Source organism: Lipophrys pholis (assembly GCF_963383615.2).
Source record: "Lipophrys pholis genome assembly, chromosome: 17".
In the NCBI taxonomy this organism is placed as follows: Eukaryota; Metazoa; Chordata; class Actinopteri; order Blenniiformes; family Blenniidae; genus Lipophrys; species Lipophrys pholis.
Window position 1 is genome coordinate 24,555,486 of NC_137643.1, and position 63,790 is coordinate 24,619,275.

Sequence of the window (63,790 nt, forward strand, 5' to 3'; positions counted from 1 at the left end):
ATAGTTTGCATTAATAGGAAAAAAAGAAAAAAAAAACCTACAAGAGATAAATGGATTCAAAATGCTTATATTGCCATTTTAACAGTTAAATTGCTGTAAGTAGTTTTGGGTTTGTTACTGGAAGCAACATTAATCAGTCTCTTCTAAATGAGCCTCTGACACTACTGAGAGTATTTATTTTACACAAACCTGTAATTGTTGTTTACAAATACCGTGTACAGTATTTCAAGTGTTTATTACTTAGTTGCAGTGCTTTCTTTGGAGGCAGCGACTGCCTCTTGTTAAATATTGAAAGAATGCTAGATTTATTGCCCTGGGGCTTTCGGGGTATCCACACAACTTACCTCACATTTTGTTTATTTTGGTTACCGGTGGTGTACTAATGGGGAATTGCTGAGCGGTGCGTAATGAATGTGTTTTTTTGCAGTTTTGTGTCTGTTTTTGTGTGTGTTTTATTGTTTTTGGTGTGTTTCACTGATTTGTGTGTTTTAGTGTAGTAATATGGAACACTAAGAAGTGTGTGATGAATGTGTTTTGTTGCAGTTGTGTGTGTGTGTGTGTGTGTGTGTGTGTGTGTGTGTGTGTGTGTGTGTGTGTGTGTGTGTATGCGTGTACGTGTGTGTGTTATACTGTAGTAGTAATGTGGAACACTGAGCGGTGTGTAATGAATGTGTTTTTTTGTGTTTTTGGTGTTTTTGGTGTGTTTTAGTGTAGTAATATGGAACACTAAGAAGTGTGTGATGAATGTGTATGCGTGTGTGTGTGTGTGTGTGTGTGTGTGTGTGTGTGTGTGTGTGTGTGTGTGTGTGTGTGTGTGTGTGTGTGTGTGTGTTATACTGTAGTAGTAACGGGGAACACTGAGGGCGTCCTAGTGACAATGTGAGCGCGGGTTTTTGTCGCCATCTCGTGTTGACGGAGGTGAAACGTTTCCGTATGAGCGGAGCTTTCCTATTGGTCGAGGAGCCGGTCTCTTTGAAAAGCAGCCTGCTGATTGGTCGGTTCGTGCGCGAGACGATTCGCCGTCCTGTTGCAGATGGCGGAGCCGGACAGCGGGCGATGCTGTTAGCTAATATCAATTTTACGTGTCAATGAAACCAATTTAATTCCTCTTGTTTCCGAACATTTTGACCTCCGCGTCGTGGTTATTATGCGCGTCGTCCGCGTCAGGTTGTAGGTCTGCTCCCGGCGTGCGTGTTTTCTACTGTATTTATTGTAGCGGCTGTCGCCCGGTTAGCATCTTTGTTGGAGTTTAGGCCTGGCCGCCGCCGCTCGTCCATTTTAACAATAGCAGCCGCACTCCGCCGTCCTCTGACCCGCTCCCGGTCCCTCTCGCCTCCGCACGGAGGAAGAACATGAGAGCCCGGCTGCCGCAGGCTGCTTCCAGCGACTGAGACGTTTTGTTATGTTGACGGACTTGTAGGAGCCGCCGGAAAGCGAGGACATTTTGCGGAGCTGCATCGGACACAGACAGTGAAGAAACATCAGGACCACAAAGGAAGATGTCTAACGGCGCAGCGGGGAGCGGCGGGCTGGGCTGGCTGGTGAGTCCCCTCTCCACTTCACTGCCCCGGTTATAGTGGCGCTCTTCAGCGGCGCTAATGTTGGTGTTTTATCGCCGTCCAGCACGGCGCGCTTGGTCGCTCTTGGGGTTTAAAAGCGTTTAAATCCACTGTCGTATTCATCCTGCTGCCCTTCATTCTCCATTATAAACCCTGACCGGATCGTACACAGGCCCCCGGTCCCGGTTCACTCCAGACTCATCTCTTATCGGGGCCACAGTCGTTATCTCACCCCAAAGGTCCTCACAGCTTCTGGGTAAAGCTGGGCAGAGCTGTAGAGGCGGGGTTGTTGTACATTGTTGTGGTACTTAAAGTTCCAGCAAAACTTTACGAACCAGTCCCAGCAGACCTTTAGAATAATGTTTTCTATTGATCGATGAGACCCGAGGAGTCCATCGCATTAAACACAATGCTCCTTCCATGCCAACCTAGTAGTATTTTATCAGATGGAGCCTCGCTGACTCAGATTGTGTTCAAAACAAGTCATATTTCCTCTCATGAGAGACCCTTTTCATGCTGACATCACTCAACTTCCTCTCTCTCACGAAGCAGGTTATCACTACATCTGGTTGGAAACGCTTAATGCGAAAACACAGGGCATCAGTCAGCACTTAACAATACTAAATGTAATTACTAAAGTTACTGCTTGCTATTGTTGTTCTGCAGCTGCACTAGGAATATCATGGTGTGCAGACGAACCAAACAAGCAACTTCAGCTTGTAGACTGAGGCCCCGTTTACATTACAATGAAAACCAGTGTTCAGATATGGGGGGGTCCCTTTAACCTGCAGGGACAGCTGGAGGCTATTAGGTGCTGTTACTGCACCACCGTGGTTCTGCTCATGCTTGAGTAACAAACATGGCAGCCTCAATAGTGGCATGACGCCCAGCCCGTATTCTAGTTTTATTGTCTATCTCGGTAGTTTAATAGTTGAAATTCACCCCAATAGCATTCGCTTCCTCATCTGTCCATACGAACGTCGGATACTCTTGATTTTGTTAACGTTTAAGGCATTTTGTTCCCTGCACACATGTATGTGTGGTTTAATTACAAAAACAACAGCGCCCACTCGTGGCCCGGCATCTTGACTACATTGTTATCCGCTGTCTTATCTGCTGTCTTGTAAACGCAACACTTTTCTTTAACGAACAAACAGCCACAACAAAAACTGGGAAACTATATGGAACTTTATTGGACAAGAGAACAGCAGCTTTGATTTCTATGAGGATAGCCATGAGTCAGCTGCTACCATACACCGCCAGATTACAAGCGAGTCGGAGGAAAATGACCTGCAACTGGACATGATTTCAGCACACACTGCTGATAATGCTGATGTAAACTACTGTATTCAGTTTTCCTGAAGCTAAAGGCAGACAACAGTGGCATCCTCAAGGCAAACTGTACGGCCCACACAACCGTCCAAAGCATTCTGAAGACAGGCTGAACGTTGACACGGATTCTAGTGAACAAAATGTTCAGTCACTTTTCAGTGTTTGCACAGCTCACAGAGGAATTGACAGCAGCGTTGGCCTTGGTGGAGAAAGATTATCATGTTGTACGGGACATGTACCTACAAGATGGTTTAGTCTGTGGTCTGCTGTCCAGCAACGTGACAGCTGGGCAGCAATCAAGCTACTTCTTGTCACTGGCAGAGAAACTGTGGGAGCTGTTTAAAACAGATCAGGACGTTAAGGAGCAGCCCCCGGCTTTCCTCATTACCATGCTGATGTTCCCTGATGTTATAGAGGCAGGGCGAGACCGTCTCTGAGATACATGACATTATGACATTATCCTTTGGAATGGAGACCAGTGCCGTCCTTCCAACAGTTTCCTGTCCAAAAGGCAGCAACAAACATTAGTTTCCATCTTCCACAAGACTGCATTCAACTACCTGGAAAAATGGTGAGATTTCCCGTTCAACAACTCCCAAGCTTATCACTAAAGAGCAGCTTCACATTCATCCAGCTCAGTGTTGATGTGGAGCTTTGACAGTTAGAGGGGAGGCTGGACGTGGATGAACTGTATGAGGATTGCTGTGTGACTCTGCCAGCAGGAAATTGTGGAAAGAGCTCCTGTTGTGGAGAAGTGGTCAGTCTTGCTTGCAAACACAGTTCTGACTGCTGTTGCATCCTTTCTCTTTAGCATCCCCATAATCATTGCTTCTGTGGGGTGTGTTTTTCCTCATGAGCTCTGTAGAGCTTATCAAGAGTGAAATTCAGGTCAAGACCAACTTTGAATACAGTTATAAGGAATTCTACCACTCAAATAGAGGGCCTGATTGAACGCTGCACGCTCAAGCAAAAAGTCCTCAGTCAAGAGAGACAACTAAGATAAATCTTGTTTAAAATTTAGATTTGAATATTCTGAGCACTGAGCCATTATAGTGGAAGATTTTGAGATGGTGCTTGGTTTTTGCGTTTCACCTCCAGGTGCTTTCCCTGGTGCTGAAATGTATTACCTGTGTGGACCAGACCTGCTTGCAGTTGTTTCTGTGATGGAGAAAACTGAAGGATCTGTGAAGGACAAAAATGTTAAAAAGTCAGCCCGGTGCTCTCGTTGTTACTGAAACAGCACTGGTTGTGTTACTATGGCACACATAGTATATATATACATATGTTTTGTGCCTCCTGACCAGTTTTGATTTGTACTTCTGGTTTTATTTATTGTTGTTTGAAGTTGTAAAAAGAAAAATGATTTATACAGGCAGTCGCTCAAATTAAAAACAGATGAGACAGAATTGCGATACAAGCAATACAAAACTAAATTAACAAACATAATAAGAACTAGCCAGAAACAATATTACACTGATGTATTGAATGAAAATAAAAATAATATTAAAGGGATTTGGAACATAATAAATAAGCTATTAAAAGGTGAAACTAAAAATGATCTTTATCCACATTACTTCTTCGAAGACAATTATGACATTTCAAACATGCATAATATTGCAAATACATTTAAAGATTTTTTTGTAAACGTAGGCCCTGAACTGGCAAAAACTAATCCCAGAACACAATAACATGGAGGATTATAATTTGATTGAAAGAAACACAAAAACAATTTTTCTCTGAAATGTGAGTGAGGCTGAAGTTAAACATGTTGTCAATAGTTGTAAAAGCAAAACATCATCTGATTGTTATGGTATAGATATGTTTATTGGAAAAAAAGTAATTGAAAGTATTGAAAAACCACTCACTCACATATGTACATTCCAGACAGGAATACTTCCTAAAAACATGAAAACAGCCAAAGTAATACCTATGTTCAAAACTGGACACAAACACATCTTCACCAACTCCAGACCGCTCTCCCTGCTCCCTCAGTTCTCAAAAATATTAGAAAAACTATTTAATAAACGATTAGAACGTTTCTTATCAATGTGTGACATATTTAATAAAGGACAATAAGGTTTTCGATCAAACTGATCCACAACCATGGCAATTCTAGAGGCGGTGGAGGAAATTACAAGCCCCATAGACAAACAGTTGGAATATTTATAGACATAAAAAAAGCTTTTGACACTATCAATCATTCAATCTTACTGAAAATACTGGAAAGGTATGGTATTAGGGGCGTGTCTTTCAATTGGATCCACAGCTATTTATCAGAGAGTTTGTGAAGATGGGAGAGTTTGAATCAGAGAGTTGCTTGTGGAGTTCTGCAGGGATCTATATTGGGTCCAAAATGAGTTATTCTACATATAAATGATATATTTAAAGTATCCAATATACTGAAAATGATAATATTTGCAGATGATACTAATATATTTTATTCTCATGATAATCAAAACATATCAATTGATCTAGTTATTGAGGAATTAAAAAAAATAAAAATGTAGATGGATATAAATAAGTTGTTTCTTTACTTAGATAAAACTAGAGTCATTTTATTTGGAATTTATAGAGCGACAGAACTCAAAATAAAGATAGAAGAACAATAATTGAAAAAGTGTCAGAAATATAATTTTTAGGAATGATTATTGACATTAAGCTGGATTTGAAATCACACATCAAACATATACAAAATAAGATTTCAAAAAACATATCTTTAATTAATCGGTCAAAATATGTTTGGATCATAAAGCTCTGTATTTATTGTACTGTTGCCTTGTTCTGCCTTACTTAAAATATGGTATTGAAGTCTGGGGTAACAATTACAAAAGTTCAGTACAATCACTATGGAAACTCCAAAAACGAGCAATGAGAAGTATTCATAGTGTCGGATACCTTGATCACACAAACATACTGTTTCTTCAGTCCAGACAACTGAAGCTTTATGACCTTATGTTGAGTTTTATACAACACAGTTAATGTTCGAAGCAAGTCAAAATAAATTACCAGGAAGCATTCAAATACTTTCTCAAATAAGCCATGATGAACACAACTTGAGGGGTCGTAATATCTATAAAACTCCAGCTGTGAGAACGACCAAGAAAAGTGTGTGTGTGTGTCGGTGTGGGGGGTCCGGCTCTGGAATGGGTTGGGGAGTGACCTCAAGCAAAGCCCACCAATTTATCAATTCAAATCGAAATACAAAGAAAAGGTGTTGATGCGATACAAGAGAGAGAAAGTGCTCTACATGGTGTCGTGTCTTACCGTAGTAATAACGTGTGATGTTTGTTGATCGTGTTTGACGTAATGAAGGCTGCAGTTAAAAACAGCAGTTGATGATGAGGTAATGTAAGTGTGTATGTTTATCTATGAATGTTGTATATGTATATATTTGTATAGTTACATATACAGTTTTTGCATTACCATAATGATGGTATTGTGCTAAAATGGTGCAGGATAGCATCCAATTATTATTTAGTTATGTATTGTAATTGGGGGTGGAAGTAAACAAGTATTTTTACTTCTTTTCACTCCCTTTCAAGCAAAGAAACGTATTTTTCTGTAATCATTATTTTCTTGGTATTACTATGTATTGTTTATATATGCCACAATGGAGACTGTGACGGAAACTATGGAGCACTTTCTGCTCGAAATGAATAAAAAAATCAAATCAAATGAAGTAATATTAATGTAATACCCAGTGGTGTCCTTTTCAGTAAGCACAGATCATTTTTTTCAAATGCAGTTGGTTTGTGTAGTTCATGTTATTCTGAGCTGAGTGAGATGAGCTCTTATTGTAGATAATGTAACTTAGTAGAATATGTGGTTTGGTATGTTGTTCATTCAGGTGTTTGGAGTTGTGCCGGTGCTGTTTTGTTTTTAGGAGCACATTTAGATTGTGGCTATTTATTTTCATTAATTGTTGAAATACAGAGATCACTGCCCCTTGGTACATCCTTCACTGATCTTAACCATCTCTGTGCAAAGATGTGCTCGATACAGCCTCTTGCTCTCCTCAAGCCGGCTTGTTCCTCTTGAAACTTCAGGTCCACAGCCTTAGACAGGCGCTTCATGATTACTTTCTCTAGGATCTTGGTAGTGATGGATAACTGTAATGTTGCTGCAGTCTGACGGCGGTTCTCTCCTTGGTATCCTGATGATGATGCCATGACTCCAGTCATCAGGAATCTTCTTTCTTTTCCATATGGTGCCAAATAGAATCTGTAAGATGCTTGAGGTGGTCGCGGCGGTGGCCTCAACCAGCTCAACACTGAGGCGTTTTCTTGTTGCATACTTTGTGGTTCTTCTAAGGGGGGGGGGGGGGGGGATCAATTTTATGATGTATCACAAATTTGGGGGGGGGGGGGCAATTTTAAAAATCGATTCTTCTTCCCAGAATTGATTTTTTTCGAATTTTTTATTCATGTTTTTATTGTATTTTTCACATTTTTGTGAACGACCGCTGGGTGGCGCTAATGCACCAAAAAGTGATTGCACACACAAGGAAGACGAGCTGCAGCTGTGATTTCCTTTTAAACAGACAAAGATGGTGGACAGAGCCACACCGGAGATTAAACTCGCATCTGTGTGCTTTAAATCTAAAGTATGGGCGTACTTTGGATTTTGCTTAATCCCGGGGCAAACAGAGTTGGATATGACCAAGGCTGTGTGCAGACTCTGCTCTGGACATGTAGCTTATTGTGGGAACAACTAACATCGCCGCTCATCTCGTCCGTCACCATCCCGACGTGAAGCTCGGCAAGAAGCAAGGCGGCCGGCAGCGGAAGAGGAGAAGCAAGGAACACTTGTAAGAATGGTCACTAAAGCTGCAGCCACTGAGCTTCATGAACACCAGGTAAATAAAATACAAATTATAAAAGTGTGTGTGTGTGTGTGTGTGTGTGTGTGTGTGTGTGTGTGTGTGTGTGTGTGTGTGTGTGTGTGTGTGTGTGTGTGTGTGTGTGTGTGTGTGTGTGTGTGTGTGTGTGTGTGTGTGTGTGTGTTTATTTTTTGATTACACATGTTTCATTTGCTAAATAAAACAAACTTTGACGATTTAAGAAATCTACAAAGAATAAAATGTGTCACACATGAGGAAAAACTATTATTAATACCAACCTTAAGTTGTTTAATATAAGATGCATCACGTGCAAAATTAAACATACTTGATTTCAGGATTTTATTTACATTTAAATAATATATTTAAAACATTTTGGGACAAAAATAAATATGTTTTTGCTTGACAAAGAATTGTGATTTAAATAATGACTAGGATAATTATGATTATTGTTTTTTTCTATAATCGAGGAGCCCGTGTGTGTGTGTGTGTGTGTGTGTGTGTGTGTGTGTGTGTGTGTGTGTGTGTGTGTGTGTGTGTGTTAGAGAGAGAAGGATAAATTGTGTGTGTTTGAGAAAGATAGTGTGTGTTGCAATATAACCTTACTAAATCAAATAAGTTACAGCTGTCAAAGGTGAAACCTTTAATTTGTGTGTTAATATATTTTATTTTATTTACTGTGCTATATTTATTAAAGGAACCACAGGAAAGGCTGGACCAGGAGGATTCCGGTGCCCCAGCTGAGGAAACTAAGAACCAGAACCACCAGAGGAAGTGGGTCCCCCACCTGCTAAAAGAGGAGCACTGGCTGAGTGACTTGGCTTCTGGAGATGTGATCCAAGCTCTGGTACAACCACAGACGTCTGCTGTTCACATTGCAGAACAGGAGGTGAAAAAGTACAACTCTGCAGTTCCTTTGCCACTTGTTGAAAAAACCAAAGCCTTGGACTGGTGGAAAGAACATCACGATGCAAAGCTGGCCAAGCAGTACCTGAGCATACCAGGGACAAGTGTTTCTGCTGAACGTGTCCTCTACAGCTGGAGACGTCGTCACTTCTCAGCGGAGCAGCCTAAACTCCTGGGCATGTTGACCAGCTGCTGTTCCTTCACAAAACCTCCACACTCCCAAGCACTAGCTGATTAACATTAACCATGTCAGTTAACCAAATGTTCTGTACAAATGTGTTGTTTTCTACATGTTTACCTCATTTCTAATGGAGGTTTTATTTTGTCATTAATTTCTGTTCGTATAATAAATCAGTGAATGACTGAATGTGATTCGCATTGTTTTTTGTAACTAACATATTTCTAGGGGTGTAGGATTCAACTAATGTTTAGATAAGGGAAGAAAAATTGTGATAATCGTGACTACAGAGTTGCAATACTTGTAAAATCGCAATTTAAATCGAATCGGCACCCAAGAATCGGGATAAAAATCGAATCGTGACAACATGGTATCGTCCCAGCCCTAGGTTCTTCTGTGACTTAATGGCAGTAATGACCTCTTGCCTCGGAGAACCGGTTCCAATGCAAAGTTCCTCTTCTGGTTCTGGTATCTAGGCCTTCTCTTCTGATGCTGTTCAGAAGTTCTTTTGAGGTGCAAGCTGCCCACCAGTTTCACCGAATCCTGAAAGTCTGGCTCAACATAGTCCACACTTTGAAATAGGGCATTCATTGAAATTCCACACCTTAGCATTATTTAAGGTTATTTCAATACTTTAACTTTAATCAAAATCCAATATGTGTATTAATGTATAATGAATTATTTTGAAAAGCAACATACTGAACTGGAATAGCGCCAAATCCAACACAGTCATGTCAAGGCATTTCTACAGAGAAAACCCAACAATGTAAATTAATATGTTGCTTTAACAAGGGGATGAATCCACCAGCAGCATCTATTGCAAACTTTAAAGTGAAAATTTAATAAATTACAGACTGAGTGTGCCAAAGGGGTCATAATATACAGCTTTTCAACACTTTTAATCTTGTTGGTCCAAAAACGTTGTATTCAGCGTTTATTGCCCCAAATCCAGCTTTTCCTTAATGTTTAGCCAATATTGAGCTGCATTCAGAATCTGCTGTGTCTGTGTGAGCTGGACTGGCTCCGCCCACACATGCCCATCTTGGGAAGAGGAGGAAGTACTTCCTCTCGTGGTGCCATGTGCCAGAGCAGAGCTGCCTAATTGTGGGAGGAGTCAAAGGGAGGGCCTACCTTGATTGGGATTGGCTAAACCCCGGATGACACTATATAGGGTTTGATTTCTGATTGGCTGGTTGGAGCAACACACTTTTTAAAACCTGAAACAAGCCAGGGAGAGAGAGGACAGACTGTCTTCACTTCTGGGGCGTCAGTCTAGGTATGGGGACAATTTGTATGGTTGAAAAACCTTTAGAAAGTCAGTTTTACATAATATGCCAACTTTGAAATGAATGGGGACATCACTTGGTCATGAGTATTGTTCAGACCTGAGTCACTGATAGGGTGTCCAAACAGGATCGTCTCCAGCACAGAGGCTAATTGTGGGGCGTGAGATTTTCCTAAGCACTGTTAAAACCTCACAAGCTTTCCTTGCTTGGGAAATCTGTACTGTCTGTGATCCAGTACAACAGGTTTGGCCTAAATCTGACTGTTACAGAGGTATCACAGTTTTGTTTTAGATAATTAGAGGAGCTTAATATGTTCAACTCTAAAGCTGCGGTTCCTCCACGCTGTTTATGCAGGGACAGGGCGGGACAGGTTTTCATGCTGGCCCACTGAAAAAAGTTGTGGATGATACGGAAAAAAACTTAACCACTGGTTACGTGTGGCGTCCTTCTTGATGCTGCCCCCCCAGCACACGGCAGCATAGAAGAGGGAGCTCGCCACTACAGAACTACAGAACACCACTGTGTGCAGAACATTAGAAAGTCTGAGATTCAACTGGATTGGTTAAAATACCACTGCTCAACACACATTGTCCACAATTTATTGTGTATGTAATTTAATGGGCATAAGCTCGCTCTCATGTCTGAAGTTTATATATTTTTCTGTTTCATAACAATCTATCTCAGGGTTGAACAACATGCTGACATCTAGATTTTACAAATTAAAATATAGCCACATTCTATATGTATTGCTTCATAATATCGGGGACAGCACTGCTTGTGACCGACGAGCCCCTTAATGAGACGGTCTGGGTGCTTAAATATTTTGTCACCCTCAGAAAACTTCTGAAACATGAAGGATGAATACTTTGACTGGGACTCATATCATGTTTTGGCAAACTCAATTAAACTAGGAAATGTTTCTTTAATTTTGAGCAGCATTACCACACTGTCTAAAGGTTGACTTTAATACAATCAAGCTTCTGTACACTTGTCAGTCAACCGCCGAGCCTCTTTCTAACATGTCCTCTAACAACCAAACAGGAGGCGGCAAACGGCAGAGGGGACACAGGAAAAACGGAGGTGTCTAAGAAAGAGAAGGCCAGCAAGCTGTCAGTGGAACGAGTTTACCAGAAGAAGACCCAGCTGGAGCACATCCTCCTCCGTCCTGACACCTACATCGGCTCTGTGGAGCCCATCACCCAGGTGAGACCAGAGATCACAGCAAACACTCCTGAGAGGTTCTGCTGCCTTTGGGTTTTGGGCAGGAACACCAACCATTATTGTGTATTTGCAGATGATTTTTAAATAATAAAAGAAATACAGTGTTTACCACTTAGATCTGCTCCTTACCTTCTGGGGTGAATAGTAAATCCTACTGCTTCGCAAATAGGAAAGTCAAAGTTTCTTTGTGTAAATTTAATAGTTTTGCGCTGTGTGCAAACTCGATGCATACGAACTGAATTCAGACAAATGAATTACTAAAAATGACAGAATGACTTAAATCACCCGAGTGAATATTCAGAGCCTCAGTAAATGTAGTTTTCAGACAATCTGAAAACTCTGAACATGTGATGATAATCCCAATGCTTTGAAGCAGTGGTTTGTCAAAGTGCGGTTGAAGGCAGGGCTCGACATTGAGGCTTGTCCGTACGTCCGGGGCTAGCAAAAGCTTTACTCTGGCAAGTGAATCATCTGCCCACCTTGCCAGAAGGGACTCGTGGTTTTTTGGGGCCAATCCGATCCGGGTTCCGATATCAACATAATTCACGGATCAGAAATTTCCAATCTAACCTGCAGAGATTTCTGATCCATGATCCTCGTCCGCTTCATGGTGCTGAAATGATCCACAGTGTTTCCCTGCTGCTGCTCTGCTCGCTGGCTGCAAACTGTGGACTGGATTTCCTGAAGGGAGGCGGGTCTCAATGAGACCAGGAGGAATGAGTCAGGAAATCCATTCCACAGTTTGCAGCCAGCGAGCAGGCTAGGGAAGTAGCACTGTGCTATCCAACTTTTCATGACAACATGTTGCTGTTTGGAGGGATTTTAGTCTCAAAACACCACAAAGCAACAAAGCAACGTGGATGTTAGCAAAGCATTGCAGCAACTTACAATGTTAGCAAAGCCGTAGTCCAGCGAGGCGGCGCTCTGCAGCCAGACGTCAGCGTTTTCAAACTCCAGCTCTCGGAGGAGAACAGCACTGACATCAAAACAATGAGCAGCAGCTCCTCCAGGCTGTCAGCAGCCGATTCACACCTCCGTGAAGCTGCGTCCTACTCCACGCTAAACTCCCTGAAAATAGTCCCAATGGTTGGAGCTGCGTTAGAGCTGGAAACATTGTGTTGCTGCTGCCTTGCTCAAGAATTTCCCCAGGGATTAATAAAGTGATTCTGAGCTTTTAAAGATAGAACTAGTTTATTATGAGATGGTGACGTCATGCAGACCCCCACATTGTCCACATGGAACAAACATACTTTGTACTGCTTCCTTTTCTGTCCTGATACTAACTTCAAGTTGTCTTTAGAGCGAATACATGTATACATTACTACATTTCATACTTTACTGTAGAGAGGACTTTATTACAGCCTCATATAAAGTCAACAATAAGTATAACAATAATATTAAAACAAACAGAACTCTGGTATCAGAATCCTATCGGCAGATATCCACATTCAGGTATCGGGATCAGATCAGAAGTGAAAAAACGTGATCGGTGCTTCCCTACTGCAGTGTAGATGAGCAAGTTCCTGAAGCTGTCCCTCCATCAGAATCCTGAAATAAGAACATTTGAATGTTCATGAATTGTGTTTCAATACTTGTTTTAGAAATATTTTAGTGACAAACTGGATCCACATTTGGTCAGTTTGTGTTCTACAGTATTGCACTCTGTCATGCATCAGTTTGTGTCTTTTTATTGGTGTACTCTAGTCACTGAATAATATCATTTAATGTATGATACTACAAAAAGATTTTTGTCTAAAACTAGTCATTAATTCTCTAGTATGCACAAGAATTTAATTCTTCCCTTTAAATCATTAATGCAGTACTTGTATATAATACAGACAGTTGTTTTCAACTATTCTAAGGTAATTGAAATGACTCTGTTAATGTGTAAATAAATTAAATATGTAAATGAACTCTGATAGGCTATATGTTTCAGTACTATGTCAGAATCAGCATGGATACTCTCATGGAAAGACGTTAAATTGTAAAAATTATTTGTGAAATCCTATTATGTTTGTCTAGTCGTTTTTAAATGGAGTCAAATAACCGCAAGTTTATTTAAAAAACAATTACAGAAACATATTACAATGTATTTATTGGTCGAACTCATACTTTACCCAAGCTTATAAATTTCCATTAAACTTTGGGAAAGTAAAAAGTTGTTGGTCAACCCTTTTGGAAGTAGGAGGTTTCCTCAGTAATCTCCGAAAAAAATCATGATAGAAAATAAAACTATGAAGGATTTGGTAAAAACGAAACATGGTTAAAGTTCTGTACGTGGAGCTCATCCTCCATTAAAGTGACTTTAAGCATAACTTAAGTTTGAGTCCTGAGGTGAAACATCTGCTATCCAACAGCAGCTTCATCCACTTTGTAAGTGGAGTAATCAGTAAGCAATCATTAAACATGGCGAGATGAAGTGGTGTATCAACCTCGGTAGTCTTTTATCATGGGCCTAATACTCAGGCACAAGCTTTTGGCCAATTCATCTTCTCTTCTGTCCTTCCTGTTTGTTCCTTTTTCAGCAAATGTGGGTGTTTGATGAGGAGATCGGAATGAATCAGAGGGAGATCACCTACGTCCCCGGCCTGTACAAAATCTTTGATGAAATTCTGGGTGAGTGAGTGTGCACGCTTCATTGGAAGCTCCATTTGACATCCGAGACCGTGCGTCCATAACCAGCTCTCTCTCTCTCTCTCTCTCTCTCTCTCTCTCTCTCTCTCTCTCTCTCTCTCTCTCGCTCTCTCTCTCTCTCTCCCTCTCTCACTCACTCACTCACTCACTCACTCACTCACTCACTCACTCACTCACTCACTCACTCACTCACTCACTCACTCACTCACTCACTCACACACACACACACACACACACACACACACACACACACACACACACACACACACACACACACACACTGCTGTCACACTGGACGTGGAGATTAATTTCCTCTGGATGCCGATCAGCGCGTGCTCTGATTGCAGACATTTGTGAGGAGTGAAAAGTCGACCGAGGGATCGTTTCAATGCCAATGGCAGCTTACAGTCGGATTTATTTTCCTCCCGTGAAGCCCGGCAGAGCTCTGCCAGGTGCCCCGTATAAGTGAAGGTTAATAAAGCAGTTATTGGTTTTAATGTCTGGGTTAACTGTGGCAGTGACGCCGTGCTGCAGGGCTGTATGGCTGTGGTCCTCCCGTGTAATCAGCTTTGAAATGACGCTGCTGAACCACACAGGAGTGTTGATGATCACCCGTCTCCCTGCACATTTCAGCCTCTCAGTCTGTCTGCACATAAAGATGTTTGATTAACGACACCGTTCCACCGCCTGCATGTGACTGTAATTAGACGAGATGCAGCCTGCAGGAAAATACCTTTTTTTTTTAAAGCTGAACCTCTCAGCACCAGCAGATTCCCTCATAGTGGAACTACATCAGACAAGCGACCGGGGGGGGGGGGGGTGGAATCTAGATGAGTTGCAGCCTCAGGTGGATCTTTGCTGATGCTGTGTTTTGTATTTTCTTGACAGTGAATGCAGCAGACAACAAGCAAAGGGACAAGAACATGACTGCCATTAAGATCACCATCGACCCGTAAGTACGCCATCATGCAGCCACCACAGAGAGGGACTGATCTCCGTCCTGTGGCAGGAACACACAGCTCAGCTGTCCATCCTCTGTCCTCATGCTCAGAGAACCAGTTAGCTGATCTTGCACCTATGTAACAGCGCCATTTTGGAAAAACTTGCAAGCACCGAGATGTCACACAGCTGTTCTGAAACCTCTACGGAGCGTAAAGACGCTGCCATGGGCACAGATCTGTCGGCTCACTATGATGGGAGACTTTGAAATATGGCACCGTGTACTCGGCGTTCTCCATGTATATTGCCTCATAGGAATTCCATCCATCCTTCCATTTTCTTCCTCTTATCCATTTCCGGGTGGTGGTGGGGGTGTCAGTCTGAGCACCGTCACCCAGATCACATTGCACCCATTAAGAACCTTTCCTGCAGGTGGAGAGCCCAAAGGAAGGTGGTGCCCTGCATGCGACACGAACCCTCTACCTTGAGACTGAGAGTCTCATGCTCTACCAACTGAGCTCGCCGGGGGACCCTCATAGGAATTCTATTTTTAAATTCTTTGTATTTTATTCTAATGAAATTCCTTAATGCAAATAATCTGTTGCTTTCAAAGTCATGATATGAAGCCGACGTCATAATGCTGACGTGCAAATCAAGACACATTTCCCTTTGATTACCAAAAAGGATCAGATTGATCATTTTTACAAGCCCTTGACACTGTGCACATATAGTAGTTGGAGATTGTAAAGGTACAATTCCAGAACATGAGCTCTGGTCACATGTGTGTTTTTCCTGCAGCCTCCACATGTAAGTGCAGGAACGTGTTGTCCTTCAGCCCAGCGGCTGCTCTCACCAAGGTCCTCCAACTCCTGGATGATAGGCCTCTGCTGCTAATGTGCTTTCCTGTATACCCTAATGCTCCATCGTGTCTGTATCACACCCCAATCCGAGGGACGCCTCTCACAGCCGTCACAGAGTAAAGAAATGTTTTACTGAAATGAATCTTGAACGCCGAACAAACAAGACTCCGCTATACCTCACCTTTTTTATCCCTGGCTGAGTCTTCCTGTTTGATCAGGGTGGCGAACATGAAGCCAACTAAAAAATGATTAAATTTTTTTTTTTAAATATCTAATTAATATTGTTTGAGTGACTGAGGCTCTGTTTACAGTAGAATGATCAATTCAAAGCATTTTTTCAGATGTTTGTCTGCATTGTTTTTTCAGATTCACAGCTCTTCATGATAATCATTGCACACATAGTGACGCCATAAAAGCTGGAAGCGCTGTCGTTTGCTTGCCAGGATAAGCGCTGGTGCTATGTTTTCCTAATACAATCATGCACACAGAAATCTAAACATTGGAGTGCTTTCAAGCTGCAGTTTCTCATCTTTAGGCTCACTCAGTATCTGACGTACGCAAAAAATGTTTGTCCAGGGTTTCACATGAGATTTTACCTGTTGAGTTTGACTTGCTATCGGCTGTGCAACCAAAAATAGCAGTTAAGTGTGTGTGACAAAAGACAAACGATGCAACAGATCATGATGAGAAAAGTGTGTTTTACCAGGCAGGTGTTGGTTTTTCACAGTACACTTCATCCATTCCTGCAGTGTGGTACAAACTGAGCACGAGTGCTAAAACACAGCAAAAGCTGGTTTCTCATCTTTTTTGTACAGCAAAGCATTGTCAACTTTTTTATTTAATGCAGCACAACCACTATTAACACCATAACAGAGTTGCTTTTTCCAGCTTTTAGAAACATAATTCAGAAGAAGACTCATCCCAGTCCTTTTGTCCTGCCTCTCCAGAGAATCCAACACCATCACAATCTGGAACAACGGTAAAGGAATCCCTGTGGTGGAGCACAAGGACGAGAAGATGTACGTCCCCGCACTCATCTTCGGCCACCTGCTGACCTCCAGCAACTACGACGACGACGAGAAGAAGGTCACAGGTAAGGGACGCCTCGCTGTCCCCGTCATCTCTCACTTATTGGTGTCAGCGCCACAGCCAGCGACTTTCCTGTCTGCTCTCAGGTGGCAGGAACGGATACGGCGCCAAACTCTGCAACATCTTCAGCACCAAGTTCACCGTGGAGACGGCCTGCAAGGAGTACAGACACAGTTTCAAACAGGTCAGGCTGCTTCAATGGTCCACTGTGACCCTGTGCTTCTCGTATTTTGGCAAATCTTTTAGTACACTCTGGACCAACATGCAGGCAGCACAGAAAACACCAGGGAATCCCCATGAAGGAGCTGTATTTTGAAAAGGTCAATAAGTAAATACATTTCCTAAAGGAAATTAAATCCTCCTCCAAGAATAACAAGTAAAAAAATCATAGGTTGTGTATGTCACACTGAGAGTGTGTGGGATTATCTCCACTCAGCGCAGCGGGGATGGTTTGGATTTTACCGTGCTGCACTTAGTCCTGGTGTGTAAGAGCTTCGGGGAACTTATGAGTTAGATAATGAAGTTGGACGGGGCAACTTCAAACAAAGGCTGACAGCATCAACGATCGATGGATATTTTAATCCATCGATCGGTCTGGATGTTTTTGTCCCGTTGCCCAGCCCTACAATGACAAAGATAACAGCTTGTGTTTAAAGAGACATCCTGAGGTGTGTGTGACCGGTTTGTTGGTTTCCTTCTCAGACGTGGCAGAACAACATGACCAAGACTTCGGACGCAAAGATCAAGTTCTTTGACGGGGACGACTTCACCTGCGTGACGTTCCAACCCGACTTGTCCAAGTTCAAGATGGACAAACTGGATAAAGACATTGTAGCATTTCTAACCCGCAGAGCGTACGATGTAGCCGGCTCCTGCAAGGGTGTCAAAGTCACGCTCAACGGCAAGAAACTTCCTGTAAGTCTTTGCTCCACCTGCTGGGTTTTTTTCTCTTTCCAAACGTTTTGCAAGCCAGTGTTGTGACTTATTGAGGCTAACCTGCGTGTTTCCTCTCTGCTCCCGAAGATCACTGGCTTCCGCAGCTACGTGGACCTGTATGTGAAGGACAAGCTGGACGAGACGGGCGTGGCGCTGAAGGTGGTGAACGAGACGGTGAATGAGCGGTGGGAGGTTTGCCTCACCATGAGCGAGAAGGGATTCCAGCAGATCAGCTTCGTCAACAGCATCGCCACCACTAAGGTGAGAGGATGTGTGTTTTTAAACGCAGGATGTAAATGTCTTGAAGTGTGTGTGTAATGCTGTGTGTGTGTGTGTGTGTGTGTGCGTGCGTGTGTGTGTGTGTGCGTGTGCGTGTGCGTGTGCGTGTGTGTCAGGGAGGCAGACACATCGACTATGTGGTGGACCAGATAGTGGCCAAGCTCATCGAGGTGGTGAAGAAGAAGAACAAGGCTGGAGTGTCTGTCAAACCTTTTCAGGTAGCTGGATGAAGGATGATTAAAGGTTAAGACAAAGTGTTGACTCCCTGAAACCCGCTGACCTTCTTCTTGTTGGTACCTCAGGTGAAGAACCACATCTGGGTCTTTGTGAACGCACTGATCGAGAATCCCACCTTCGACTCCCAGACAAAGGACAACATGACGCTCCAGACCAAGAGCTTCGGGTCCAAGTGCCTTCTGTCTGATAAGTTCGTCAGAGCTGTAAGGACCTTTGCCATGTCCAGTCCTCATTGGTTTAGCCAGCTGGTGGAAGCCAGTGAAGGACTTTCCTCTTTGTGCTCTGCAGGCGACTAACTGTGGCATCGTGGAGAGCATCCTCAACTGGGTGAAGTTCAAGGCCCAGACGCAGCTCAATAAAAAGTGCTCGTCTGTGAAGCACAGCAAGATCAAAGGCATCCCCAAGCTGGATGACGCCAATGATGCTGGTGCGTAAATGAGCCGCTGGCTTTAGAAACCTCGTCTGCAATCGACTGGCTTTTGACAATTGTCTCTCTTTGGATAGATGACAAATCTCTGTCATATCTGCCTCACAGGTGGCAGACACTCCTCTGAATGCACGCTCATTCTCACTGAGGGCGACTCAGCCAAGTCTCTGGCCGTCTCTGGACTGGGAGTCCTCGGACGAGACCGCTACGGAGTCTTTCCACTCAGAGGGAAGATCCTCAATGTGCGAGAGGCGACGCACAAGCAGGTAGGACGGAATTAATGTCTGGGACTTTTCTTGTTCGGAAGCTTGAAATGTACAAGTCATTGTCATATATTGACAAAACATCTTGAATATTCCTCTTGGTTTCAGAGATATTGGGGCTTCTGTGGGGGTTGGTGGTGTGTCATTCACACATTTACTGAATGAAATATGAACATTCCACTAGTCTTCATGGTTTTTCACATGGTGAAACATAATTTTCAGGTCATGTTACCATTTATATTTTTCTACATTTCTTTTAATATTTCTGATCTACTTCATTGACAAGTAAATGCCTCCACGTGTTGAAAGCTGAAACATGACACATGATTTTGCAGACAAGTTGTTCCACGTATTTATACAATCTATTGAAAATTAGCAAACAGTTTGAAATCGGGTCACTTGACATCAGGTCACCCACATGTGGCACCAATTTTCTGTAGGATTTAGAGTTTGTTCATAAATCATCAGCTCACTTCCTCCTCTGTGGACATTCTGCACATATTTGTGGTCCAGCAGGGAGAATAAATGTCCAGAAATATTAATTGAACTGAAGAGAAGATACTTCATAGCAAGCCTGGCACACCTTTCATGGAAAAGCCACTGGCTCCACCTGGTGGAGTGTCAGAGTGAGGCAGTGGTTCCAGCTCTTCACTGGGAGGCGTTCAGCTGTGACCTTGTTTCCTCTGGGTGTTCTGCCTGATGCAAACCGAGCACTTCATAGTTGAAGGCCTCGATCAGTGACCCACAGGGGAGGGCACCACTGCTTTAGTTCATAATCTCTTACAAACACGCCACGGTGCGAGCTGGATTGTTTTAAAGCTGGCTAATTGTAAGCAGTCAGACTTAGGGAGTCAGATGTGGTGGTTCCAGACAGTGTATTTTGATATATGTCCCTTCTTATTAAAAGGTGACCCTCGTGGTCTGCAAAATACTGTTTACTGAATAAAGTCGCTCTCATTAAAGTCAGGTCGACAACATACAACACGAGGGTTTAACACCAGTTTGCAACACAGACGACCCTGATTTCACACCAAAGTAACACTGATAAATCCTGCATGAACTTGTTTATTTCAGCTGTTCTGATCTAATGTTGTAGTTTCTGAATGACTTCTTTTAGTTGACTCCGATCTTGAGTTTCTACCATCTGCAAGCTTTCCTCACCTCGCTGTCATTTCCTGCTGAGGAGCTGCTGGACTTTAACGCTGTAGCAGCTTTGCTCACAGTTCCTTTTCAGCCAACAGTGTTTCGCGAAATCGGTATTCTTAAATCTGCTTGGTCGCATTACGATTTCACACGATTAATTTTTTTCAAAGATCATGGAAAATGCTGAGATCAACAACATCATCAAAATTGTTGGGCTGCAGTACAAGAAGAGCTACGACGACGCAGAGTCGCTGAGGACTCTTCGCTACGGAAAGATCATGATCATGACCGATCAGGTGAGCTCGACGCGCTGAGGCTCGTGGAGACGCCGGGGCTTCCCGGGGCGATGAGGCTTTTCAGGACGGAGCTCTAACATTTCTCGTCTCACCCCAGGATCAAGACGGCTCCCACATCAAAGGCCTGCTCATCAACTTCTTCCATCACAACTGGCCGTCCCTGCTGAAACACACATTCCTGGAGGAGTTCATCACTCCCATCGTCAAGGTAACACACACACACACACACACACACACACACACACACACACACACACACACACACACACACACACACACACACACACACACACACACACACACACACACACACACACACACACACACTCTACTACAAATCTATAAATGTTTTCATACGGGAAACATATTAAACATATTCTACCTAATATATTTACCATGATTTACACTCAAGGAATTTCTGTTTATGCATCTCATCAGAGTGGATTAAAAATGAATGGAAATGCAGTTGGTCTGGGCTGAATTCATTTTTTTTTGTTTTTGTGTGCAGGCGACTAAGAACAAGCAGGAAGTGGCCTTTTACAGCATTCCAGAGTTTGATGAGTGGAAGAAACATACAGAGAATTACAAAACCTGGCATATAAAGTACTACAAAGGTTTGCTTTTTAAATATTTGCCAGCACTAATGACTGTAGAAGAAAAAAATGCTCCAGAATTGGCTTGGCTCAGTATGTAGAGATGTTTTCCTGCAGGTTTGGGTACAAGTACAAGCAAAGAGGCGAAGGAGTACTTTTCAGACATGGAGAGGCACCGCATCATGTTCAAATACAGCGGCGCTGAAGACGATGCTGCCATCACTCTGGTGAGGAAATTAAGGAAAAGCTGTAACAGAAGCACCAGTTTGAGTGTGTGGAGGCTGATGGTCTTGGTTTTCGTGTTCTGCAGGCGTTCAGCAAGAAGAAGACGGATGACAGGAAGGAGTGGCTGACTAACTTCATGGAGGACAGACGTCAGAGGAGGATGCACGGCCTGCCGGAGGTTTGGCTCACAGCTTCATGTAGTCTCCTGGTCATCTGAGCTTCAGTGCTCCTTGATTTCCACAGAAACTGACAGAAGCTAAACTTTGATTTCAGCAATACCTTTACGGAACTCAAGCCCGCCACCTCTCCTACAACGACTTCATCAACAAAGAGCTGATCCTCTTCTCCAACTCCGACAACGAGAGATCCATCCCGTCTCTGGTTGATGGTTTGTATTCCTTCTCCAGTTCTCAGCTGCGAGCTGTGCTACTTTTACTGACTGCAGATATTTACAGTAGTTTTCAATGGAATGAGCAAATGTAATAATAATATCATGTACAGGTACATCTCAAAAAATTTGTATATCATGAAAATGTTCAGCATTTTCTGTCACTCATTTCAGAAAGTCAAACCCAGATATGATCTAGGCTCATGAACATAGAGTGAAATATTTCAAGCCTTTATTTCCTGAAATGTTGATGATTAGGACTTACAGATAATGAAAACCCAAAATTCAGTGTCTCATAAAATGAGAATATTACATAAGATCAAGAAAAACAGGATATTCTAAACCAAACTGTAAGCCTGTTCATCTCTCTGCACTCAATACTTGGTTGGTCCTTTACCATGAAGTACTGCGTCTTAGGGGCGTGGCCTGGAGGCCATCAACCTGTGGTACTGCTCAGGTGGAATGAAGCCCAGGTAGCTTTGATAGCAGCCTTCAGGTCATCTGGTGTCTCTCACCATCCTCTGGACAATAGCCAGAGATTGTCTCTGGGGTTCAGCTCAGGCCAGTCTGCTGGCCAGTCCAGCGCAGTAACACCAGGGTCATTGAAGCAGCTCCCTTTTCAGTTTGTTTGGTTTTAGCACTTCGTTTACAACACAATACTGTTTTCAGTCTCTGTAAATGAGCAATATTTTCAATACACCTCAAACTAAGTCTTTCTAAAAGAGTAGTGCACACCTGCAGGTCATCAATAGTTTTTCTCTGCGAGTGTGCAAATAGACAACGAGCACCGTCATGTCTTTATCACGTTATCATGTCGGCCTGTAAGCGTGGAAGTGACTATAAAGACGCCGTGATTCTAACTCAGTGTTGTGATCTCAGGTTTGAAGCCCGGGCAGAGGAAGGTGCTGTTCACCTGTCTAAAGAGGAACGATAAGAGGGAAGTGAAGGTGGCTCAGCTGGCTGGTTCAGTGGCGGAAATGTCTGCCTACCATCATGGAGAGGTACGCCTCGCTCATCAACCGCATCAACACATGTAGTGGCGAGGGAACTTTAATAAAGAACAAATTGTGTAATACACTTTTCTCCAAACATCTCAATGAACTAACTTTACATTATCCCGCAGCTCAGAAACATTCTCAGTCACTGTATGCTGACCCTTATACAGCGCAAAAATAAGACTTTTAACAAAACTATGAATAACATAACATTGGCTACTTTAACTGTAAGAATATGGAAGCGAATGAGGCTCAAAGATCAATTTGAAATGTATTAACAGAAAAGCCTTTCCATTTTCAGACTAAACTGCATTTTTTGACTCATAAATAAAAATGAATCAATCATCCAAACTGCATTTACATTTTCTTTGACAAGGCTGCTCATTCTGTGACTTAATGAAAAAGAAAATGATGATTAAGATTTAATTTTCCAAAGACGCTCCAGCAAATAGTGACCAAAGTTCATTTTGAAATGTCAAATTTGAAAATCAAAATTCATTTTTCAAAAAAGCTTTTTCATTTCAAGGTTATAGCTGGAAGATGACGTAATCGCCCCCCTCCTCCCCCCACCACGGTCCGCAATGTCCCCTACTAACCACAACAATCAGAGACTAGAAGCTCCGGTCGAGCTGCAGAAGCTAGAAGCAGGAGGAGCGGGGCCATAGACCTATAGAACCAGAGTTATATCGTGGTTTATGAGCAGGAGTTTACTTCTAAATTTCTATGTGCTCCATGTCTTCTTCTGCGTTTTTGGTGTGCTTGGTGTGTCACAGCGCCCCTAAAGGCCTGGCATGTGTACTACATGCCCTGACGTTTACAAGGGATGCAACTGGTTTCTCTCGTTATAGAGAAGCTGATTGCTTGACAAATTGACTGTGGTCATTTTCCAGTCAGCTCTTTGTAATATCCATATTTAGAATTTCTTCATAAGAGATTGTTTTTTGCAGGAAATTGAAGTTATTTTATACTTTTAAATGTATTCAGTCGTTCTCATTTCAAGTAATCTGTGCTCATCAGCTCTTCAATAAATCTTAACAACTAAAAGTACTTAATTTGTATTTTCCTTATTTATTTTCAGACAGTGTAGTTTTACAGTCCTTCAAAGTGGTAGTAAATAGGTCCAGGGGAGTCATACTCTCAATATAACTGCAACATCTAGTGGCCAAACATTTTTTGGAGCAGGGGGCGCAGTGGAGTAGTTATCGTTCATTTATTGTTATCGAGGTGAGCTGCTCAATATATCGTGATACTGATTTGAGGCCATATCGCCAAGCCCTACTTGATATCATCACATGTAGAGCTTTATTAGCTTATTAGCAATTTGGGAACGTGAGCTTGTGACAGAATGTTGAGATACTTACAAAGTTGGAGCAGTGATGAGATGAAAACCTCTTTGATTGTAGGAAATATAAAAGAAATGGTTTCAGAGGTCATGGGATGTTGTGTAAAAGATGTTTCACATTGTGTCTCCTCTCTGTTTGCTGTGTGTCGTCGTAGCAAGCTCTCATGATGACCATCGTGAACTTGGCCCAGAACTTTGTTGGCAGCAACAACTTGAACATTCTGCAGCCTCTGGGTCAGTTCGGTACTCGCATCAACGGAGGCAAAGACGCTGCCAGCCCCCGTTACATCTTCACCATGCTCAGGTGAGTCACTCACCCACAGTCATTGATGTTTTCATCATGCTGATTAAATCTCAGTGCTTTATTCCTTCCCGCAGCCCTCTGGCTAAACTCTTGTTCCCCGCGGTGGACTCAAACCTGCTCAAGTTCCTGTTCGACGACAACCAGAAGGTGGAGCCCGAGTGGTACATTCCCATCATCCCCATGGTTCTGGTGAACGGCGCTGAAGGCATCGGGACGGGCTGGGCCTGTAAGATCCCCAACTACGACGTCCGGGAGATCGTCAACAACCTCATCAGGTTGCTCGACCGCGAGGAGCCCCTGATTATGGTACACGGTCTGATGCCCAACATTCACAAGTTCTCAGATCTACACAGTGAGGACGAGTTTCAACTCTTCACACATCATCACTTCAAGTTCAGTGGAGATAAAACACATTATATAGTCCGTGTTTCCACTGTGGCTGCATGTGTGAAGACGTCACCATGAGGAAACTAGTTCAATTCAATTCAATTCAACTTTATTTATAGAGCACCAGATACAACACAGTTATTTCTAGGAGCTTTTAACAGAGAAAAGAAAAACCCAACGAATCCACATGAGCAAGCAGGTTGTTTGCGACTGTGGAAAGAAAAACTCCACTAACAGGAAGAACCTTTGTAGAAACCAGAGTCAGAGGTGGAGTCTTTCTGAGGACTGGTTGGGGGGGGAGGATAGAGGAGAGGAAAGGATAGGATAGACAGAGAGATAGATGAAACAGTCCTAACTGTAGCTTTAGGAAATAGAACGGTCTTGAGTCTCATCTTAAAAGTAGAGCCTGTTTCAGCCTCCCTAACTGAAACTGGGATCTGGTTCCACATCGTAATTAATAAATCCCCCGGGGACATTTCTTCTCTGAATTGACCCATCGGTGGGCAGGTAGGTGGGGGCCGAGGGTCCTGCTCAGGGAGCCCCGGTGCATGTTGAAGCTTTTAGTTTCAGAAGTGGCAACACTTTTCATTAACCGATCGACTTTCCCATTTTGTCGCTTTGCGAAAATATTTGTAAAGAAAGAGCCGCCTGGCTTCAATACTGTTATTTGGCAGCACAATGTAAAAGCTCTTTCACAAGTCATCTGGCTAAACTTCCTATGTCAGAAGTGCACAGATCAAAGTCTTTCATTTGTTTTACAAAGACTTAAGGCTGCTAACCAGAGCATGTTTCTAGCATCTATTCACTCCTCTATTTTGTGTATGGATTGAAGGCAGACCTGCCTTTCTTGCCCGCTGTAACTTATTATTATTCGTATCAGTCACAAATTCCACCAAAATGAGCTGTTTGTGACACAATTTTACTGATTTCAATTCTCAAAAAACACAGGGAACCTTTTAGCAGCTACAACCAAAAGGTTCCGTTACACTGATTTGTTGTTGTTGATCTTTTCTTTGCAAACAGCTTCCCAAATACAAGAACTTCAAAGGGGTGATCCACGAGCTGGGTCAGAACCAGTTCCTGATGAGCGGAGAGATTTCAGTCATCGACAAGAACACCATCGAGATCACAGAGCTTCCTGTCCGGACATGGACGCAGGTATGAACCACCACGTCAAGGTACATTTCATTTAGAACACATTTAATGGGAAATTCACATCAATAAACATGATTTGATCTTTTTTTTTTATAATGTGAAAACTGGAGCAGACCGACCTCGTGCACATTTCAAACTGTGATGCATCGTGGTCGTGTTCACTCAGTTTAAAGGCACAGTTCAGATATTACAGGCCAGAGTAATCAGATTACAGTAATGAGAAAACATTTTTGGTAACAATATTATTCTCTTCTATTAAACACCATGAATATCACTTTTAATCATAAACACACACATTTCTACTCAATACTGGGCTTTTATGTTCCATACGAAAACGTCTTGGTGGAACTAAGAAGAAAAGCAGATATAGTATATAGTATAGATATATATATCTATAGTATATATATATAGTATAGATATAGCACCTTATAGTTTGTTAATTAAATCTGAAACTATCTATTTCTGTGTGTTTGCAGGCCTACAAAGAGTCTGTGCTGGAGCCCATGCTGCAGGGCACCGACAAGACGCCTGCTCTCATCAGCGATTATAAGGAGTACCACACAGACACCACCGTCAAGTTCCTGGTCCGCATGTCTGAGGAGAAACTGGCCCAGGCCGAAGCAGCCGGCCTCCATAAAGTCTTCAAGCTGCAGTCCAGCCTCACCTGCAACTCCATGGTGCTGTTTGACCACATGGGCTGTATGAAGAGGTACGATTCAGTCCAGGACATCCTCCGCGATTTCTTCGAGCTGCGGCTGCATTACTACAAGTTGAGGAAGGACTGGTTACTGGGCAGCCTCGGGGCCGAGGCCGCCAAGCTCTCCAACCAGGCCCGCTTCGTCCTGGAGAAGATCGAAGGGAAACTCACCATCGGTACAAACACACACATACTGCAACTTTGATTCATCAGCACTGATTGAACATGTTTTCAACCTGATTTTGTTCCTCGTTAAAACAGAGAACAAATCGAAACGCGAGCTGATCCGCATGCTGGTCCAGAAGGGCTTCGAGTCCGACCCAGTGCTGGCCTGGACGAAGGCTCAGGAGAAGGTACGTCAGTATCGACGCCACACAACGCGGTTGTAGGTCTTCCTGTAGTCATCGACTGTCTGACTTCTCAGCCTTCCTGGAACTGGGCCTTGGATTATAACAAGGAATACCTTGTTTTTTGAAAGGTGCTATATTATAAATTTAGAATTAAAAACGGAATCGTAAATATGTTTGGAAACCTTGTTGCTTCATTTAAAGTCAAGACAACATTCAGTTCTGCACATGCTGACAGATGTGGAGCACAGGGGAATTATGAACAAACCAACAGAACACTGCATTACTTCATCTGTACTGGATAGCTGTGAGAGAAGAAGTCCTGAACACGTCACCAACACACAGCAGAAACAGCGACATGGCTGGAATCCCTGCAGCGTGATGACGCCTTGTTTGTTCCTGCTCACTCAGGCTCAGGATGAAGAGGATCGCGACGGGAATGACAGCGACACCTCGGTGGACTCCGGATCCTCCTCAGGGCCAAACTTTAACTACATCCTCAACATGCCTCTGTGGTGCCTGACAAAAGAGAAGGTGGAGGAGCTGCTCAAGCAGAGGGACCATAAGGTACGCCTCTTCATTCATCAGCGCGTGTTTAGTGTGTGACGGAGAGCTTCAGGTCTTCACTGTGTGTTTGTGCAGAGAACCGAGCTCAACGATCTGCAGAAGAAATCATCCGATGAACTGTGGAGGGAGGACTTGGCCATCTTTGTTGAAGAGCTCGATGTAAGTTTGTAATCATATTCAGCCGGGGCTGGAACGCTTCAAGAAAAGTTCCTAATTTGTCCACTGGGGGGTCGCACTGTTTCAGTAAAAGTACAGGTAAAAAAACTACTGGAGGAGCTTTGAGGTCGATTTAGGTTCAGAAATTATTTTACTCTCAGTTTACTGCTTATAAAATATATATTTAAAAATATATATTTCATCCTGGTCGACTCAGGATGAAACTGGACTGTATGTGGTCTCTGAAGTTAATTAAATCTGATTTAATATTTATTTTGTATATATGTATATATATATATTGTATACATCTTGTATTGGTTCAGTTATGTGCTTTTCAATAATCACAACATATTTGGTGTTTTGGTATCAACTGGTCCTACAATTTGCCCTCGTGACCGGTCCCTCCAAACAGAGGACACCTGTCTTCAGGGGACACTTGGATTGTAGGGCGTCCCTACATCACAGGTCTTACTGTATATAATAAATTAAAATCAAACTGTGTTTGTCTGATTTCCACTAAGGAATAATTCTTGAGCTGCAAAAGATGTTAAACCTTCAAATTTAGGAAACCAGTTGTTAAACTTTCAGATAGAGTTTTGTGATGTTCATCAGAACTGTAGCTTACGATGCAGGTTTACTCTTTTTAGCCATTTTGTCTTTTAAACATTTTTAGTATTCAACATTTCAGCTACTTAAGTGGTTTTAGTTTGTTTGACCATTTTATACCAATAACTTTTAACCCTTTAAAACTATTTTAGCTCTTTAGACATTGAAGCTTTTTGATTTTTAAAATGTCTTTACCTGTTTTTAGCCGAGCCCAGACTAATGTATTTAGTAATGTATTTACTGTTCTGTTAGACTGGTGTCACCCTCAACAGAGCCACTGTGAAGGCTCTGTCGAGGAGGAAACCTGCAGATAAAATCTGCTGCCACATTTTCAAATTGTCCGGCCGGGGTGTTTGACGACAGTGGTGACTGCCCACCGTGTTAAAGCAGCGCGCAGCTTGATAAAAGACAAAAGTGAATCAGTTGTGAAAACGGTGCCTTGTGTATTTGTGCTGGTCGCTGCCTTCGTCTGAGTGCTGAGTGAAGTCAGAAGCTGAGCAACTGGATGGTGTGTGTGTGTCCGTCAGAACGTGGAGACGCTGGAGAAAGAGGAGGCCAGCTCAGGAAAGGCCATCAAGCTGGTGAAGGGCAAAGTGGGCAAACCGAAAGTGAAGAAGCTGAACCTGGAGGAGACAATGCCGTCCCCGTTCGGCCGCAGGGTGGAGCCTCCCAACCAGGCCATCAAGTCAGACGCAGCCAAAAAACTCACCAAAAAGAAGAAGATACCCGTGAGTGGGAAGATAGAACTAGTGCTTCTGTTTTTATACACTGAATCTAAATCCCAGTGCTACAAGGACGTCTGTTTGTCCTCGTCCTGCTTTATCAGTCAGACCTTGGAGAAATTGAATACATGTTTACACTGATTTCAAGTTTACATGATCAAGTGTTAGAGGTCAAACGTCACAGTTTGATTATACTCTTATACAGTGTTTCTAACAATAATTAAAATGAGTAAACGGTCTTGATCTTTTTAGCATTTTCACAGATTGACTGTGTGTGTGTGTGTGTGTGTGTGTGTGTGTGTGTGTGTGTGTGTGTGTGTGTGTGTGTGTGTGTGTGTGTGTGTGTGTGTGTGTGTGTGTGTGTGTGTGTGTGTGTGTGTGTGTGTGTTTTCTCTCCTGGCAGAGCGACCCGGACCTGGCGATGAAGATGGAGTTTGATGAGGATGGTGGAGGCGACGGGGCAACAGGAGAAAACTCTGTGGTCAAACCCAAAGCTCCACGGGTCAAGAAGGAGAAGAAAGAGCCTGGTCAGTGGGACACATACACACACATACACACACATACACACACATACTGAAGCTGGCACCCACATATTCATGAAGCTCACGTAATTGTGAACATGAAGATCTCGTGTCCTCAGTCCTGTGATGTTTGATCTTCAGGCGCGCCCAGAGTGAGGAAACCTCCAGCACCCAAAGGCTCCGCCGCCAAGAAGGTGAAGAAGAGGAACCCCTGGTCAGAGGACGACTCCAAGTCCGACAGCGACGTGGAGAACAGTGAACCCATCATTCCCCGAGAGACCAAGTCCCAGAGGGCGTCAGGTGGGAGTGTTCATCATCATCATCATCATCATCATCATCATCATCACTGTGTGGGCTCGGTGGCTCTTATTTGAAAGATAAACCAATCCAGCAGCACTGAACGTGTCTCCTTCCACAAAAGAAAACTGTTTCATTCAGTTCCATGGAAGTTGGTCAGTTACTACCAACCACATCTACAGTGGACACATTGAACTTTTACACGTTTTCTCACATTACAATCCAAAATGTAAATATATTTAATTGGGATTTTATGTGATGGACCAACATTTTTTCAAGGTATTAAAAAAACTGCAAAATATGTAAAGGGGCAGAATATTCCTGCATGATATGCAGGAATATTCAGTCCAACACCCTGAATTAAGATCCAGTGAAACCATCAGTAAATAGAGTCCGCCTGTGTGATATCTATTCTCAGTGGAAACATTTTGGGGATAAAATGTTCTTCAATAATTCTTTAGAATATATCAGCAAGAAGAGGTTTAGAACAATAAACTGTGATGATTAGTCAGTGAGGTTCCTGTGAGCTGAGCTTCAGTCTCTCTTTCCTTAAAGTAGGCAGCAGCAGCAGGTCCTTCCCACTCTGCGAGCTCTGAGGATCGAACTGATAACACAACGTGATGCAACCGGTCGCAGCGCTGAATCATCACTGCTCGTGTCTTCCAGCTTCCAAGCCAAAATACACCTTCGACTTCTCGGAGGAGGAGGAGGACGAGGCCGAGGCTGAGGCTGAGGCCGAGGCCGAGGAGGAGGAGAACGGGGACGACGACGCAGCTTCTTCTCCGGTGAGGTCGTTCAAAGACGACTTCTCGTACTCCAACACCAAGGACCACGACAGCGACAAGTCGGACGAAGACGACGACAACAACTCCTACTCCCCTGCCAAACCCAAAACCACGTAAGGCTTCAGAGCAGCGCCGAGTTGGCATCAGTCTGAGTCAAATGTTTCTAAATGCAGAACCATGTAGCCGCCATCCTCCCGCTCTGTTGCATGCCGCTCACCCCCCTCAAACCATCTCTGTATCCGTCCGCCACCTCAATAAAGAGCAACAACTGAGTGTTGAAGGTGAATTCTCTGCTTCTCCGAAGGTCTGCACCAGCGGCTCAAAAGAAAGAAACAACCAGCATCTTCTTATCTAAGTCAGCCTTCTCTGAAAAGAGCAATGACAGCGGTGAGTATGAGCTCGGTGTCTGCGTGCAGTCTGTCAAAGAAACTAACCAGTACGACCACTTCTCCTCCTGGATCCTAACAGCTCTGCCTCAATAAATCTCATTTTCACCTTCCTGTGTCCTACAATGACGAGGTGATGGCTTTTCTAACCTCCACTGACCTCTGCTTCCTCCAACTTTTCTGCTTCCTCTTTTGAGCCTACATGAAACATCGTGCGTGCGTTCGTATAGCAACCAACAATGTAATAAAGGCTAATATTATTGTAGTTTTCCAAAAGGGTTTAAAAAAAAACAAAAAACTAAATTTTAGTTTTTGCCAAGAATTTAATGATTGAAGCAGGAAGATAAGATAAGACGATCTTTTGAAAATACAATATCTGCTGCAGGTAATGTAATGAGACACAAACAAGACTGCATTTCTTGTAAATACAAGAGAGTCTGTGCCGTCTTGGTGTACTATATAAAAGCTTAAAAAGAGGTATATATGGTGGTAAAATCACGTTCATTGAAAATACACAGCACGCTCTTTGGTTACCATTTTATTACTGTTCATATGAAAGAGACAGAATTGGTTCGCGTGTGTGAACATTTCTATCTTCAGTATCTGAATACCCGACTCATGCTGTAGGATGGATTCAGTTGTCAAAAAATACACGTTTATTTCTGACAATTTAAAGTGCGAAATACAGCTCATTCATCTTAAGTCACTTTTACAGAGAAAAAGCAACAAGTCTACCTGAGCAGGCAGTGGAAAAGAAAAACTCCTTTAACAGGAGAAGAACCTGCAGAACCAGACTCAGAGGTGGAGAGCATCAGAATGAATATATTTCATAAATTCACTCGCTGCAGACACGATGGCAGCTTCACTAGAGAACGGTCCAGGATTCCAGGATTCCAGGATAATCAGATTACTGCAAACATGTCGGAGGTTTGTGACGATGGCGGAGAGACTGTAGCCCTGAAAGTGAGAAGTGGTCTGTGTGGGAGTGCACCCCAGGCTGGACCAACGGTAGTTTACTGAAAATGTTACTGCCCTACTACAACTACTTCACCCTCCTCAACTCCGTCCCCCGGAGGAGTATTTCACACCAGAACAGTGAACAGTGCACCGGTCACGTGACCTGCACTGCAGCCTGATGAGGGCAGTGGTTAAATGATCAGAAAAATTTAAAAGTTCATAAATATCGATATTCAGATACAGAATATAGTAGTTTTTAATGTTCCAGTTGATAATCTGATCCAACTCTTATGACTCCATGAATACAACAGTTAACATAAACGAAAATCAAAGATGGGAATCATTGCAAATGTTTGACTTTGATTTCTCTTAAGGTGTCTGTTAAAATGCTGCTGTTGCGTCCTGTTGTCGGGAGGGAAAGTGGTTTTTGAGCCGTCCTTAACTAACTGGAGAAACCATCACATGATCTCAACTGTCCAGTCCAGGGCGTTTTCCTCAGATCCAGAAGTCAGATTGGCTTCAGATTACAGTCCAGTAAAAACAGACGGGAGACAAACGGCTGTAGAAACAGTCAGACTTTCATACGAGACGTCAGATGGAGTTTATCTCAGAAGCTGAGAACCTGAAAGTGGCAGCAGGTGAACATCAGCTTGTTGTTTACCTTGTAGACGGGTCCAAGTCCGACAGTGACGACAACAACGGCCCGGCCTTCTCTTCCTACTCCAGCAGCTCCGCGTTCGACAAACCATCACCAGCAAAGAAAGGTATCGTCCCCGTGTGGCCAGCAGAGGGCGCCACAGCACCGCCTATCCGCTCTGGGCGGGGTGTCAGTCAAAGTGCCTTCAGTGACCAGGTTTTCATGTGTTGTGTGTAGCAGCTAAGAAGCCGTCTGATCCTAAACCCAAGAAACCAGCAGCACCAAAAGCAAAGAAACCAGACAAATCCATCTGGGACTCCGACTCTGACACCGAGGCCAAGAAGCCAGCACCAGCTCTCAAAGGTACGGTACAACCTCCACTTCCTGTCCGGCACAGAGAGAAGTCCGATCTACCGAGTGATGGTGATGAAGCTGGTGCTCACTTCCTGTTGCAGGTAAAGGCCGAGGGAGGAAGAGGAAGGGTTCAGGCTCGGAAGACGAGTACAATCCCACCAAGAAAGCACCGAAAGCCGTCGGCAGAGTGAGTTTGCTTCCTTTAAGAGAGAGAAACAGTGTTCATGATGTTCTGTCACATTTCTGACGATGCGTCTGCTTTGTCAACACAAGGGGAAAAAACGAGCATAATCAACTGCCGGTAAACAACTCTACTCTTCCTCCAAGTGTTCCTGCTTGTGCTTCATCTTTAACTTCCTGCAGAGTGTGTGTTGTGCTGTTGCTCCTTACTGACGTTGGTTAACATCTCAGCTAGCAGCTTGTGTGATTCTTTAAGGTAGTGGTTCCCAACCAGGGATGTCTGTGCTTCTCCATTATCGCAGTGAAGCTGGTCACTACCTTATTTTGATGACCTCAGGGTGGGCAACGCCTTTGGCCCTTGTTCCTCAGGTTGGGAACCATCGCTGTCAGGCAGGGGTCGGCAACCGTCAACACTCCCCGAGCCATTTGGACCCGTTTCCCACTGATCAGAACACAATAGGAGCCACAAAACCCTTTTGGCTTAGAAATGCTGTGTAAAAAAAACAACTATAGTGCGTTACATAGGCGCCGATGACATCGGCACCGATGTCATAGGCGCCGATGTCATCGGTGCTCGAGGACCCACTCGGCGATCAAAAGAGCCGATCAAAAAAACAAAGCTGACGTTTAAATGAACGGAACATAATTGATTGAATTCTTGAAAGTCCCCACCACCACAAGCCACCAGGATTTGTAGAACCGAGAGTGTGAGGGGTGTGGCATTCATGTCATTCACTTGTCGTTTTGGTCCAGATTATTCCGTGTTAAGTGAATAATTCCCACCGTCTGTAGAAGTGGGCAGTGAAGGACTTTCGTGAGCGTCGCTCCTGACCACAGAGAGCCGCATGCCGCTCTGGAGCTACGGGTTGCCGACCCCTGTTGTAAGGGATGCTGGTTAGCATTATAGCTACAAGGCTCTGGGGTGTTAGCTAGCACTTCAGTTTACAACCTGTGTGATCAAGTCAGTGACGTGGGTTAGCTTCTCAGCTAACCGTCTGTGTATTCTAGTTTGGAATGTGGGTTAGCATTTGAGCTCACAATGCTAGTGCAGTAAAGAATGTGCGTTAGCATAGCGATGTGCTAGAGCCAACAGTCTCCGCTATGTTTTAAAGGATGTGGTTGGGTGTCAACATTAGCAGCTTGTGTGATGTAGCAATAAGTCTCGCTTGGCATCTATGCTAAACACCTGGTGTGATTTGGTACGCGGTGTAGCTAATCACGCACGCAAAACTGTAACATGGTTTGGTATTTGTAAGGGATAAGGGTGAGTAAGCTAACCGCTTCTGTTAAGCCGCAATGAATTTGGCTTACCATCCTAGCTAACAACCTGCAGTACAGTGAACGTGTAGCTTAGCATTTCAGCTAACAACCTGCAGTACAGTGAACATGTAGCTTAGCATTTCAGCTAACAACCTGCAGTGCAGTGAACATGTAGCTTAGCGTTTCAGCTAACAACCTGCGGTACAGTGAACATGTAGCTTAGCGTTTCAGCTAACAACCTACAGTACAGTGAACATGTAGCTTAGCATTTCAGCTAACAACCTACAGTACAGTGAACATGTAGCTTAGCATTTCAGCTAACAACCTGCAGTACAGTGAACATGTAGCTTAGCATTTCAGCTAACAACCTGCAGTGCAGTGAACATGTAGCTTAGCGTTTCAGCTAACAACCTGCGGTACAGTGAACATGTAGCTTAGCGTTTCAGCTAACAACCTACAGTACAGTGAACATGTAGCTTAGCGTTTCAGCTAACAACCTGCAGTACAGTGAACATGTAGCTTAGCGTTTCAGCTAACAACCTGCAGTACAGTGAACATGTAGCTTAGCGTTTCAGCTAACAACCTGCAGTACAGTGAACAAGTAGCTTAGCATTTCAGCTAACAACCTGCAGTACATTGAACATGTAGCTTAGCATTTCAGCTAACAACCTGCAGTACAGTGAACAAGTAGCTTAGCATTTCAGCTAACAACCTGCAGTACAGTGAACATGTAGCTTAGCATTTCAGCTAACAACCTGCAGTGCAGTGAACATGTAGCTTAGCGTTTCAGCTAACAACCTGCGGTACAGTGAACATGTAGCTTAGCGTTTCAGCTAACAACCTACAGTACAGTGAACATGTAGCTTAGCATTTCAGCTAACAACCTACAGTACAGTGAACATGTAGCTTAGCATTTCAGCTAACAACCTGCAGTACAGTGAACATGTAGCTTAGCATTTCAGCTAACAACCTGCAGTGCAGTGAACATGTAGCTTAGCGTTTCAGCTAACAACCTGCGGTACAGTGAACATGTAGCTTAGCGTTTCAGCTAACAACCTACAGTACAGTGAACATGTAGCTTAGCGTTTCAGCTAACAACCTGCAGTACAGTGAACATGTAGCTTAGCGTTTCAGCTAACAACCTGCAGTACAGTGAACATGTAGCTTAGCGTTTCAGCTAACAACCTGCAGTACAGTGAACAAGTAGCTTAGCATTTCAGCTAACAACCTGCAGTACATTGAACATGTAGCTTAGCATTTCAGCTAACAACCTGCAGTACAGTGAACAAGTAGCTTAGCATTTCAGCTAACAACCTGCAGTACAGTGAACATGTAGCTTAGCATTTCAGCTAACAGCACGGCTGAGGAATGACGTGTTTCATGTCATTGTGATTTTGCTCCTCGTCTTCGTCCTCAGAAACCTCAGAAAGCGCCCTCCGATGACGACGACGATGAAGACCTGAACAGTCGGAGCGCCGTGAGCGCCATGTCCCTCAACCGAGGCGGCCGCGCCAAGAAGGAAGTGAAATACTTCAACGAATTGGACATGGAGGAAGACGACGACGACGACATGTTCGATTGAAGTGTTTTCTCGGTGACATTCACACACACTCCACCCTCCTGGTTCCCCACAAACTTTTGTACATTTCCTGTTTTTTCTTTTCATTACTAGTGACGTTTAATGATTTTTAATGTGTAGGTGTTTTACACTTTTTATTGAAAAACATATACAGGTTTGTTTTTTTTATTCTCATTGAAATGTTCTGTATTTGTCCGAAGCGGCTTTTAGAGGTTTAGCGCGCCGTGCTTTAGCACATTTTAATTGTTAAAATATGATGTAACTTTTTGAACATGAAGTTGAAAGTAAACGATGAAATGTGACGTTTGCGTCTCCGACTCTTCACTTCCTGCGAGTTCGACCCACAAAGTGAAAGATCACATGATCAGTTTGTGATTACTGGAGCTGAAAACTTCCCACTCCTCCGGCGGCCTACATCCCAATATTTATTTATGACATTAATAAGTTACTCAAGTATGTTTTCACCTATATTCTGAGTATGAATATTAATATTTTATGATCACGTGTCACCATAAATCATACAGTAAATAAGTACATGAACATGTACACTGCCTAATTTACAGAACATGGCTGGTTTTATTGTGAAGCAAACGACAAATCGGGCCAACTAATAAAATGTTAAGGTGTATAACTTAGGGTTGTTCAGTATACCGGTACTGTATTGGTATCACGGTACTGACGCCTTTAAAGCGATACTATACTGGGCCCGGCTGGTACCGGTACCTTTCTTTTCCCCGTGGCCCCGGAGCATCACTGTTGTAGTTTCCACGAGGAGAGTCAGTCTCTCTGTGGGGGAGCGTCGGCAGGCTGCTCCTCTTCCTCACTTGTTCTGGATGTTCTGGACAATGGAAAGTGTGGAAAGCAGCGCTCCGCTTTCTTTTATTGTTTTATTGGGTTTTTTGCACTCTGGTTTCTCCGAGACAGAGGTGGGCTAACGCTCCCACGCTCCGACCCGAGATCCGCAACTGACTAAGCGCTTCATACTCGACCTACACAACTTCAAAATAAAAGTCAAAACAACGTATTTTCAAAACAGTCTTCTCCCAACCGAGCTTATACTTTGAAAAGAATATCGGATGTGTATGAGTAAACGACTCAAACGACCCGTGGAATCTCTGTAAAAAGAAATAGAGTGTATCACTAACAGAGAGAGAGAGAGTGACAAGGCAGTAACTTGTAGAAACAGGTACTAGAAGTACTATATGAAGTACTATATGAAGAACTTTGGCTTCAAAACAAAAGAGCACAGTGTCTCCATCAACACTGAAGCTCCACTGTGTAAACGGTGTTAGAGAACACGTCTGGTCCAGAGTGGAAACACTACTAACCTGGTAACCTACTAACCTGCTAACCTACTAACCTGCTAACCTGCTACACTACTAACCTACTAACCTGCTAACCTGCTACACTACTAACCTACTAACCTGCTACACTACTAACCTGCGACACTACTAACCTGCTACACTGCTAACCTGCTACACTACTAACCCGCTACACTACTAACCCGCTACACTACTAACCCGCTACCCTACTAACCTGTTACACTACTAACCTGCTACACTACTAACCTGCTACACTGCTAACCCGCTACACTACTAACCCGCTACCCTACTAACCTGTTACACTACTAACCTGCTACACTACTAACCTGCTACACTGCTAACCTGCTACACTACTAACCCGCTACACTACTAACCCGCTACACTACTAACCCGCTACCCTACTAACCTGTTACACTACTAACCTGCTACCCTACTAACCTGTTACACTACTAACCTGCTACACTGCTAACCTGCTAACCTCCTGAAGGACAAACACCCAGACCTGCAGAAGGAGTTCAAAGAACCACAGCTAGTAACTTATATACCATGAAAATATAGCTCTGGAAAAATAATTAAGCTGTTATAAATATTAGGAATATAAATAGAATAGAACAAATAATGTAAAAGAATATAACATGAAAACATTTTATTTTAGCCATTTAATGTTATAAAGATTACTGCACAGTAACAAACCATTGAGAGACACTGGTCCTACTGACAGACTGGATCTAATGGTATCTTGTGTGTTCCGTTTTTATTTGGAAAAGTATCAAAAAGTATCGACTGTAGTATCGGTATCGGTGACAACACTAGTATAACTATTCAGCCCCCTAAAGGCAGTAGGTGGTAGAGCAGCTTCAGCAGCAGTCACAGCTACCGTCCGTCTGAGTCTCATTGTTCTGGTTTCTTTGGTTTTCATTGGTCCAGAGAAAACTGCTCCAGTTGGAAGGTTTACTCCGTGAACATCAGTCCTTCAGGCTCCGCCCACAAAGCAGGTCTTGATGCTCAATTCTGATTTTTATTTTGGGATCCGATTTTTTTGTGCACTCACTTCAAACGCGAGCTGCGGTGTGATCGTGATCGGACCGGATGTTTCCCCAGGGCTCAGAAGACGACATGAAGTCACCCCGAGCGGCACCAGGGTTGCCAGATGTGACTCACTGTTTCAGCCCAAACAAGGTAAAACCCAAACACCTCAATAAAAACCAGCCCAAACCTCAGCCTGTGTAGGAATCATGTTAAAACCCTAAAACTATTATATGTGTAATAAAGAACACAACATAAACACACAAATGCACAAAATAAAGTTAAACGGTAAGAGAATTCAGCTTCCCAATTGGGGGATACCCTCCATATCTGGCAACACAGATCAGCGTGTAGATTCATTTTCAAGTGGTTGTTAAATACGAGCGACAGAATCTAGACGACATGAGGAAGAACGAAGAAGGAGAAAAAAAGAGCACAGCTTTTATTCTGGTGGAGCCGCTTCCTCCGGTGCACACACAGTGTCGTCCTGCTAACGAAGTTGTCCTGCTACTCTGAGAGTCGTCTCGCTACTCTCGGAGTCGTCTCGCTAATAACAGGGTCGTCCCACTATTCTCACACTAGTCCCGCTACTAATCGAGTCATCCCGCTAACGGAGTTGTCCCGCTAATGGAGTCGTCCCGCTAACAGCCATCCCACTAACAGTCGTCCCGTTCTCGGAGTCGTCCCGCTCTCGGAGTCATCCCACTAACAGTCGTCCCGCTCTCCGAGTCGTCCCACTAACAGTCGTCCCGCTCTCGGAGTCTTCCCACTAACAGTCGTCCCACTAACAGTCGTCCCGCTCTCGGAGTCGTCCCGCTCTCTAAGTCGTCCCGCTAACGGAGTTGTCCCGCTAATGGAGTCGTCCCACTAACAGTTGTCCCGCTCTCTAAGTCATCCCACTAACAGTCGTCTTGCTCTCGGAGTCGTCCCGCTCTCTAAGTCGTCCCACTAACAGTCGTCTTGCTCTCGGAGTCGTCCCACTAACAGTCGTCCCGCTAACAGTTGTCCCACTAACAGTTGTCCCACTAACAGTTGTCCCGCTCTCGGAGTCATCCCGCTCTCTAAGTCGTCCCACTAACAGTCGTCTTGCTCTCGGAGTCGTCCCACTAACAGTCGTCCCACTAACAGTCGTCCCACTAACAGTTGTCCCACTAACAGTTGTCCCACTAACAGTTGTCCCGCTCTCGGAGTCGTCCCGCTCTCTAAGTCGTCCCACTAACAGTCGTCTTGCTCTCGGAGTCGTCCCACTAACAGTCGTCCCGCTACTAACGGAGTCGTCCCGCTGCTAACAGTCGTCCCGCTAACGGAGTCATCCTTTCTAGAGCTGAACCGACGTGAACAGAGGAGAAACATCAGACGTGTTGATCATATAGATTTGTAGAAAAGAATTATCTCCTGAATCACAAGTATTAAATCTGAAAACATTCACTCATTGTAATGGAAAGTAATGGAATACTGCTCCTGAAATTTAATTTTTTTTTGTTAACCATTTTAAACCGTTAAGCTTGTCTGTGCCTGTGTCTGTGTGAGAATAAGTGGAAAGTAAATTATTTTGAGAAACAAGTTCAACATGACATGTCTATCGCTGTAAAATAAAAACAAGTCGATAATAAACCATTGTAGGAGAAAGAAACGGAAAAACTAACACTTTCAATTAAAGCCTCTGACTGTTCTAGATGTTTCTACACTTTAAATAAAAACCATTCTAGATCTTTTTAAACGAAATAAAAACTGACTGTTCTAGATGTTTCTACACTAAATAAAAACTGACAGTTTTTATTGCATGGAGGCTAGCATGGTGAATAGCATCTTGAATAGCATCTTGAATAGCATGGTAGCTAGCGCTAGCTGACCGGCTGGGACGTCGTCTCTGGATGACGGCACACGGCTCACCTTTCTACTGTGTAGATGCTGGTACACCTCAGTACTTGTAAAGTTCCTCTATGTAGATACTGGTACACCTCAGTACTCTTAAAGTTCTTCTATGTAGATACTGGTACACCTCAGTACTCTTAAAGTTCCTCTATGTAGATACTGGTACACCTCAGTACTCTTAAAGTTCCTCTATGTAGATACTGATACACCTCAGTACTCATAAAGTTCCTCTATGTAGATACTGGTACACCTCAGTACTCATAAAGTTCCTCTATGTAGATACTGGTACACCTCAGTATTCAGTAAGGAAAATTTCAAGCCGAGCAACACTAAAAACGCCTGTATACCAAAACTCTTCTAAGATGGCGGCGTGCATAGACGCTATGGCTCACAGCTCCTTACGTTTTGGCTTTTTCATTATTTTGTATTGTTTTTATCTTTGTCCGCCTGCTAGCCGGCGGTACAGCAGAGCTGAGCTAATGGCACTTCGAACGCTACTGGGACTCCATACCCCCGGAGATATGACGAGTCCCCGAAGGACCACACTTCATCCTCCCGCTGCTGAAGCGGCGCCAAAGAAAACCAAAGTGGGGGGAAGCGAGGGGGGGCTAGCCGCTAGGCTGAATGCTAACCCCTTCAAACGATCCGTCCCAAGTGTCTTCCTGGCGAACACCCAGTCGCTAAACAAGATGGACGAGCTAGGACTGCGGGTCACCTGACACAGGCTGGATTACTGTGTGACGACCATCACAGAGACTTGGCTGGACACCCCGGACGCTAGCATGGAGCTAGCAGGACGCGCTGTCTTCCGAGTCGACAGGACAACGGACTCCAGTAGGAGCAGAGGAGGAGAACCGTGTGTTTAGATGGACAACAGATGGTGTAGAACCTCCACTGCTCCCGGACATTGAATACATGATGCTGCAGTTCACACCGAGATATTTGTGCAGGCAGTTTACATCTGTAGTCATCACAGCCGTACACGTGCCGCCGCTGGCTAATGCGAGCTTAGCTATGGAGAAACGACACCTCGCCATCAACCGGCAACTTGCGGCACAACCAGGCAGCGTCGTCATGGCGGCTGGAGACTTCAATCACGCCAACCTGAAATCTGTCCTCAAGTTCCGCAAATATGTAAACTTCCCCACAAGATAGAAAAACACATTAGATCAGGTCTACTGCAACATCAGAGAGTCCTGACTTACCTGGGTCTGTCCCACCTTCTGTCCCTGGGTCTGACTCCAGCATATTAACCTCTAGTCTGCAGACACAAACCAACTCAAAGAGTCTGGGTGGAGGAGCCACCTCAGCCCTGCAGGACTGCATCCACGTCACAGACGGGAGGGTTTCTCTGAGGGGACAGACCTGGACAGACTCATCAGCTGTGCTGCACTACATCACCTTCTTCTCTGAGTGTGACAGGGACAGAAGGTAGGTCCAAAAAGTCCCTCCTATCTCCTTATCTATGGACTTTAACCCCTGGATGACATCACAGGGTTAAGAAAAGGTGTTAGGAGGCTTCCTAAAGGAGTTAGTGAAAGGTGATCACGGTGGTGAGGCAGTCAGACCTTCACTTAGTGACGTCATAATAATGCGACGGCGGCTCAAGTCTGACGTCTGTCATGGTGGGGAAAGAACTACAAGTTTCTGAAAATGAACTACAAAAAGTTCATCTGGGTTCTAAATGATTTCAAGTGGTTCTAGGCAGATTATTGCTTTGGTAACTTACATGATCTGCTCCTTTTTCTGACATCTTGAGTTTCCCTGAACGCTCCGATGAGCGGGTTCCTTTAAATGTTGTCGCCACAAGGAATTGTGGGGGAACATGATCTGGTCTCCTTTGGTAAAGGAAGCATCTGTGGTTCCTAGGCTAAAGGAGGTTCTAAAGGAAGCATCAGTGGTTCCAAAGCTAAAGGTGGTTCTAAAGGAAGCATCAGTGGTTCCAAAGCTAAAGGTGGTTCTAAAGGAAGCATCAGTGGTTCCAAAGCTAAAGGAGGTTCTAAAGGAAGCAACGAGCCTCCTTTCCTTTGCTTATTGAGAATTCAGACGGTCCTTATCATGGCCGCCACACAGAACCCTTCTGGGGTGAAGGAGAAGTGGATAGAGAAGTTAGGAGGGACTATTTGGACGAACCCCAAGACTGTTAAAGCGCTGCCCAACCACAAGCCATGGTTCACCGGAGAACTGAGGCCCTCCTCAGGGCATGAGACTCCGCCTTCAGACCAGCGGACCAGCAGGCCTGCAGGAGCGCCAGGAGAACATGAGGAGGGGCATCAACCAGGCCAAGCACAAATCCCACCATAACATCCAGGAGCAACCCGAGGAGGGTCAGCATTGATTACCGTCCAGGAACACGGATCTTCTATCACAGACTTGTTTGGTGGGCGGAGCAACACGGTGTCGGGATGTATGACTGATAAACATTAGTGTTTGGTTCAGATTAACTCCATGTCGTTTATCTTACTGTAAAAGAATGTTGTGTAAATAAGATCTGGGATTATGTTGATATGTTTATTTATCTATGACAATGGTTCCCCCTGTGGTCCAAATGCTTTGTTTTGATTGCTTCTTTTCTTTTCAGGTTTACATTGGTACAATATTGTATACTCATGTTGTTATACATTGTTTGAATGTTTCTCTTCATTTCCAGATTAAAGGTTGTATAATATTGTCTTTTGCAGGTGTAAATATTTGTGTCATTGTTTCAGTATTTATTTAAACATTTCACTTATTTTATTTTGTAATTATTTTATAAACATATCTTTGTTTTGGTTCAGTCATGTGCTTTTAAATCAAAGTATTTGGTGTTTGGTTCCTTTGATATCAGCTGATCCTGCAGTTTGTCCTCGTGACCTCTGAAGAGACGACTCCAGTCTGAAGACTGGGACACTGGACACTGTGGTACAAAATGACCCGTCAGGAGGCCAGCCATTCTCGTAGCATGTCCGTCATTTATTAATGTTCCCCCACACACAGTTCCTACCACACATAGTGACCTATGTCTCACTATACATGATGGCCACACACACACACACACACACACACACACACACACACACACACACACACACACACACACACACACACACACACACACACACACACACACACACACACACACACACACACACACACACACACACACACACACACACACACACACACACATCTAATGACAGTGTTCCTCCATTGGTTCCATTGTGGTCCCCTGCTTGCTGGAGTAATGTAATTGCCTTTATCATCAGAAGCCCCTGATTATTATCGGATGTTGGGCAGTAAAACAGAGACGGGCTACATGGCTCCGGTCCTCTCATTTAATCAGAACTTCACATAATCACGTCTCCGTCTTCAATTAAAATCCCTCAGCCAAGAAGGAGGAAGTCCTGCAGGCTTCCCCAATCAATTAGTTCCTGCTGTAAAACCTGCTTCAAACGTTGTGACTTTGCTGTGACCTCAGAGGCTTTGAGATCAGGACGAAAAAAGCCACATGAGCTCCTGGTAACTGTTGGAGGTCAAATTTTCAAACATCATCTGTGGTTCCAAGTTCTCCTCCACTGAGCACCGGGATAAAAGATAAAAAAGAAAAGCGCTTCCTTAATCAAGAAAAGTGGAAGTTGGTCTTTAAAGAGGGGAACAAGGGAGCAGGGGATCTAAGAAGGAAGACAAGAAGAGTCAGGAAGACATGGAGCAGCTCTCTGGGCTTCAGCCTCAGGCCGGGAAAGGAAAAACCTCCAGCTCAGTTGGTGACGTGGATCAAGGTTTGATTCCCCACCTCGCCCTGTCCATGTGTCCAAGTGTTCCTCCAATGGAAGTCATTACATTTTTCAGCAGGTAACTTGTAATTGTGAAGGATTACATATCAGAGTAACCCTCCTGACCATGAAGGAGTGGAGAACCAGTGGAACACAGAGGAGGAAGTGAGGGTCTGAAACATACAAGAGAGGAAGTGCTTGAGTGACTTTAGTGTGACATATTGTGCACACGACAACAAAAGACTTAACATGAACCTGATCTGAGGCACCAAAACACCAAAGTTCTCCAGAGGAGCTTCAACCTCGGAGCTGCTGAACTTCTCTCTTTTTTGATTTGCTTTTTTTTCCCCATTAACACAATACAATTATATATACATATCCATGAATGTTTGAAAGCTTATAAAAATACCATCCTGCACACCGCCACCCCCACCCCCACCCCCACCTAACAGAACAAACAGAGGGAGACCGCTGACTCCTTCCATACGGCTTTGCTACTTTAAAAAAAAACCCAAAAAGCAGAGGTCCTGTTTAACATACTGTAGTTGTATTTATACCTTCATCCTTTTCTCATGCAATCATCATTAGAATATATCTTCCCCATTTCTATTTATATTTGTGATCCTGTAAGACATGTTTTCATAAGCAGTAACTTCTGCCAGTTCAGCAGTCCGGTCATCAAATGGGGGAGTTCCTGGGGATCTCCAGTGTCTGAGCACAATCTGCCTTCCAATCATGATCACAGTCTGTGTCCAGTCCTCCAGCGCGTTAGGCCGGTCAACAATACCTTCCAGTGTCCGAGAACGTACAATGAAGGACAAAAATCTTCTGTCTTGCGCTCATTTCTGTGGATGAAGTCTGGACATGGATCATGCAGATTAGTGCTGACGGAGTGGAAAGCATCATGTTTACATTTATGTTATTTATTTGGTAATATCCTGAGTCTGACGTGGCTCTCAGTAGGAAATATAAACTAAGAGCAAGGCCCATTAAAACTGGACGCACTCCCACGCCTCGGTCAGAAGGTTTGTGAGAACCACGTAATCCTGAAGCACCCTCCAGAGCCCAGCTCGGGATCTAGCAGGTGCAGGTCTGACTCCTGTGAGGGTCTGACTGAGGAAAATCTTTTCCAAAGCAAGAAGGCGTTTCACTCCTTACAAGAAAAGTTGCGAAAGTTTATGTGTAAAAGAAGTTTTCAATCCGTGGCTGTCGCTCACTTGAGCGCTTGTATTCACACCCTTCAATAAAGCAAATGTAAGCTGGAGTTTGTGTCGCTGCTATTCCACGCCGGCAGTCATTCTAATTGCGAGGAGAGAGCGATTGATGTGCAGCAGCTGCATCCTGTGACCGACGCTCTGCTCAGCCATTTGTCTCTGTCACACGGCCCACCCACCCTTCCGCATCATCTTGAAAAGCACTGGCAGCCTCCGCTGCCGCCGCCGCCGCCGCCACACACTGCCAGGCCTTTTGTCGCCACACATGGCGTGGAGTGCACCCCACCCCCGCCCCCCGCCCAGCCCCTGCTGGTCAAGCCCGTTTCGACTCTTCTTCCATTGCTCCGGATGTGGAGTGACACTTCAGATGGCAGCTGGTTGGGCGGCCGCCATGGCAAACCTGCTGCCACGCCGTCACAGCCTCGCCTCAGGGCTCCAGGAAACATCTGCCCTCACAATCGGCGGTGGAGCCGAGCCAGCCCAACATATTCACGCCACCGGAGGCCGGCGTCACTCAGCTGGGCAATCATCCTCTTCCTCTTGCTCGTCTTTATCGCCTGCACCTCCTCTTCGCGGCCCAATGAGAAGCTATTAGGAAGAAGCTACCCTGCAATCTGCCCCCCCCCCCCCCCCCACAAATGGGCACCAAAAGGTGCGCTCAGAAAATTAGAGACTTGACCTCCAGATTACACTCCGTCACTGGTGCTGGGAGGAGGAGGGAGAGAGGAGGAGGGAGAGAGGAGAGAGGAGGAGGGAGAGGGGAGAGAGGAGAGAGGAGGAGGGAGGGAGGAGGAAGGAGAGAGGAGGAGGGAGAGAGGAGAGAGGAGGAGGGAGAGAGGAGAGAGGAGGAGGGAGAGGGTAGAGAGGAGAGAGGAGGAGGGAGGGAGGAGGAAGGAGAGAGGAGGAGGGAGAGAGGAGAGAGGAGGAGGGAGAGAGGAGGAGGGAGAGGGGAGAGAGGAGAGAGGAGGAGGGAGGGAGGAGGAAGGAGAACAGAGGAATGAGAAAGGAGAGAGGAGGAAGGAGAGAGGAGATAGGAGGAAGGGGAGAGGAGGAAGGAGAACAGAGGATGGAGAACAGAGAAAGGAGAGAGAAGAGAGGAAGGAGGAAGGAGAGAGGAGGAAGGAGGAAGGAAAGAGGAGATAGGAGGAAGGGGAGAGGAGGCAGGAGAAAAGAGGAAGGAGAGAGGAGAGAGGAGGAAGGAGAGAGGAAGAGGGAGAGAGGAGGAAGGAGAACAGAGGAATGAGAGAGGAGAAAGGAGAGAGGAGAGAGGAGGAAGGAGAACAGAGGAAAGAGAGGAGGGAGGAGAGGAGGAAGGAGAACAGAGGAGTGAGAGAGGAGAGAGGAGGGAGGAGAGGAGGAAGGAGAGAGGAGGAAGGAGAACAGAGGAAGGAGAGAGGAGAGAGGGAGGAGAGAGAAGAGAGGAAGGAGAGAGGAGGAAGGAAGGAGGAAGGAGGGAGGAGAGAGGAGAGGGGAGGAAGGAGAGAGGAGGAAGGAGAGAGGAGAGAGGAGGAAGGAGAGAGGAGTGAGGAGGAAGGACAGAGGAGGAAGGAGAGAGGAGGAAGGAGGGAGGAGAGAGGAGGAAGGAGAGAGGAGAGGGGAGGAAGGAGAGAGGAGGAAGGAGAGAGGAGGAAGGAGAGAGGTGAGAGGAGGAAGGAGAGAGGGGACAGGAGAGAGGAGGAACGAGAGAGGAGGAAAGAGAGAGGAGAGGGGAGGAAGGAGAGAGGAGGAAGGAGAGAGGAGAGAGGAGGAAGGAGAGAGGAGCTTGGAGGAAGGAGAGAGGAGAGAGGAGGGAGGCGGGAGGAGAGAGGAGGAAGGAGAGAGGAGAGAGGGGGAAGGAGGAAGGAGAGAGGAGAGAGGAGGGAGGCGGGAGGAGAGAGGAGGAAGGAGAGAGGAGAGAGGAGAAAGGAGAGAGGAGAGAGGAGGAAGGAGAGAGGAGAGAGGAGGAAGGAGAGAGGAGGAAGGAGAGAGGAGGAAGGAGGAAAGAGAGAGGAGAGAGGAGGAAGGAGAGAGGAGGAAGGAGGAAGGAGGAAGGAGAGAGGAGAGAGGAGAGAGGAGAGAGGAGGAGGGAGAGAGGAGGAAGGAGAGAGGAGGAAGGAGAGAGGAGAGAGGAGAGAGGAGGGAGGCGGGAGGAGAGAGGAGGAAGGAGAGAGGAGAGAGGAGAAAGGAGAGAGGAGAGAGGAGGAAGGAGAGAGGAGAGAGGAGGAAGGAGAGAGGAGGAAGGAGGAAAGAGAGAGGAGAGAGGAGGAAGGAGAGAGGAGAGAGGAGGAAGGAGAGAGGAGAGAGGAGGAAGGAGAGAGGAGGAAGGAGAGAGGAGAGAGGAGGAAGGAGAGAGGAGAGAGGAGAGAGGAGGAAGGAGAGAGGAGAGAGGAGGAAGGAGAGAGGAGAGAGGAGGAAGGAGGAAGGAGGAAGGAGAAAGGAGAGAGGAGGAAGGAGAGAGGAGGAAGGAGGAAGGAGAGAGGAGAGAGGAGGAAGGAGAGAGGAGAGAGTAGGAAGGAGAGAGGAGAGAGGAGAGAGGAGAGAGGAGGAAGGAGAGAGGAGAGAGGAGGAAGGAGGAAGGAGAGAGGAGAGAGGAGAGAGGAGAGAGGAGAGAGGAGAGAGGAGAGAGGAGAGAGGAGAAGAGTCCCAGGCATCAGTCAAAATGTTAAACAGCATCACCTTTTCATCACATCAATGGATTCTGACACTTACAGGCCGAACCGTCCTCGTCTCTGTTCTTCCTCGTCTCTGTTTCGTCCTCGTCTCTGTTCTTCCTCGTCTCTGTTTTGTCCTCGTCTCTGTTCTTCCTCGTCTCTGTTTTGTGCTCGTCTCTGTTCTTCCTCGTCTCTGTTTTGTCCTCGTCTCTGTTCTTCCTCGTCTCTGTTTTGTGCTCGTCTCTGTTCTTCCTCGTCTCTGTTTCGTCCTCGTCTCTGTTCGTCCTCGTCTCTGTTTGTCCTCGTCTCTGTTCGTCCTCGTCTCTGTTTCGTCCTCGTCTCTGTTCTTCTTCGTCTCTTTTTGTCCCCGTCTCTTTTTGTCCTGGTCTCTGTCGTCCTGGTCTCTGTTCTTCCTCGTCTCTGTTCGTCCTCGTCTCTGTTCTTCCTCGTCTCTGTTTTGTGCTCGTCTCTTTTTGTCCTGGTCTCTGTTCTTCCTCGTCTCTTTTTCATCCTCGTCTCTGTTCTTCCTCGTCTCTGTTTTGTCCTCGTCTCTGTTCTTCCTCGTCTCTGTTTCGTCCTCGTCTCTGTTTCGTGCTCGTCTCTGTTCTTCCTCGTCCCTGTTTCGTCCTCGTCTGTGTTCTTCCTTGTCTCTGTTTCGTCCTCGTCTCTGTTCGTCCTCGTCTCTGTTCTTCCTCGTCCCTGTTTCGTCCTCGTCTGTGTTCTTCCTCGTCTCTGTTTTGTCCTCGTCTCTGTTCGTCCTCGTCTCTGTTCTTCCTCGTCTCTGTTCGTCCTCGTCTCTGTTCTTCCTCGTCTCTTTTTGTCCTTGTCTCTGTCGTCCTGGTCTCTGTTCTTCCTCGTCTCTGTTTCGTCCTGGTCTCTGTTCTTCCTCGTCTCTGTTTCGTCCTCGTCTCTGTTCTGTTCGGCTGCACAAGCCGCTGTTGGTGGATTCAGATGATCATGTCATGAATTACAGTATTTAAAGTCCCACTAATCCCCGAGTCCTTTAACCTGGAGCAAAGAGCCTGAAGTGAAGTTAGTTGTGTTCATCCATGGAATGACACAGACACTGGATCATTCAATCAGCTTGTTTTCCAACAGTCTTTCTGTGGGACGAGTCCCTCAGTGAACTCAGTGAATAACACCATCGCTCCAGGTCTTTACAGAGGTCCTGCACAGGTTTGGCTGATCTCTCTGAAGAGCTTTAATTCACTGGAAATGTCTGGAAATGTCTGGAAATGTCTGGGATTGTCTGGAAATGTCTGGAAATGTCTGGAAATGTCTGGGATTGTCTGGAAATGTCTGGAAATGTCTGGGATTGTCTGGGATTGTCTGGAAATGTCTGGAAATGTCTGGGATTGTCTGGAAATGTCTGGGATTGTCTTGGATTGTCTGGAAATGTCTGGGATTGTCTGGAAATGTCTGGTATTGTCTGGAAATGTCTGGAAATGTCTGGGATTGTCTGGAAATGTCTGGGATTGTCTGGAAATGTCTGGTATTGTCTGGAAATGTCTGGAAATGTCTGGGATTGTCTGGAAATGTCTGGGATTGTCTGGAAATGTCTTGGATTGTCTTGGATTGTTTGGAAATGTCTTGGATTGTCTGGAAATGTCTGGGATTGTCTGGAAATGTCTGGACATGTCTGGGATTGTCTGGGATTGTCTGGAAATGTCTGGGATTGTCTGGAAATGTCTGGAAATGTCTGGGATTGTCTTGGATTGTCTGGAAATGTCTTGGATTGTCTGAAAATGTCTGGGATTGTCTGGAAATGTCTGGGATTGTCTTGGATTGTCTGGAAATGTCTGGGATTGTCTGGAAATGTCTGGAAATGTCTGGAAATGTCTGTGATTGTCTGGAACTGTCTGGAAATGTCTGGAAATGTCTGGGATTGTCTGGAAATGTCTGGGATTGTCTGGAAATGTCTGGAAATGTCTGGAAATGTCTGGGATTGTCTGGAAATGTCTTGGATTGTCTGGAAATGTCTGGGATTGTCTGGGATTGTCTGGGATTGTCTGGGATTGACTGCTCTCACTCGTTGTTGTTATTGACTCAGGTTTCTTTCCACCGTTGCCATGTCAACCCTTTCAAACCAACATGTGTTTTCTGCCTCGGTGTCGTCTTCAGACTTTCTTTGTTACTAAAGTTGGTGGTTTGTACCAAAAGTGAACATACTGAACATGTAAAAGTACTAAAAGGTTTACCCACCAAAGCTTCTCTCCTGAAGGGTGAAACCACAAAGGTTAAAGGTTGAACCAGTGAAAACTGTCGGGCTGAATTCTACAGAACTTCTTTGTTCTGATTCTGTAATGTAGGAACAGAATCAGTGTTTAGTATTTCTGAAGGTTTAACAGTCAAATGTACTTGGAGAAGTTCAGGAAAGTATCGTGAAGGAAAATACTGACGTCACTTTATTAATTTGACAGAAGCTTTCTCAGGGAAGATCGTCTAGAATGAAGACTCAGTTTATCACGACAAACAAAACAGACCATCGGGTCAAACTCTGGTATTCAGAGTCCCGGGTCGGGAGGAACGTCAGCGTCTCGTCCTCGGGTCAAACTCTGGTATTCAGAGTCCCGGGTCGGGAGGAACGTCAGCGTCTCGTCCTCGGGTCAAACTCTGGTATTCAGAGTCCCGGGTCGGGAGGAACGTCGGCGTCTCGTCCTCGGGTCAAACTCTGGTATTCAGAGTCCCGGGTCTGGAGGAACGTCAGCGTCTCGTCCTGGAACCAAGAGTCCGTCTTTCTTTCCTCCATCACATCTTCAGCTTTAACACTTTATTTCCCTCGATCTTCAACACAGACAAGAACCTGAATGAAACAAACCAGACAAAAACAACAAAAACAAAAAGACAAGGAAACTGAAATAAACAAAATAGACTAAAATAACAAATAGAATATATATACGTATATATAATACAGACGATTAAAAAGGTTAATAAGGAACAAACAAAGACTAAAAAAATGAAAGACAAGAAAAAAAGTCTAAACCAAAAACAACAAAACTGCAAAAAAAGACAAGAACAATCGAAACAAACAAACAAACAAACAAACAAACAAACAAACAGAAATAGACACAGAATGAAGACAAAACAATGAGAAAAGTTGTTTTTGTTTGTTTTGATTCTTGTACTACTGCATTACACCAGAGGTACTGCAGAGTATCTGGAAAGTATTGACAGTACTTCACTTTTTCTACATTTTGTTATGTTACAGCCATTGATTAGTAACACATTACTCTTTTCAGTAACCACTAATCTAACGCGTTACTATTTCCAAACCAGTAATCAGATTACAGTTACTTCTCCACATTACTTTGTGATACTGTCTGTAAAGACAGTTTATTACTGAACAAAACACACACACACACACACACACACACACACACACACACACACACACACACACACACACACACACACACACACACACACACACACACACACACACACAGGCTGGACTGAGACAAGGCACAGGTTTCCCCCCCACCCCCCACCCCCCACCCCCCCATTCAGTCGGCGCTTCATTACAGACACAAAGGAAGTCAAGCGGCCCCCCAGTGATTTACCCCCCCCCCTACAACCATGCCAGGCCTCTGAAGGCTATGGGGCCGTTCAGGGCAGGATCCCATCAGCCCCGGCGGCTGACTTATGGCCGCTCTGCCTGACCACTGCAATGCTGGAGCGATGAGACGGCCGGGAATTTACTGGGCTGCCGCCCCCCCTGTCTTTTCTTTTCAGAGAACCTCGCCGCCCCCCCTGTCTTTTCTTTTCAGAGAACCTCGCCGCCCCCCCTGTCTTTTCTTTTCAGAGAACCTCGCCGCCCCCCTGCTTCCTGACGGGAAGGATCGTCTCTGTGTCTCCGTCCAGAAGCACACGGTGGTCGACTTCTGCTCACATGGATCAAAAACACAGGAACACTGAGAAGTGGCTTTTCATCTTTGATAATGCAGCTTTTTTAAAAAAATTTAAAAAAAGAAAAGTCTCATTCAAAGTTTTCCTGGATCAGTAAAGTAATAGATTACCCATTTATGTTGCTTTCTACAAAAAATAATATCAAACTTAAAGATGAACCAAATACTCTGGTCACACAAGCATAAATAATAAAACTATTCCATACGTCGTTATGAAAATGTCTCAAACCGCTGTAGTACATGTGCCAGGCCGACAGGTGGCGCTGTAACTGCCACAGAAATACACCAAAAACATGGAAGACAGAGGACGCTCTTGTTCGTCCTCACATGGGAGAAATCCAACATGTGGCCTCGTTAAACCAAACAGCAGCTAGTGCAGCAGGCCGTCCGCCATGTTGTTGCTCAGTGGCGTCGGGCAGAGGGTTGCTCGGTTACAGAGCGGGAGGCGGGGCCATGACATCATCGTTTTCAGCAAATGTGTGTCAAAGCCGAGGCGGCGGATTAACATGTCTCCGTCCGTTAAAAACCAAAAAGAAAAGGCGTCGGCGTCCGCCTGATCGGACAGAAACGATGTGGTGGCGAGTCCCAACCAGGGGGGCTGGTAACAGATGTAATGCAGTTACAGTAACTGATTACTATTGGCTGTAACGCAGTAATATGACACATTACTAATAAAAACTCATTAATGTAATATGTAAATATAATAAAACAAGAACATAATTTGTGGTGAGGAAAGCGTTGGGACCCCCTGCTTCACGGAGACATGGAGGACTCTCCGTGTCTCTGTGTCTCTGTGTCTCCGTGTCTCCGTGTCTCTGTGTCTCTGTGTCTCTGTGTCTCTGTGTCTCTGTGTCTCCCTGTCTCCCTGTCTCTGTGTCTCCGTGTCTCTGTGTCTCCGTGTCTCCGTGTCTCCGTTTCCAGCCAGTCCCTGGTGGATTTCCGGCTGTGTTTTGGGTCTGGTACCGGTAGAATTGATGGAGGATTCCATGAAGGTGAGTGGGCCAGGTCCTGCTGCAGTAAAGCAACCCCAAACCATGATGTTTCCACCTCCATGCTTCACAGTTGGGAAGAGGTTCTTTTTGTGGAAAACACCTCCTCTGTTCTGGTGTCCACATCATTCAGTCTTAGACTCATCTGTCCAAAGAACATCCTTCCAGAAGTCCTGGTCTCTGTCTGTGTCCTCTCTGGGAAACCTTTGGGAGACTTCTTTTAGCACCTTGTGGTCTGCTCTTAGGGGGAACGTGCTCGGTCAGCAGGACCTGGGCACCGTGGCACTTGTTTCCAATGTCCTCTACTTGTAGATTCTTTTCCTGACAGTGGAATGGATGCTTTCAAACTGGTTTGGGATCTTTGAAAGTTCATTAGCAGACTCATTAGCTGCTCCAGTCGTCTTTCTGATGAACTCAGGCAGCTGTTTGGATCTCACCATGGTCTTCACTCTCCGTTCAACAGTCGGCAAACTACATTCCTGAGGTTGAGGTAACACAAGCCTCCTTCACCAGGTCCAGTAAGGGTGTTAAAATCCAGTGCACGTGATTAAACACAACTGTGTGTGATTGTAGCCGTTTTAGGGGCGTCCTAACCTCCTCAGCAGAAGTGGCATTTTATTACATTTTACAGAAAGTTTTAAATAGTATGTTCTTCATTTACAATTGTTTACGTATATAGCTGGAATTTTTCACTATTGTTGAAATATATATTAAATATTTATGTCCAAATATGAAAGAAGAAATATACACAGGCTTTTGTAGGGTGTCCTATTTTTTCCATTTTTTCACACACACACACACACACACACACACACACACACACACACACACACACACACACACACACACACACACACACACACACACACACACACACACACACACACACACACACACACACACACACACACACACACACACACACACACACACACACACACACACACGTCATCAGGCTATATGTTACATTATCGTGGTTCTCGCTCTGTTGTGTTCATGTGAATCTTTATATATTTTCAGCATCTCGATCTTTACTTACCAGACTGATGCTTCGTGGTTCTGATGGTCGTTCTTACTGATGCTTCGTGGTTCTGATGGTCGTTCTTACTGATGCTTCGTGGTTCTGATGGTCGTTCTTACTGATGCTTCATGGTTCTGATGGTCGTTCTTACTGATGCTTCATGGTTCTGATGGTCGTTCTTACTGATGCTTCGTGGTTCTGATGGTCGTTCTTGCTGATGCGTCTTTGCAGAGTCTTTATGAAGCTGTTAGTTTTAGGAGCCTACAGTCATTATTATCCATCACCTCCACTCAATGTATGAGCAGCTGCTATAAACTACACTTCAGATCATATTGGTCATATTTCTGAAAGTAACTCAAAAGTAGTGTAGCATATTACAATTGAGAGGCAGTAATATTGTAATGCAACTAATACATACAAACAATAAGTAATAATATATTACATATTACATATAATATATATTACATTTTGGGAGCAACACTGTTAATGATCTATGACATGAACTCTTCAGCATGTTTAACAATTCTGCCTTTAAGTTCAATAATTCAACCACATTTATTGTGTTGGTTGCGGCGTGTGCCGGTACTGTCCAGCCAATCCGTCCAGCAGGTTGGCTCCTGACATAACATTTAGACTGGGTTAGGAATATCTAAAATGGAGTCAAAAAGGTCCCGAGTTAAAATGTTTAAAAGAGCGTGAAGGGTTCAAATGGCCAGCAATGCCACTGAGGAAGTCCCTGAGCCCGAGGACTCTCAAAGGTCAAAGGTTCACTGGCATCAGGGGTGAGCAGAGGTAAACAACAACAACCTCAAAACACCCAAAGGGTAAAAGCATTTATTAATTGATGGCAATAAAATGTTAGAGAGCAGATAATGCCCAAAAAGAAGTCTAACAGATCTCCAAGGCCCGTCGTCTGTCACTACCCTAACCCTCTTGCTGTCCCACACAGAACGTCAGCCAGTCTTCTCTAACCTCCAGGAGCTCCGGTCCCTTCTCCTCTGCTGGCTGTTCCTTCTGGAGGAACCTGGGCTCCGCCAGCATCTTGGAACTCAATTTACTCAGCGCCGCTAGAAAAACTACCGACCAGGCTGGAGTTTTCTTGCCAAATGTGTTGTGGCTGCTGCGCTTCAGGCTCCGGGGCTTCGTGTTCTGTCAGGGAGCGGCGCTCTGGGCCGGTCCTCCGTGGTCACGCCATCACAGGGGAGTGGCGCTCTGGGCCGGTCCTCCGTGGTCACGCCATCACAGGGGAGTGGCGCTCTGGGCCGGTCCTCCGTGGTCACGCCATCACAGGGGAGTGGCGCTCTGGGCCGGTCCTCCGTGGTCACGCCATCACGAGGGAGCGGCGCTCTGGGCCGGTCCTCCATGGTCACACCATCACTGGAGCACTTCTCATCTGTGTCGGCTTTCCTCTTTTTAAATCCTTTCCTGCTGCACCTGTCACTAACTGGTTGATCGATTGAACGATTGCTTTGGATTGGTGAGGGTGTCTGTTACCTTCAGGGGCAATGGGAAATAAAACCACTGCCTGGAACAAATACTAAACAATGAAAGCAAGTCCAGAAACACTGAGTTACAACTGCAGAACTGTGAAACACAATAGATTGATGGAAACATAAAACCAAATAATTCAAATGAGTCTGAAAACCCTCGTTGACACTGAACCTGTCTCATCCCCCCACAGATAAAAGTTAGCAGATGCAGCAACAATCTGAAGCCTCGTTTCCACAGTGCCCCTTGGTACCGGTGCCGGTCGGGTGGGGTCGGCTATCAGTAACCAGACCCGTATCAGTGCCGCGTTTCCATTACACGGGGTTCGGTTTGGAATGTAGGCGGGGTTATGAACGGTTGTGTAATCACACAGGATGTGACGCCATAACAGGAGGACATTTTCAAAACAGTTTCCTGATTGCTGCAGAAGAACTGATTGGAAATGGCTGCTTGCTGGGAGAACAGGGCGTCACGGACCAATGAGCAGACGGCAGTGTTGAAGCTCCTCCCCCTCATATCCGGCACATTGTGCCTGGTACCCCAAGTGGAGGGGTAGCGAGAAATGGTTACCAATGGTACCGGTTGGTAACGGTTCTGAGTCAGTGGAAACGCACAACAACCGGTTCCGACCTGACCCGTACCGGCACAAAGGGGCTCTGTGGAAACGAGGCTTTAGAGACTATAACATGCTGGCACACGGTCCCCCTTGTCTCCAGGCATGCTGTAGGACAGGAGGTGCGTCCATAGGCCTGTCCTCATGTTGTGGTGAGGCAGTGGGTCTCGACTGTACTCATCCACAGCTTAAGGGAGTTTCTGTTTAGAACTTTTTCTGTCCCACTTTTCTCCAGCTTCACCCTATGCAACAGTCCAGTGGACCCACTTTTTCAAGAACAATGTGGGGTCCAGGGTCCAAACCACCATGAAGCCTCCCCTGCGCGTCTGTTCCCGATCCTGAAGGGGTGTTTTACACTCGTCCACACATTCAGTTGTAAACTTCACATATCGAGGATGGGTATTGGGTCTTGTTATTCTTGGAAGGTTCTTTTCAGCCAAAAGCTCCACGTATATCAGGAATGTCCCGCACCGATACGTCCATTTAGGAACCTTATTCAGATGCATTCTGTCACATAAAGAATGGCAGGAATGTGGCAGGAATGACGGGAAAGTGATATTCATAGCTCATCTGACCGAAACGCACCTTGACCCACAAAATAAAGGCGTAGCTTTCTAGGCGGAGCAGGAAATGTTCTCCTCTGCTGCATTTGCCATTTTTTTGGGAGCCAAATCATAAGCAAAGGTTTAGGAAGGGACTGAGAGATTGAGCATAGCGTTCCCCTCCCTTCACCTCCACCCCACTGTGGGCGGCTCCTTCTCCGACCCGGGCCTCTGCTGTTCTGTCTCCAGCCTCCGCCTGTTTCACCGTCTCCATTGGTTCCAGTGTGGCTGCTGTTTCCTCCTGTTTTGATGGAGGCTTTCTCTATGCTGACCTGTGACAGACAGACCCGGGATGGGGTCCAGGTTTCAGCATGAACTGAGACAGGAGGTAAAGTTAAAGCGGTACCCGCACAGCAAAGTTAATCTGATTTAAATGATTGATGATTTTGTTTTGTGTTCTCCTCCAGGGCAACCACCCAGCAGAGGAGCTGCTGCAGGAGGTGGAGGAACGGGAGCTGTCATCAGAGAACCGGGTCCTCTCTGCTGCTCCACTGCTGATGGGTCAGTTGTCTCCTGTCACCAGGTCACCAGGTCACCAGGTCACCATGTCACCCGGTCACCAGGTCACCAGGTCACCAGGTCACCAGGTCACCAGGTCACCAGGTCACCAGGTCACCATGCCTCTTCAGCCTCTTTGTCTGGAGCCGCTGGCACAAATGATTGGACCGTCTGAATCCATCCAACCTCTCTCCACATTCAATACTCAGCTCACAGTGGCTCTATTTGCTGATGACATATTACACTTTATGGAAAACCAAAACCAACAAATTCTATTGTAAGAAGTTTTCCTTCTTTGAACTGTATAACATACAACTTCTCAGAGTTTAATCAAAATATCTTGTCTTCAGTTCCAGGTGGCTTTAGATAACATAAAATTCTGACTCCAAATTAATTTGATTAGCTTGATGGTTCTTTAATACTCTCCTGTTACTGTCTGGACAAACAAATAGGTTTAGACTTTCCCTGATTTATCTGGAATAATAAACATCCATGGTCAATATTCTGTTTCCAGAGAAGTGAAAAAGCATGACCGTCCCTTTGTTCTTCCTCCTCTCTCCACATGACTTGATCCTGTTTTTAAAACGTGTCTTTTAACCCACATGTTCTCTTTATCCTTCAGTGCCACCTGAACTTTTTACTCTACACAGTTTTACTCATATTTTAATGTCTTTTATACTACCCATAATTTATCCTTGTTTTGTTTGAACTGTCTTGTATTTATCTTTTATCTCCATGATAATGTGTGAAATGTGCACCGTGTGTTTTCACACCTTATTTATTCTATTGTAAAGTTCATTTAGAGTGCTGAGTAGCACAGTTGTTGCTGCTTGATCGACATACATCAGTATCCTGGTGGGGTCTAGAGGAGGATACAGTTGGACCATGGCATTTAAAAGAAGAACAAACAAGGGAGACCTATCCCCCCTCTCTAACAGTGGAATCCACTACCTACAAGATTTAGACACTGACGATGCTTCACAGTCTTTTCAGGATATTAAGAAATCTTTCAATCTACCAGGTTCCTCTTCCTTTTATTTAGAAATCTGCTCTGCGCTGGGGGCTCATGGGACTCCTTGGCGATAACCTCGACGCGCTCAAACACTTTTTAAACTTGTTACCATACAGAATACAACACAGGTGTGGGATCTTCTCTTTACAAATAAATCCTGGAACTTTCTTTTCCAGAGCCTTGAACAATATTTAGTAGAACGTCTTTCCTGCTGTGGACCCAGAATTCAGAACCATCTGCAGCGGAATGACTTCAAGATTTAATAAGGCAGGGGCTGAAACATTACCGGGTGTGGCTTCTTCTCCTCTTTGCTTTTTTTTAATGTTTTTTGCTGATGGAGGGTTTCAGGCAGTTGCCTGTCTTGTCTTTCTGACTGTTCCGGAGTGCTGGCGTGTGTGTCTGGTTGTCCTGATCCTGTTCATGTTTTCATGCCATAGTCTGGTCATGTGACGTTTGTCCTGGCTGCCTGTCTCTCACTGGTTTCTCACTGCCCCCCCCCCCCCCCCCCCCCAAAAAAAAAAAAACACAATGAAAGACTTGTTACACTCGTTTTCATAGTCGCTCCATGTTAGGATTTGCCTTCACAGTGAACTGGAATCAGCTGCAGCTTTACCCACAACCCTCAACTGGATAAAACCTTAGACAAGATGAATGGATGGATTGAAGTTTGAGTATTACTTTACTCTTGAAACACAAAACGCTTCCTCCTTTTACGGCACTGAATTCCAGTAATAAACCAGTGATGTTTATCCTTTGGCTGAAAATAGTGCTGTCTTTGATGAACCTGTGTTTTGTTCTCTGTTTCCCACGTTTCACCTCATGCTTTCTTGAGTTTTTAATTTCATGTTCCATGTCGATATTCTTTTGTACCCCGTCTCTCCTTATTTCTAGTTTGTTGTTGCTCAGCTATTGTGTTCTTCTCTGTGCTCCGTCATCTGTCAGACTGTCTGTGTGTGAATCAGCATAACATTTCAACACATTGGCATTATTTGACAAATGCTTTGGGATATAATTAGTCACGGAGATTAGACGCATTACAACCCTTCCTGACACTAAAGAGCGTTAAAGGCTTAACCTGTAAACTTTCAGCAGCGCCTCCCCTGTGCTGTGGGTGGCAGTATCGAGCCACCGTCTGACAATAAAGACTTTTTGAAGCTAGTTTGCACTAACATGAGGTAAAAAGCAGAATACAATCTGTGATTCTTTATCATTTCACACCATGTTAACCCACCGGGGAGCTTCATGGCTTATGCAGTGGGTCCTTCACATGGACTGAGTAACATTTATTTTTGGAAAGGTTGTGGTGCCGATGACTTCTGCTGCACAAAATATTAAGTTAAATCATCATATTACATGCAAATGGAAAGCATTTTCACATCTTCAGTGTGCTTACGGAATGCACATTTACATAAAAGTCTCAGACTAAAAAGCTTTCTTGGTGAAGTGTTAATCAGGACAGTGAAGAGGTGGTGTGGTCTTCTACTACCCAGGCTGTGGTTGTTAGTGACCAAACCAAGAGCCTCACTGTCAGCCTCTCCATTTCTTGATCATCACAGGTTCTTTTAAACAATGCTATCGCTAACATGCCTTAATTGTACCTTTATCATTTTGGAGTTACATCAGGGAGAGCATCTGTTTGGTCATGTTTGAGGCTTTGGGGTTGCCAAAGGAAGAAGGGGAGGGCAGCGGAGAATGTCAGCTCATTCATCTACATCAAGCGCACAAACCAGCCGCCAAGGTGAAACGTGTTTTCCTCCGCAAGCTTCTGTTGAAGGGGGAAGGAGAGGAAACTTCACTTTCTGCATCCTGAAACACACACACACGCACACACACACACACACACACACACACACACACACACACACACACACACACACACACACACACACACACACACACACACACACACACACACACACACACACACACACACACACACACACACACACACACCCTCCCCCCTCCAGTGTGTTGTAGGCGCGCATTATAAAGCGAGGAGCGCGCAGCTCTCCTCTCTCTCTCCTTCACTCCGGATCGGAGCGCTTCCAGCAGCTTTACGCACGCAGATATCAGACAATCAGGAGCTGCTCACAGCTATGACCCTGCCGCCGGGTCCCTCTACCTGGATTAACTCTGAAGTGAACCTGCTGTTTTCCGCCCCCCTCCCTCCTCATCCTCAGCGCCACCCACCGGGGCTCCATCAGCAGCAGCAGCCGCAGCGGCACATCCAACAGCAGCCTGACCGGAGCCTCCGTCCTGCCGACACACTCTCCAACTCCTCAGCTTCTGCAGTCGGTGCGGTCATGGGGCGCGTGGTTTCTTGTTTGCCTGGACATCTGAAGCGCTCGAGCGTGCTGTGAGGCGGACGCCAGGTGGATTTATGGTCGTCAGGGGTCGTGACTATTGGCCTAGGGAAATAAGTGGAAGTTTGAGCTCCGGGAGGATGCGGGTGACGTGCTGGTGCGCCGTGTTCCTCCTGACGCCTGCACTTTGCCTGGTGAGTTCATTTCTGCCGACACAACTACAACTTTTGCGCTGCACTGTGGTAGGAAGGTTTAAACGTCTCGTTTGGTGTTAATCTGTCATTCGGAGAGGACTTTTCCCGACAGCACCGTGCGTATTCTTCACGCATTCATACCGAGGCTCTTCTGGGTTTTTCACCTCTTTTCCACAGTGATCAAAACGGCTATTTATAAGACAGCAGTTCAAACTTCATATACACACTTCTTAACAGTTGATGTTTCCTGTGAAACTTCAACTTCTATTCAAAGCGTAAAATGTCCGTGTGTGAAATTCCGTCATATCTCTGTAGAAATCTCTCTTTCGCGCTGTGTAAATGGTCATGAATACTTCCAAGAACGAACTGGGATGTTTGAGATTGCACCCACTTTGCTGTGTGAATGCAGGAGAAGCGTGGTGACAGACACAGGCGGTCTCACGGGGGCGCACTAACAAGGCACAACTCGCCTGTCACCGTCAGGATGAGCTGCCGGCTGGTCTGGAAACCAGTGACACGATGGAGTCAGAGCTCAGTCCCGGGGGGTGGGGGGGCTCAGCAGAGAAAATACAATAGTATCATGCATGTCGCCATTTCTGTGTACTTTGACTTATTTCTGAGCTAAAAAACAAAAAAACAAAAAAAACAAACAAAAAGATATACACTTTAAAAACGAACTAAAAAGATTCACAACCCACAAGTGGATTAAACATTTGTGACATTTCAGCTAAAAGAGTTTGTATTTAATCTAATCACATGGATTTAACATGGATTTGAGTGTGACACAAGTCAAATTTGTACATTTTAATCTATCTTTACTACCCTGTCTGCTATCTGTGTGCTACAAAAGCCAAATGTCTGACTATATTCGCGCACTTACGCACAAATAGCAAATGAATAAATAAATAAATAAGTAAAAAAGGCACAGAATAATTTTTAAATTCAGTTTCGTTTTCTGGTGAATTCTTATTATTTCATCCAGTTGGCTCAAGTGTCAGGCCTGAAAAACATTACATTTTTTCCTTTTTAATGAATTGTGGCCTGAAGATCTATTAAAGACCGTATTTTCTTTATAATGTGCACGATTTACAATGCAAACATCGCTTCAATCGGTTCAATCTAGACGTAATTACCAAGCAGTTATGAATTATACTAAATTGGGGATTATTTAGCCAATATTTGACATTTAAAATTTCTTATTGTAGCTAAAATACGCGAAGTATTTTAGCTGCAGATGTGTGTAAACCTTTGCTGATTTTGTTTGTACTTCGTGCGTAATCCTCCTTCAGTTCCAAAAAGTGACCAAGTAAAAGGCGCAGATGGATGTGGAGCTCTCCGAGGTGCTGACAGTATTTAAACACACCGTTCCCTCTTTTAAATGGACGATTTGACACAGACATGGCGTGAAATCAACAGGCCCAAATACTCCAACAGTTTCGGATGATAAGCGCACATTCTGGAGCTTTTTGTTACGGTTTGAGACTAATAATGACCGTTTCTGGTATGTTGTGGATTTTTCTCTTCATTAAAACCTCACTTCCAGACAGTCCAGAAAGCGGGGGGGATTCACAGATGGATCTTTTTCTTTCTTTGTCAAGGGAAACGTGTGTGTGCTGATTTTAAACAGTGCGCACCGCTCGTGACAATTCATTCTTCTATAAATCCTGTTCACGCACACACACACACACACACACACACACACACACACACACACACACACACACACACACACACACACACACACACACACACACACACACACACACACACACACACACACACACACACACACACACACACACACCGGGGCTTGAGTAAACGCAGCTTATAGCGCAGCCCGTTAACAGTCAGGCTGATCCACCGCGGCGGGGATTAGAGCTGAACTTTGATGGTTTTATTTCGTGTTAAAAGCTCTTGTCTCCGCGTTAAGCCTCTTGTCTGGGAGCCGCGCCTTGACCCCGATAACAGCGCAGCAGCGCGCAGGTACGCGCCTCCATCCAGTGCGCACGACCTCCAGCACCGGGAGGGTCCCGCTATTTAATTAACAGCCTGCTCTCTGATTCACTCCCAATACGAGCACATCGCGGGAGGAGTGTGCTTTCCTTTATTTTAAAATCCTAAATCCCCCCCCCCCCCCCCCCCCCCATTTAACGGATCCTTGTGGGTCTGATGTAGATGAAACACACACACACACACACACACACACACACACACACACACACACACACACACACACACACACACACACACACACACACACCCTTTTAAATTTTCCACTTGTATTCAGACTAATGACTAAATTAAACTAATGTAATTTACATACACTTCATTTAACTGCACTAAGTTAACATAAATACAATAAATATAATTCTGAGGATATTTTTTGAGAAAGTTTATACAGATTCTTTGTCTTAATTGGGCCTTTTTTTAATCTTAAGTATAGAAATACTTAATTTAATCTATTTTGAAGAGTATATGCCCTTTGTTTTCTTTGCATACTTACATGTAATAAATAAGATCAAAAGCATGTCCTTTAAACCCGACAGTTCAGAGCATTATGTTTTATTTAGCAAATTATGTTCTTCATTTTTATCTGATAATTTTGACTTTTTGTGTGAAAGTCCCAGTTAATTCACAATAAACAAGTTTGTTGTTGATGTCATTTAAGTGTCTCCTATAAAACAAGAGACTTAATTTAAACGTGGCATTTTTCTTCTTGTCAAGTTCATTTTATTTTCTCAAGCGTTTTTCCTTGGATTCTTAACGTTGTTGTTACATCCCTTACACACAGATCTGTGTTGTACATGGGTGTAACACATTTCTCAGATTTTCAAACATTGTATGGCTTCATTTTTAAACCACTTGATCAATACTTTCCTGGTTGGAGTTTTTTACGCTGCGTCCAGACGAACTGAACTCAGGCTCATTTGTCATTTTCATTGTTCACGTGTGCGTTATGCAACAGCAGAGACAGTAACAGAGACGCTGTATTTGTCTGCAGATTCTTCACATTGAAGTACACACAATCTCATTCATTGTTTTTTTTTATCATATATTCATACTTGTGTGCACCACATAATGATATGAGCCTAAACAATAAGAACATGGTTTCCATGTCTAGCTTCCATTTCTAATGTAGGAGCTCTATTTTGTATAATCTTTTGATATGTGAGTCTATTTTCTTGTTGATTACACACATCTGTCCTATACGCTTGTATATCCTGTATATTTACGTTTTTGTTCTTCAGAGGACCAAATTTTCATCCTTTTTAAAGTTATTTGTCTCTTTATTGTCACTCATTTCTGTTGTGGTGGTGATTTTACTCAATCTGTGTCACACATGCATGGATATGATCTCTCACACTGCAGCCTGGAGATCTGACATTTCTAAACATTTCAGGGCTCTACTTCGTCATTTCAGACATTATTTTAAAACATACTCTGGCGCTTAGTCGGTTCTGTGTTGCTCTTCTGTCAACCACCA

At 44.6% G+C, this 63,790-nt stretch overlaps 2 protein-coding genes across 5 annotated transcripts in view; both read left to right on the forward strand.

The window, feature by feature from the left end:
* Nucleotides 1-997: 997 nt before the first annotated feature.
* Nucleotides 998-36,163, forward strand: top2b (DNA topoisomerase II beta). 4 transcript variants are annotated; one of them, XM_080485010.1, is made up of 36 exons: nucleotides 998-1,541; nucleotides 11,140-11,301; nucleotides 13,845-13,935; nucleotides 14,842-14,905; nucleotides 16,700-16,845; nucleotides 16,928-17,025; nucleotides 17,544-17,756; nucleotides 17,865-18,038; nucleotides 18,173-18,274; nucleotides 18,359-18,496; nucleotides 18,582-18,720; nucleotides 18,829-18,986; nucleotides 20,297-20,422; nucleotides 20,520-20,630; nucleotides 20,931-21,036; nucleotides 21,133-21,242; nucleotides 21,326-21,418; nucleotides 21,514-21,628; nucleotides 22,508-22,629; nucleotides 24,121-24,269; nucleotides 24,344-24,575; nucleotides 25,680-25,814; nucleotides 26,288-26,684; nucleotides 26,770-26,861; nucleotides 27,267-27,422; nucleotides 27,498-27,581; nucleotides 28,712-28,912; nucleotides 29,310-29,433; nucleotides 29,569-29,727; nucleotides 30,391-30,622; nucleotides 30,814-30,896; nucleotides 32,521-32,616; nucleotides 32,727-32,852; nucleotides 32,945-33,030; nucleotides 33,117-33,144; nucleotides 35,701-36,163. In XM_080485010.1, the coding sequence occupies exons 1-35, from the start codon at nucleotides 1,500-1,502 to the stop codon at nucleotides 33,132-33,134; spliced, it is 4,680 nt and encodes a 1,559-aa protein (XP_080341136.1). In that variant the 5' UTR covers nucleotides 998-1,499; the 3' UTR covers nucleotides 33,135-33,144; nucleotides 35,701-36,163. The 4 variants fall into 4 exon arrangements, with proteins under 4 accessions (XP_080341136.1, XP_080341137.1, XP_080341134.1 ...); XM_080485011.1 differs by having other exon boundaries at nucleotides 32,730-32,852; XM_080485008.1 differs by lacking the exon at nucleotides 33,117-33,144.
* A 23,672-nt stretch (nucleotides 36,164-59,835) lies between these two features.
* Nucleotides 59,836-63,790, forward strand: part of LOC308122843 (neurexophilin-1-like) — an 81,248-nt gene continuing 77,293 nt past the window's right edge. Inside the window, exon 1 of the mRNA XM_080484969.1 lies at nucleotides 59,836-60,306. Within this exon, the coding sequence (XP_080341095.1) occupies nucleotides 60,190-60,306 (117 nt within the window). The 5' untranslated portion in view covers nucleotides 59,836-60,189. The remainder of the gene's footprint in view (nucleotides 60,307-63,790) is intronic.

Coding starts and splice junctions, on each gene's coding strand:
- top2b (XM_080485008.1), top strand. CDS start 1,500: ATGTCTAACGGCGCAGCGGGGAGCGGCGGGCTGGGCTGGCTG. Junction 18,497..18,581: donor CTGATAAGTTCGTCAGAGCT/GTAAGGACCTTT, acceptor TGTGCTCTGCAG/GCGACTAACTGTGGCATCGT. Junction 33,031..35,700: donor CACCGAAAGCCGTCGGCAGA/GTGAGTTTGCTT, acceptor CTTCGTCCTCAG/AAACCTCAGAAAGCGCCCTC.